The 71,619-nt window shown below is 42.9% G+C and overlaps 3 protein-coding genes across 5 annotated transcripts in view; 2 read left to right on the plus strand and 1 right to left on the minus strand.

Moving 5' to 3' along the window:
- Positions 1-8,513: 8,513 nt before the first annotated feature.
- Positions 8,514-39,367, plus strand: ITIH2 (inter-alpha-trypsin inhibitor heavy chain 2). The gene is made up of 21 exons (XM_043884694.1): positions 8,514-8,743; positions 10,839-10,913; positions 12,773-12,805; positions 14,880-15,049; positions 16,768-16,872; positions 17,738-17,900; positions 19,282-19,389; positions 20,021-20,149; positions 20,450-20,566; positions 23,214-23,382; positions 24,347-24,472; positions 25,153-25,334; positions 26,307-26,492; positions 26,857-26,996; positions 29,390-29,559; positions 30,050-30,187; positions 34,468-34,581; positions 35,222-35,420; positions 36,487-36,659; positions 38,095-38,206; positions 39,165-39,367. The coding sequence occupies exons 1-21, from the start codon at positions 8,657-8,659 to the stop codon at positions 39,310-39,312; spliced, it is 2,844 nt and encodes a 947-aa protein (XP_043740629.1). The 5' UTR covers positions 8,514-8,656; the 3' UTR covers positions 39,313-39,367.
- A 6,325-nt stretch (positions 39,368-45,692) lies between these two features.
- Positions 45,693-66,647, minus strand: KIN (Kin17 DNA and RNA binding protein). Its single transcript, XM_043883338.1, has 13 exons — positions 66,466-66,647; positions 62,177-62,271; positions 60,368-60,411; positions 60,161-60,283; positions 59,089-59,270; positions 57,669-57,717; positions 56,684-56,741; positions 53,221-53,350; positions 51,281-51,331; positions 50,399-50,467; positions 49,527-49,626; positions 47,973-48,073; positions 45,693-46,027 (listed from the first exon to the last, which is right to left on the minus strand). Exons 1-13 carry the CDS (start codon positions 66,577-66,579, stop codon positions 45,965-45,967), a joined length of 1,179 nt encoding a protein of 392 aa, XP_043739273.1. The 5' UTR covers positions 66,580-66,647; the 3' UTR covers positions 45,693-45,964.
- A 113-nt stretch (positions 66,648-66,760) lies between these two features.
- Positions 66,761-71,619, plus strand: part of ATP5F1C (ATP synthase F1 subunit gamma) — a 13,475-nt gene continuing 8,616 nt past the window's right edge. For all 3 annotated transcript variants that reach the window (XM_043883339.1, XM_043883340.1, XM_043883341.1), the window contains exon 1: positions 66,761-66,908. In XM_043883339.1, the coding sequence (XP_043739274.1) occupies positions 66,853-66,908 (56 nt within the window). In that variant the 5' untranslated portion in view covers positions 66,761-66,852. The remainder of the gene's footprint in view (positions 66,909-71,619) is intronic.

Consider the following 71,619-nt stretch of genomic DNA (forward strand, 5'->3'; position numbering starts at 1 on the left):
AGCCTCCCAGCAGGGTTGGTCTTGTTCATTTTCCTGCCACAGAGATTGGCTGCCTGCCTGGCTCCTTCCAGCTTATGGATTCTTTGCCTGGCTTCTGAATTTTCCCTTTGTTCTGCTTTGGTGTCTACATATAACTATAACCCCATAATGAACCTCCTCTTTGGCCAGGGGGCTTCAAACTTGGATGTTGTCATACCCATTCCATCTTCTCGTTTTTGTGCAGCTCTTTTCCTAAACTATGTAACCCAGTTTTCAAATAATGCTCTCATATAACCCAGTTTTCAAATCTCTAACAATCTTGACTACCATCCAGTGGTAGTCAAAAAACCAAACATAAGACAGAAAGAGTATTGTAAGAAATTCAGTAAAAACATTGAAAATGGTCCACATTGAAAAAAACTTTATTAAAATAAATAAATAAAAATAAAATCAACCTCAAGCTCTGAAACCTGTAATGTATAGATAGCATCCATGTCTTCTTTTTTGGAAATTGAGGGAACCAAATGGGAATCATTTACAAGCTGTTTCTCTGAAACTTCTTTTGGTTCCCTTGGCCCTTAGTATGGGCCAAGACATGGTTAATTTGAATTAGTGCAGTGCAGCCTTATTACCAGCACATTCATCCTGGGTTTATTTTCCTTTTAATCCATTGCTTATGTTCCTCTTTCTGGTTGATGGTCCCATTCTAAGGAAAAACCAAGCTGAATAAACTCCTAGTTGACATTACCCTGCTTTCCCTGGGCGCAGGCCTGCTGTTCTTCATTTTTTCCCATGTGCTCCAGACATAGTTTTATTTTTATTTGATTTTATTTTTTAAACAAAGACTAATTTTTTTTGGGGGGGGGCGGTGGCACGTGCAGCATGTGGGATCTTAGTTCACTAACCAGGGATTGAACCCGAGCCTACATCGGAAGCACAGAGTCTTAACCAGTGAACCACTAGGGAAGTCCCCCAGACATAGTTTTAAAGGTGCATTTTGGTGTTGGGATCTCTTGATTTATTCCTACTACATAGCACTCTATGTAGTAGGGAACTCTACTCAGTACTCTGTAATAACTTTATGGGAAAAGAATCTGAAAAAGAATCAGATAACTGAATCATTCTGCGGTGTACCTCCAACTAACACAACATCATTGTGTGAGAGTTGGACCATAAAGAAGTTTGAGCACCGAAGAACTGATGCTTTTGAACTGTGGTGTTGGAGAAGACTCTTGAGAAATCCTTGGCCTACAAGAACAAACCAGTCCACCCTAAAGGAAATCAACTCTGAATATTCATTGGAAGGACTGATGCTGAAGCTGAAGCTCCAATACTTTGGCCACCTGATGCAAAGAACTGGCTCATTGGAAAAGGACCTACTGCTGGGAAAGATTGAAGGTGGGAGGAGAAGGGGACGACAGAGGATGAGATAGTTGGATGGCATCACTGACTCAATGGACATGAGTTTGAGCAAACTCCAGGAGATGGTAAGATGGTTAAGAGTTGCGTGCTGCAGTCCATGGGGTTGCAAAGAGTTGGACATGATTGAGCAACTGAACAACACAACACTGTAAATCAACTATACTCCAATATAAAATTAAAAATGTTTCTAAAAGTATGAAGCATCACACACTCTTTGTATTTTTGGCTCATGCAAGCTCTATCCAATTTCTGACATTTTTCTTCTGAAATTTATGTTCTGTCCCCAAATTACAGTAACCCACACCTATGCTTATTGTTGTTCAGTCACTCAGTTGTGTATGACTCTTTGTGACCCCAGGGACTGCAGCAATCTTGCTTTCAGCTTGTGCTTCATTCAGCCTGGCATTTTGCATGATGTATTCTTCATATAAGTTAAATAAGCAGGGTGACAATATACAGCCTTGACATACTCCTTTCTAATTTAGAACCAGTCTGTTGTTCCAAGTCCAGTTCTAACTGTTGCTTCTTGATCTGAATACAGGTTTCTCAGGAGGCAGGTAAGGAGGTCTGGTATTCCCATCTCTTTAAGAATTTTTCACAGTTGTTGTGAACCACACAGTCAAAGGCTTTAGTATAGTCAATAAAGAAGCAATAGATGTCCTTCTGGAATTCTCTTGCTTTTTCTATGATCTAACAGACGTTGGCAATTTGATCTGTGGTTCCTCTGCCTTTTCTAAATCCAGGCTGAACATCTGAAAGTTCTCAGTTCACGTACTGTTGAAGCCTTGCTTGGAGAATTTTGAGCATTATTTTGTTAGTGTGTGAGATGAGTGCAATTGTGTGGTAGTTTGAACATTCTTTGGCATTGCCTTTCTTAGGAATTGGAATGAAAACTGACCTTTTCCAGTCCTGTGGCCACTGCTGAGTTTTCCAAATTTGCTGGCATATTGAGTGCAGCACTTTCTCAGCATCATCTTTTAGGATTTGAAAAAGCTCAACTGGAATTCCATCACCTCCACTAGCTTTGTTCGTAGTGATGCTTCCTAAGGCCCACTTGACTTCACATTCCAGGATGTCTGGCTCTAGGTGAGTGTTCACACCATAGTGGTTATCTGGGCCATTAAGATCTTTTTTGTATAGTTCTTCTGTGTATTCTTGCTACTTCTTAATATCTTCTGCTTCTGTTAGGTCCATACCATTTCTGTCCTTTATTGTGCCCAATCTTTGCATAAAATGTTCCCTTGGTATCTCTAATTTTCTTGAAGAGATCTCTAGTCTTTCCCATTCTATTGTTTTCCTCTATTTCTTTGCATTATTCACTTAGGAAGGCTTTCTTATCTCTCCTTGCTATTCTTTGGAACTCTGCATTCAGATAGGTGTATCTTTTGAGAAGAAAAAAGACGTTACAGAATGATAGAGTAGCATCTTGAGAAATTAAAAAAAAATAATCCTTGAAGAACCTAAGGCAAAATATCTTAACCTGACTATGATAAGGAAGGCATCTAAGTTCAAATACTTAGAAAGCAGACTTGGTCCATATCACACCCCATCTGAACTAGCAAACAAGCAGGTAAGGGTCAGATACAGCCATTTGTAAGTTATGTCACCTTTTGACTTTAGACTTTTAAAAGTATACTCTTTCACAACAATAGAACTAAAACTGGATTTTGTAATTGTGCGATAGTTATCGCGACACCATTATCTAAGCCACCAAAACTTATATTCAGAGCCACAAACCCCAAGTGTATTGATATTCCTGAGAATTCTCACTGGGCAGTAAATGAATTATTCTTTTATTTAAACATTATGAAATGTACTGGAATTTTTTTCTCTTAGATTTCCTACTGATTCTCACATCTATGGAAGTGAATATTCCTGCAGCATTTGGGGCAGCAATTTCCACGCTATAAATCGAGACTGTCTAAGTACCAATGGATACCTTCCATTCACTAGTGGCAGCCACCCAGGCCCGAGGCTAGAGGAGGGAGCCCAGGTCTATGACCTGCATACACACCTGCCCTGGTAGGGAACTTGGCACTTCTGGATGGCAAGAGAGATCAAACGTGGTGGTTTTTATTCATGACCCTGGAATTTGGAGATGGGTCATCAGCATAAAAAGAGAAGCCTAAGAAGGCTGCTCTTAGCTTGACTTGGCCTAAGGTCGTTCCAAATACCAGATTACAGTCATCAAGAGGAACTGATCAATGGAAGGGGCCAGAATTTTGGAACTCATACTTATGTTTATGTTTGCAAAACATGCAGTAAGGTCTGAATAGTCATTATCTCAGCGGAGGATGCAAAGTGTGATGGTGTTTTTCCGTGGGGGGCGGGTTGAGGTGCCCACTTGGCCGGGAGCTCCCCCAGCCCAGCCTGCGCACAATGGAGGGAAGGGGTGGCTCTCTCACTTCCAGCGCCCAGAAGATACATCTTCCCAGCAAGCATAGCACCGTGCAGTTTCTAAGGCCGAAGGGGAAACCTGGGCAGAAAAATACAGGCAGCTCTCCGTTACATGCTCTGTGATTGCATTTTCCGTTCCAGGTGGGTTTTCTTTTGCTGTTTAGAACAGTAGTGACGCAAGCACAGGCCAGCCGCTCACTCTGTGCCAGCCCCTAATCTCGTTCATTCTTGGTCTGCTCTTCCTCCCTGCTGCGCTGTGACGTGGATGGCATAGCCCCACTTTACGGGCGAGGAAACCGATTTACAGAGAGAGGAAACCTCCTGCTACAGTCACTAATCTAGTTAGAGATAGACTCTAGGTTTTGAAGTTGGTGTCATGTCCCATTGGGGTTTCCCATGTGGCTCAGTGGTAAAGAATCTGCCTGCTAATGCAGGAGACTTGGGTTTGATACCTGAGTCGGGAAGAATCCCCTCCAGGAGGAAATGGCAACCCACTCCAGTATTCCTGCCTGGGAAAGCTCATGGACGGAGGAGCCTGGTGGGCTACAGTCCTTGGTGTCACAAAGAGTTGGACACGACTGAGCACATCATGTTCCATTATTGGGAACTAAATAGCTTGATGCAAAAATATTTTGAAAAGGACAACGTATGAAAGGAAACAGTTGTCACTTTTGGGCCAGATCACCTTCCAAGAGTGGTTCAAGTCAGTGTCGATAAGGGTCAGTTACGTTCAAAGGCACTGTGGTGACTATGGTATACAGTGCCAGGTACATAGATGGCTATCTATAAAAACTGGGTTTTTTTAGTTTAGTTTATTGAAATATAGTTGATTTACAATGTTGTGTTAGTTTCTGCTGCATAGAAAGGTGATTCAGTTGTACATATATATATATGTTCTTTTTCCTATTCTTTTCCATTATGATTTATCACAGGATATTGAATATAGTTCCCTGTGCTTTACAGTAGGACCTTGATGTTTATCCGTTCTATAGGTAATGGTCTGCATCTGCTGATCCCAAGCTCCCAATCCATCCCTCCCCGTCCCCTTTTCCGCTTGGTAACCACAAGTCTGTTTCTGTGTTTCTGAGTCCGTTTCTGTTTTGTAGACAAGGTCATTTGTGTCACAGTTTAGATTCCGCATATAAGTGATATCATATGGTACTTGTCTTTCTCCATAAAGAGCAGTGGATGAAGGTGTGTGTGGTCTCTGCACTTGAGAAGATGTAACAGGGCACGGAGCTGTGTGCTGCAAATAGACCCCCAGTGACACGAGGGACGAATGTCAGCCAGAGGAATTCGCAGCATGTTGGTGACAGAAGTCTCAGTGAAGACGACCTTTGGAAGGGAGATGTGAGCTAATAGACGGACATTGGAGGAAAAGGTGGGAATTGCAGGCAAAGGGAGCTGTGTCGGGGAAGCCCTTGGATGAAAGGTTTGGAGGTGAGCAAATCGTCTGTTTTGTGGCGCGTAGGGCTTCCTTGATAGCTCAGTTGGTAAAGAATCTACCCACTCCATTATTCCTGGGCCTCCCTTATGGTTCAGCTGGTAAAGAATCTGTCTGCAATGCGGGAGACCTGGGTTCAATCCCTGGGTTGGGAAGATCCCCTGGAGAAGGGAAAGGCTACCCACTCCAGTATTCTGGCCTGGATGGAAAACTCCATGGACTGTATATAGTCCATGCATGGGGTCGCAAAGAGTAGGACACAACTGAGTGACTTTCACTTTGTGGTGTGTAGGTCACCTGGAGATCAGGCTGAAGGTAGGGCATTGACTACTGTGAAATCACTCTTGTCTGGATCTTCTCTAGGAAGAGAGTGGAGACTCTGGAGCAGGGAATAACTGCTTCAGAGTGGCACCTGGGCGCTGTGTTCAGCCATGGTGTGAGGGTGATGGATTCAGAAACGGGAGCCAAGACATCCTCTAGAAAATACTGCTAGCATTCCAGGGAATGAATGAACGTGATGACAGTGGGAATGGAGAGGAAGTGGAATCCAGATCAGTTGGTATGTTCCCAGAAATACTTACCACGTTCACTCTTAGCTGAGACCAAGCATTTGGCGGTGTGTGTGTGTGTGTGTAAATTCACTACCGAAGTCATGCGGTACACATTTAACAAAACCAAATCAGCTCTATCCGGGATCCGACCCCATGTCATCTTCACGCATAGCAAATGCTGCTCTGTCTTCAACGGATAGGTTTATCTGGTTAGCTTAGACCTCTACTTTACTTAAACAAAATTAGGCGACATGTAAAACAAGTGATTTTCTTTGTTCTACCAAGGTTACTTATATTCCTTGCTGAAAATATTTTTAACTGATTTGGAATCCATTTTCTTTGCTCTTTGAATTGTTTTTTTAATGTTTAATTGTGAAATATTACAGAGAAAAATTTAAAATATACTTGTTTAATGGAAGCAAGCCAAGCGTTCATGGCAGGATAAATGGATAAAGAAAATGTGATCTATACATACAGTAGATGATTATTTTCAGCCTTTTTTTATGTGGAGCATTTTTTTTTGAAGTCTTTATTGAATTTGTTACAATATTGCTTCTGTTTGATATTTTGGCTTTTTTTGGATCTTAGCTCCCTGACCGGAATTGAATTCGCATTGGAAAGTGAAGTCTTAACCACTGGACTGCCAGGGAAGTCTCTCAACCTTAAATAAAGAAGAAAATCCTGACATAGATGACAATATGAATAAACCTGGAGGACATTATGCTAAGTTAAATAAGCCAGTCACAAAAGGACAAATACTGGATGATTCCACTTACACGAGGTATATAAAGTAATCATACTCATAGAAAAAACAAGTAGAATGGTGGTTACCAGGAGCTGGCGGGAGGCAGAATGGGGAATTATTGTTTACTGGGGACAGGGTTTTAGTTTTGCTAGATGAACAGTTTCTAGAGAGAGGCACTTCACAACAATGTACGATAGTTAATAATCTTAGATTTAATTCTCTTCTTTCTTTTATTATTATTTGCTATGACATCTGTTTTAACCCAATACCATCTTTGTAACCCCCATTTTCAAGTATTTGGAAAAAATAAGATAGATTTTAATGCAGTCTCAACTTTCAGTCTGCTTTTACCCCTTGGAGATAAAGTGTAATTCTTAGAGACAGCATACAGTTAAACCTTTAAAAAAAAAAAAAATCAGTAACCCTTCATAACTTTGCAGATAAATTTAATCCATTTGCATTTATAGTACATCTGAAGCAACGCTTCCAGTTATTTCGGGCATGTGCTTGTATTTAACAAATTTGTAGTTTTTTAAAGATCATCTTGCATTATTTTAATGTCAATTTATCTTCTTCGGCACGGTTTTTTACTTTCTCTTTCCACTTGCCTTGTTTTTGAAATAAACTTTAAGCCATGTCCCTTTAAAGCAAATCAGAAGACAATCTCAGAAAAGTGATCTGTTTGTCCTGGGTTCACTGTGGTCCACACGGTGAGTGTCAGGTCCGTGGAAGCCAGCCAAGTCTGGTCGGTACCGATCTAGTGGAAACAGCCCTACATCACAGGTCATCACAGACTTCCTGTTTTCGTGTGGGTGCAAGTTCCCTTGTGTGAGCAAACTTTTAGAGAGTAGAAGTTATTTCAGCAGCAGCTCCCTGATCAGGTGCTGGATCAAACAATTTTAGACAGAAAGGTGGTGGTTCCATCCTGGTGAAAGAAACTGCCAGAAAAGACTTGGGAGCTGGCCAGACTGGGGTCCACAGCCTAGCTGTGTGCAAGCAGATGTCTGGAGTAGAGGCTCAAGAAAAAGTTTCATCAAATAGACTGGTCACCCAGCTTGGGGGCCACAGGTAAACTTTAGTCTAAATTCACACCCGGAACCCCGATCCCAGGGAGGGAACCCAGGGCGCCTCTCCTGGCACCTACTGAATCTTCAATCTCGACCTTGAATCAAGTCCCCACTTGCTGACTGTGAGATGGGGAATCAATTACCTTCTTTTCCTCCGTTGCGAATGGAGATAAGTGTAGTACACACCTGATATGGCTCTTTCATAGTTGAAAAGTAAAGGGCTAAATTTAATGCAAGTAAAAGAGATTGATTCCACAGGGAAGTTCATGAATCCTAGTTATCATTGTTAGTAGGATTCCAGACCGTGAGCAGGAAGGGATTCCAGGCTGGACTGTCCCTGGTTCTGGGACTAGGGGGAGCTGATTCTCCACTGACTTGAGTGAGGCTGGCCGGAAGCAGTGGGAATAGACTCTGTTCTCTTCATCAAAGATGTTCCCAAAGCTTCCTCCCTGAAGGGCGTGCCTCCCACACCGCTTCTCACCCAGTTCTTTCGTGAAATAGGTTCTCGCTTATCAAAGGGAGAGGGAAAAAAGCACTGCTCATGAATGCTTTGCTCAGAAACTCTGGGGTTTCTTCTCCTTTTCCTAAATTCCTCCCGCTTTCATTTAAACCAAAGGATGTTTCCAGAAACTTCTTAACTTTAGGTTTTTCCCATCTGACTCAATTTCTTGGGAAAGTGCCTCACCTGGTCTTTCAAAGAGGATGACACTGACCTTTAGATCTCTTTGATTTTAAGATGAACACAAATCAGCAGAAGGGGGAAAAAAAAAATACCGCACGTCCATCTGACCCTGACGTACTCTCACAGCCCAGGGACTGCCTCTGGCTTGGCTGTTTGAATAACCTCTGGGCATCCGATCCACCCCCAGAGCTTAAGTTTGAACTCCAGAACAAATATTTGTCCTGTTTGGAGCAAAGTTTGAGAGCTCTCTTCTCTTTTCTTCTTTTTAAAGCTCAACCGTACTGCTCTGCTGTCCCGCTGATCGTGGTTCAGGGGACACTGGGCTCCTCCCCAGAACCCCCGCCTGAGAGCTGGGCAGAGGCACCCGGCATGATGAAGGGGCTCATGTGCTTTTTCCTCTGCTTCTTCCTTTCTGAATCGAGAGGCTTTGAAATCCCCACCAGTGGACTTTCAGAAGTAAGTACTTCCAGAAAACTCTTTGCTGTAGGCCCCCTGTGTGTTTGGTAAATAGAGTGTTGTGTTAGCCGCTTAGTCATGTCAGACTCTCAGCGACCCCATGGACCGTGGCCCACCAGCCTCCTCTGTCCATGGGATTCTCCACGCAAGAATCCTGGAGTGGGTAGCCATTCCCTTCTCCAGGGGATTTTCCCGACCCCGGGATTGAACCCGGGTCTCCTGCATTGCGGGTGAATTCTTTACCATCTGAGCCACCAGGGAAGCCTGTTACCTGTTGCTGTTCAAGGACTGTATCCTGTGAGGGTTGAAAATCTATTATAAAGTTCATCTGAGTAGAAGTGTTCACTGTTAAAATTACTTGGATGTGTATTTACCCTTTAAAGCATTAATGGGCTTTTCATGAGAATTGAGTTCATGGGCTGGCCCCATAGTGTAGCATTTATGGAGCAGAGCCACCCCTGCTTATCTCAGAAACTGGGGATGTTAATTGATCTGATCCAAAAGATGGTTGTAAGGTTTAAGTGACATTCCTAAACTACCCAGCACAGTGTGAACCTGAGCAAGAACTTGATAATTATTAGCTCTCATAACTATTATTATGAAATACCATTATTACTCTTTTACATAGAGTATAAGAAAAGTCATTTTCAAAGCACTCTGGTTGAGGGACTTCCCCGACTCACTGGAAAAGACCCTGATGCTGGGAAAGATTGAAGGCAAAAGGAGAAAGGGGCAGCAGAGGATGAGATGGTTGAATGGCACCACTGACTCAATGGACATAAATTTCAGCAAACTCTGGGAGATAGTGAAAGACAGGGAAGCCTGGCATGCTGCAGTCCATGTGGTCGCAGAGTCGGACATGACTCAGTGACTGAACAACAAACAGCTGATGATCCAGTGGCTAAGATTCCGAGCTCCCAATGCATGCGCCCTGGGTTCAACCCCTGGTCAAGGAACTAGATCTTTCATGCCGCAACTAAGACCCAGAACAGCCAAAAAATTAAAACGGACAGTTGTTTGTCATACCGAAGTGAACAATGATTTCCAAGTTAAGGGCATTTAATGTTCCTGTTAAAGGGGAAGATGGATGAGGCAGTGGGCAGAGTATAGGAGTTATTCCCAAGGAGCTCAAGGTCTTCCCTTCAGACCCTTGATCACCCTCAGTGTGATGAAAGTCTTGGAATGAAAGTCATAGAAGAGCTATTCTGATACTAGAAAAGCCACATGTATTCTGGGAATATCCTGGAAGATGCAGCGGCTTGTGATACTTACATGGTGGATTATGTACACAAATGCCAAAGAACAAGATGGCATATTTGCAAGAAAAAAAAAAAATCACTCTGCCTGCCTAGAAATTATCATATTTTCCAACACTTTGGAAACCACCAGAGTGTGTTGGAAGCCTCACTGATGGAGCCAGGAATTGGAGGCAAGATTTCCAAAGGTGCTTGTGCTTTTTCAGCCACTTACTGGTACTCCTTTCATACTGACATTTCTAACATCTTATTAGACACTTCTGATGCTGCCAAGATCTACGCAACACTTCCCCCAGGTACCTCCCTGTCATTGGTCACTGTCATCTTCAGGCAAAGTGAAAATCGAATTCCCGCATCCACCAAGTTTGGAGATATTAACTCCTAGTTACTCATCTCTGAGATATAACCGGCAAACAAATAGATGAAAGAAATCATTGCAACAGTCAGAGAAAACAACTTTGGCTACCAAAGGGAAAAGAGAAGAGGGATAAATTAGGGGTTTGGGATTAACAGATACACAGCACTATCTATCAAATACACAACAAGGACCTACTGTATAGCATAGGAACTATATTCAATATATTGTAATATTCAACCTATAATGGAAAAGAATCTGAAAAAGAGTAGATATATGTGTGTGTATATAACTGAATCACTTTGGTGCACACCTGAAACATTGTAAATCAGCTATCAATTTTTTTTTAAAAAGACATTATATGAAAAAATGAGATTGCACAGAAATATAGAAAACAAGACAAAATAAAATACTAAATACTTTTTGCCTGTCACCAGCGGCCTTTTTTTCATTGATGGAAATAAACATCCTGATTTGTTTTAAGTTTGCAGACTATGGAGACCATGTGGAGTTGGCTCCAGGCAAATTCCAGTTTGTGCCAGAGAATCGGAGGTATCAGGTACAGTAAACCTCAGTTCCAAAAGGGAAAAGAAGTGAAAGAGATCATGAATGAAAAAATAAGAAAAGGACTGAGATGCTTTTTGCTACATTTTCTCAAGAGCTTGTTTTTCTTAGAAGTAAAGAATCCAGTAGTAGTGTACTCGGGAGAAACACAGTTCAGCTGAAATGGAGGGAAACCTCCACATGATTGTCCATCTCCAAATGCAGTGGTCATGTTGTTTGCTTAAACAATACGTGGCTGCGTGTTGTCTTCAAAGCTTAAGCTTATGGGATGGTTTTACTGTCATATATGGAAGAATTTCCTCCTAGGGGGACATTTTTGGTGGCTTCCTCGTGGGGCCACACATGCTCCCCCACTGGTCAAGGCCACTACTGTCTTGGGGAGCCGCTCAGAGAGCACAGGGAACCTAGCCACGCTGGAGGCCGTCTCCAGTTGTTAAGATTTCACCTTCCAGTGCAGGGCATGTGGGTTCAATCCCTGGTCTGGGAGCTAAGACCCCACATGCCTTGTGGCCAAAAAACCTAAATATAATACAGAGGAATATTATAACAAATTCAATAAAGGCTTTAAAAGTGGTCCATATCAAAAAGATTTAAGAGAAAAAAAAGAAACCCCATAGGTAGACCCTCATGTCAGGGTCTTCATCTAGAAGACAGAACTTAAAGAGCTGTTGAGAATTGCATTCAAAGATCTGAAAAAGACCCACAGACATAGAAAACAAACTCATAGTCACCAAAGAGAAAAGGGGAAGAGGGATAAGTTAGGAGGTTGGGATTAACAGATACACACCACTGTATATAAAATAGATAACCAGGAATTCCCTGACTGTCTACTGGTTAGGATGCTCTTCTTCCACTGCAAGGGGCACGGGTTCAATCCCTTGTTGGGGAACTAAGTAAGATCCTGAAAGCCGTGCAGCATGGCCAAAAAAGAAAATAGATAACCAAGAACTTATATAGCACAGAGAAACATGCTCAGTGTTTTGTAATAACCTATAACGGAAAATAATCTGACAAAAGATAGATAATGTAGAAATAACTGAATCACTTTACTGTACATCTGAAACTAACACAACACTGTAAATCAACCATGCTTCCATTAGAAAAAAAAAAAGTCCAAAAGAAGGCAACCGTTGGCCTTACTATGTCATATAACACCCCCTAAAATTTCAGCTCATTCCAAAGCAGGCAAGCTAAGCTCTACTAACCCACATCTCAGTTATTACTTTAAAATCCATCTGACATTAAATGCTCACCCATTGCTCTAAAGCCAGCCCACTTTCCATGCCACAGGACAGTCATTCATGTGGATAAATCTCTAAGAATGGCAGTTAGAATACAGAATTTTCCATCTGCCAATTACCATGTTTAACTCAGGGGCTACGCCAAGGAGAAGATGCACGCGTTTCAGCTCCCGTGTGGCTGCGTCTAATGGAAGAGACAGACATGCTTTCCCACTGTCTGGGTTTGAAGGAAGGAATTCTGCTGCTATGAAAAGACTCAGACAAACATGTTTTTATTTGAATTAATGAGGTGGTTTTTACAGGATAAAGGTGATCTGTGCTACTCAGCATGAGCTCAATTGAATATTTTCATTTAAAAACATTGGTTTTAACATTGTATCAGAGAATGATGGGCATGCCACCAAAAGACAGCTGAGACACTTACTCACAGAAGCACACCAAGGGGAAACTAGCATTCAAGAATATTTGATAGTTATGTCTTGGTTCCAGTGAATGAATCAGAGCTCAGTATGGAAGGAGAAAATATTTCTTGACTGAGAGAAAACAGTTTTTGCCCTCAAGGTAATAAGCAACACGCTTCTGAAGAATGATTTTATCCAACTTCCTTTCACAGAGAAGTATTTCTGGACAATCTGGAGAAGGGATGGTAAGTGTACTTTGATTTTGTTAAAAATTGATGCCTGAATGACTTTTCTGTTACCTATTATCAAGAAATCAATACGGCTGCCTCCTTTGTCTTCGCACCAAGAGCGTTTACCTGACTTTCGAAATACCTGTTTGCCCAATTCTGTTTGGGAAGTGTGTCTAAAATTCAGCATGAGAGGGTGGAGTGTGTAAGCAACCAGGAGAGATGTCCCCAGGAGCTGAAAATGTTCCTTTTCTTTACTTTGGCAAGTTTTGCCAACAGCACAGGTTTGTTTTTGGTTGTTTGTTTTTTTTTTTGGAATAAAAACTATATATTGATTCCAACATAATGGTCTTGATTTAAAATAGGACACCTAACAGCTTTAGTGAGTGTGGAAAAGGCACTCTTGAACATGAAGTGGCCCAATTCCCTGAGCGGTTTGGTGTATTGTAAGTCCCCTACATACAAACAAGCCCCATTCCAAGAGTGAGTTTGTACGTCCAACAAAGTTAACCTAAGTACACAACCAACGCAATCAGCTACATGTGGCTGTACTGTAATAGGTTTAGAATACTTTTCACACAAATAATACATTAAAAAAACTGACACAAAAAATTAAGAACGTTTTTAATCGGACAGTACAGTACCTTGAGAAGTACAGTAGTATGGTACAACGGCTGGCATGCAGGGACTGGCATGGCGTGAGCAGGACAGAGGGGTTACTGATGGAGGAGGGAGAGGAGGTGGGAGATGGTACGGCTGGAGGGTCGTCAGCAACAGTAGGCAGAGGGAAGCTGCAGCTTCACTCATGTCTGGTATTGATGGCACACGTTCCGGTTCCTTGCTGGAACCAGATGCTCGTTCGCATCTTTGAAAGTTTGTAGCTGCACCTTGAAGGTCCGTATGTATGTAGGGGACTTACTGTAGTTCCTCCTGTGGCAGGAAGACATCAAGAGGAAATTTGTTTCCTTGGCTTTGTGGTCTGAACAGTCAGCAGCTGTGAGAAGCTCTGGGTTAAGGGGGAGGACGGACAAACAGCTGAGCCTGGGTTTTATCTTAGCTTGAGGTGAGCTGGATGTTAACAAGTTGGAAGATTTCATCTTGGGTGACGAAGTTTGGGGAAAATTACACCTAGTATTGAAATAAGTAAAACGCTTCACTGCCACAATCCTGGCAGTTTAGAGGCACCTCCTAAAAGATGCGTGTTTTCAGTGCTTTGTCTTTGAGCATATGGATACTGGAACTGCCTTAAATCGGTAGAGACGGGTTGGGAGCCGGGTCCAGAGTGCTGGACCAGTCACCGCATCAAAATGCCCTCTGCAAGATGTTCTGTTCTTTACTCACATCCATCAGCATTCTCAAGCGTGCGTGCTAAGTCGCTTCAGTCGTGTCCAACTCTTTGCAACCCCATGGACTGTAGCCCGTCAGGCTCCTCTGTCCACAGGATTCTCCAGGCAAGAGTACTGGAGTGGGTAGCCATTCTCTTCTCCAGGAGATCTTCCCGACCCAGATCGAACCTGGGTCTCCTGAATTACAGGCAGGTTCTTTACCATCTGAGCCACCAGGGAAGCCTAGCACTCCTGTTCAAACTATATGTCATGGTTTGTTTTAACTTGGGAAACAACAGGATGACTGGGAAAAGGTGAAATTGCAGTAGATGAGGTTCAAGAAGGTAGGTAGCAGCATGGGGCTTTGGGGACCACCTGTGTGTTCCGCCCCACTGTACCCCTGGAAATGCCTGGGTCCCCCTTCTACACTGCACACCGGCATCCTTTCCTGCCCTCTGGCCCTGTATTCAGAGTTATTTCCTGCCCTTTCATAATCCAGTCTTGCTTCCCCACAACCATTTCCTCCTCATATTCTAACTTGCAGAATCATTGTTAATAGACTCACAGCGCTAGAGAGGCATCTCAAGATTTCTTAAAATAAGAGCAAGATTCTGCCTGCAGGATATCCCAAGAATTTAGGAGAATGCTTAGTAAAAGCTGAGTTATATACTTAATGATGCCTTAGAATTCTTTGTACTGTTATCAAATATGCAAAGAAGTTCTATCATTTTTCTCCAAGTACAGTTGTCTTTTCTTGCCGATTTCAGGAAGATGTTGATCAAGTGACTCTTTATAGTTATAAAGTCCAGTCTACTATTACTTCTCGAGTGGCCAACACTGTTATCCAGACCAAAGTGGTGAACCACTCTCCAGAGCCTCAAAATGTCGTGTTTGATGTGCAGATTCCCAAAGGAGCCTTCATCTCCAACTTCTCCATGTGAGTAACTCCCTCTCAGAACCAGAAACTGGATCTGCTCTGCTCACAGAATCAAACCCCTCCCAGAGTGGACCTTTAGTGCCTCAATGCCTCGTGGCTCCATACCCAGCATCTTTGTTGTGGTTTAATTGCTAAGTTTTATCTGACTCTCTGCTACCCTGTGGACTGTAGCCCACCAGGCTCCTTTGTCCATGGGATTTTTCAGGCAAGAATACTGGAGCAGGTTGCATTTCCTCCTCCAGGGGATCTTTCTGAACTAAGGACTGAACCCAAGTTTCCTGCATTGGCAAGTGAATTGTTTACTACGTAAATCACCAGGGAAGCTGAGAGAGGACCTTGGTGGTCAGCAATTCCAGGGGTTCTCGCTTGCTGTGGACCCACTGGACATTGAGTCATCTTGGGTGGGACCCAATAGTTTGCTTCTGTTCAGAGTAACAGAATTTGCAAAGGATTTGCTTTTCTTTTCTAATGAGTGAAAGCATTCTTGAGCCTGTCTCTATGGCAGTATCTCCCACTTCCTTAGGGAGAGGCCATATGTTCTATTTTGCTTCAAAAACTCTAATCAGACTGCTCTGACTAATCATTGTTGGGACAGATTAGGTGACAGCAAGAGAAGATTAAGGTAGTAGAGACAGAGATGACAAGAGAGGACAGAGGTCCCCCAGGGAGATGTTAGAAAGAGAAACACAAACTTGGCATGGGTCGATCAGCACTTTTCTCCGTCTTTCTTGGCTCTTTTCCACCCTCAAAGGATCCTTAATACGTGGAAGAATGGTCTTACAAACCATGTCAGCCAGAGAGCTAGTGGTTTATCAACCATAGCCCCAGGCGCATTTGTCATTCCAAAGGGCTGCACCGAACAACCCTTAATCCAAACAGTAAACCTGGAAAATGAAGAAACATTTTTAAACATTTTGCCTTGGCGTATAGTTGACCTACAATGTTGTGTTAGTTTCAGGTGTATAGCAAAGTGATCCAGTTACATGGCTACATATGTCCATTCTTTTGCAGATCCTTTCCCCATGTAGGTTATTAAAGAATACTGAGTAGAGTTCCCTGTGCTATACAGTAGGTCATTGTTGCTTATTTTATATATAGTGGTATGTGTGTGTTAATCCCAAACTCCTAATTTATCACTTCCCCTTCACATTTCCCCTTTGGTTAACCACATGTTTGTTTTCGAAGTCCGTTTCTGTTTTGTAAATAAGTTCATTTGTATCAATTTGGGGGGGGGATTCCACATATTATGTGATGTTTGTCTTTCTCTGACTTACTTCACTTAGTTTGATTATTTCTGAGTCCATCCATATTGCTGCAAATGGCATTGTTTCGTTCTTTTTTATGGCTGAGTAGCATTCCAGTGTGTGTATGCACCACATCTTCTTTAGCCATTCCTCTGTGGGTGGACACTTAGGTTGCTTCCGTGTCTTGGCTGTTGTAAATAGTGCTGCTGTGAACACTGGGGAAGAAGCATCTTAAACACAAGTAACAATATGGGAGAGAAGGCTTCTAGTACAGGAGCCTACCTCATCTATCTTAAATCACACTGTCAGATAAAGGAACTCCGTTTATGAAACATGCAAATGTCTCTCTACTTGAAGGTTCTTTCCAGGTGCAAAATGATAAATAATTCATTATGTCCACCAGGTTGGGCTGTTGGCTCGTTTGTTCGTTGTGCTTTTATTCAGACCATCTGTGGCCCCTGTGTCACTTTTTAGGACTGTGGATGGCACGACTTTTACTAGTTCTATTAAGGAGAAAACCGTGGGCCGAGCCCTCTACGCTCAGGCGAGAGCGAAAGGCAAGACGGCAGGACTGGTGAGGTAAGGGCAGGGTCCCCATCCATTGCTGCCTGTGCTCAAGGCCGTTCCCTCCATGGCAGATCAGCCCCAGGAAGGCAGAGACGCTCGTCCTTCTCTGCTACGTCACTTCTTTGTGGTACTTCCCTGATCCCACACGATCCGATTACCCATAATCTCACCTTGCTTGTTTACCATTTAAATGTCTTAAAAATCACTGACTGTTTCTCCTAAGGCTCAAATCACCCTCATTTGACAGCCCTGCTGTTTTCTCTTTAAAACCATAAACACTTCCAAGTTGAGTGATCACATTGGACTTGGTGCGTACGGGAATAAATAAGGCATTAGTGCTGGAAATACATATGCAATTTGAAATAATAGATGTCTTCTTTGTGAAGACTTTTAAAAATGTAAAGAATCCCTAGAATGAGTCTTACCAGCAGCAGGGGAAAGGTGTGCTGTCCTTCGGATCATCTAAACTGAGATTGAGTTCTGACCGTACAGCTGACTCGCATGTGATCTCAAGTGGGTTCCTTACCCTTTATGAACCTCATTTGTCATCACTTGCTAAATGAAGGTCTTGGTGTCAAGTTGACACACAATGATATGTGTCAAGTTCCTGGCATGTAATAGAGGATCAATAACCAGTAGCTCTTTGCAGATGACACTCAGATCTGTAAGAAGCTCTGCAGGAAAAAAGATCAGGTAGGAGAGGGGAGGGGAATTCCAGGCTACTGGAAGGAAATTGACCTAGAAGTTGCTGTTATCTCTACTGGACCTACCGTTCGTTCTCCTAAGCAATGAGCAGGTGGCTAGCCCAGGGCATCCTGGACACCCTCTGCGTAGATTCTACATGTGCTGACCTATGTGGGCGGGCTCGCATCTTTAGGAGCAGAGCTCTCGACATGGAGGACTTCAAGACTGAAGTAAGCATCGCCCCCGGAGCAAAGGTGCAGTTTGAACTTCATTACCAGGAAGTAAAGTGGAGGAAGCTGGGGTCCTACGAGCACAGACTCCACCTGCAGCCAGGACGACTGGCCAAGCATCTGGAGGTGAGCTGGGTCCCCATATGTGCTTTCTGTTCGTCTTCTCTTCGTGGTGTTCCACGCCATGTGACACTGCAGGACAGGGCAGTGTACGGAAATTGACTCTGGGTTTGGAGTAAGGAAGTGCCGCTTCCTTACACGTTTCAAGGCTAGCTCATCTCCTTATTTGCTGAGTCAATTTCCTGTAGCTGCTGTAGCAGATGATTGCACACAGGGGCCTTATGACAACAGAGATGTCTTCTTACACAGTTCTGGGGCGGGGATGGCAGTCAAGGTGTTGGCCAGGCTCTTGGGGAGGGTCTGTCCCTTGCCGCTTCTGTGGTCTGGAAGCTGCTGGCATTCCTTGGCTTGTGGCCTCGTGGCCCTTCATTCTGACCTGTGCCTCCCTGGTCACATCGCCTTCCTCTCTGAGTGTCTCAAATCCCCCTCTGCTCCTATAAGAACATTTGTCATTGGATTTCGGGCCCACCGGGTGGTTCAGGATGATCACATCTCAAGATCCTTTACTGTATCCGCAAAGATCCTTTTCCCAAATCAGGTAGCAGTTTCAGCTTCCAAAGATTTAATGCAGACGTGCCTCTGTCGGGGGGTGGGGGTGGGGGAACATTCAACCCTCTACACTGACCTTCCAACTAATGCCGAGCCTCAATTTTCTCATCTGTGAAGAGAGTCCCATAACATTTCTTAGATTCCTTGGTTCCAAGTGTGATGAGCTTTTGGAAATAGGTGGCCAATAATAGGTCAGCGAAGGTTGAGTTCACTGTCTGTGTCTGCTCCACAGTCCCCCCATTGCACCCCAACTCTCATCACCTGGAGAGCCGTGCCTGTGCAGGGCAGCTTGAACTCACTTCTGCTGTAGTCTTCACCTCTTGCCTTGAGAACTGAGCTGCTCTTTTCTTGGCTCGAAACTTGTTAACATCATGTGAACATTTGTGTAAGAGGCAGAGGAGGACCGGCTGGAAGAAACCCAGGGAAGAACACAATTCACCTGGTCTCTGTTTGACACAGACGAGGGTGAAGCACACACGTTGTAAATTGTCCATAGATGAAGAAGATTCAAGGGGATGAATGGATCATGTAAGATTTTCTTATAAATAAGAGTGGAACGGCATGGGATGGAGTAGAAGAAGGAGAATTAAATTCCAGAGAAATAAAGCAATAGAAAGGGAGCCCTGACTTGCCCAGAGGGTCTTTAAGCCTCCCTGGTGAGATGCATCATATCACACAGGATTTAAAGAACTTGCAGAAGGGATGGTGAAGCCATGACAGGTCATCTTTGGGAGAGCCTGGAGGTGAAAAGAGCAGAGGACTTAGAATTGATAATCGTACTTCTTGCTCAAAGTCTTGAAAGATGTTTTAATGCCTTAAGTAACTTTTCCACTTCTAGGTAGATGTGTGGATTATTGAACCTCAAGGACTAAGATCTCTTCATGTTCTGGACACATTTGATGGGCATTTTGATGGCGTTCCCATTGTATCTAAAGGACACCAGAAGGTACCACAAGCAGTGATGTGACGGAGTCTGAGTGGCCACTGGTTTGCGGGTTTTCCTCTCCTTCTCGGCTCTAGGGGATGGAAAAGTTGTCAGGTGCTGAGCTCAAGGAACTGTGATCCCTGAGCAAAGTCTAGGGCCCCCCACAGGACATACAGAACAAAACCAATTGTTTCATTGCATTGTGACCAGTGTCTGTCCATTCTGAAGCCCATTTTCCCCAAGTCACCCACTGAACCGGTTGCTAAAAGACAGCTTTCACATAATATATAGAGAATTTTCCTTTATCACTGCAAGAGATACTCAGCTTAATTCTTTCTGCCTTAATGGCCAATAGTAACCACCTTTGGAGGAGTCAAAGTCCTTTAAGAACTTTTTGCCAACTCTTTCTAGAGCTGGTGGCCATTTCTTCCATGGGGTGGGGGTGAGGGGGAGGGAGGAATTCTTCGAATCTCTTGTAAAGGACTGAAGCCTGGCCCACAGCACTGAAGGCTGCGAGATGCCCCTCTGATAGGACCACTGATGCTGCTTGGGTGCAGCGTGGCCCTGGACCTTCACCTGTGTGCGTGGGAAGGTGTTCCCCCCAGACAGGGAGCAGGCAGAGACCGGGCTCTGACACCATTGCTCTTTCCAGGCACACGTTGCCTTCAAGCCCACGGTAGCACAACAGAGAAAATGCCTCAACTGCTCCGAGACGATGGTCGATGGTGACCTGGTGGTGATGTATGATGTGAACAGAGAGGAGAAGGTTGGGGAACTTCAGGTGGGTGCAAACAACTCTCAGGGGCCAGCCCTGCCTGAGCCAAAGATCTGTTTCTTGTTGAATAAACCCCCAGGGAAATGCCCTGGGAGGTAAACTGTGGAGAGGCTGGGCCCTTTCAGAAAAGGACAGAGAGGGCACAGGAAGAAAGGAGAGATGGACGTAGCCAAGCTTCTGTTCTTTACGGCCATCCTGCCTCCTGCTCGCCATGGTCTCCGCTCCCCTCTCAGTCCCCAGACCCCCATCCTCCTACATGCCAAACACTGGTAATGGTTCGGCTCACACACATGTCCTGTTTTTCAGGTATTTAATGGATATTTTGTCCACTTCTTTGCTCCTGAGAACATGGACCCAATTCCCAAAAACATCCTGTTTGTCATCGACGTTAGTGGCTCAATGTGGGGGATTAAAATGAAACAAGTGAGTAGCCGTGGGTTGCAGTGGTACCCAGGACACCCTGCCTTCTCTGATCTCCTCAGGATGGTGCAGTTGTTGGAGGCCCCTTCCCCCTAGAGCTAGTCTTAGTTCAGGCTGCTCACAAAGTAACACAGGCTGGGTGACCTCTAAACAGGAGAAATTTATCTCAAAACCCGCCTTTTTGAAAAATTTTGCTGCCGTATAACCTCTTCTCACTCTGCTCAGGCTTCTGCTTCATAGTCCTTTGGTTCTCCTGCATGACATTTTAGACTAATATCTTGCCATTGTGCATGAATAACTTTGAAAACGTTTAATGCACAGTTTTTCTAATTATGTTGTAATTCCTTGAGGGTGATCATTCCGTCTCATGTCTTCCAGTTTGGAGTTCTGCATAGGCTCCTTCAGTGTTAATGGTGTAGGTGCAATTGTGATCAAGGACATCCTTTATTTTCCTCATCAATCCACCCATTCAACCAGTTTGAACCAACCAATGACTCTCCATTCATTCAGCAATCATTTATGACCACCCAAGTGTTCACTGCTGTTCTAGGATCCTAAAGACGGAAAAGACTTGGCTCTGCCTACCTATCACCAGGTTCTCAGCAGTGGCACTTGCGACATTCGGGGCTGATGAATCCTGTGTCGTGGGGACCACACTGAAGATTGTAGGATGTTTAGCAACATCTGTTCACTAGATGCCATGGAACTCACCCTCCTGGTCATGACAATCAAAGATGTCTACAGAGGGCTTCCCTGGTGGTCCAGTGGCTAAGAATGGCTAAGAATTGGCCCTACAGTGCAGGAGACATGGGTTCGATCCCTGATCTGGGAAGATCCCACATGCCGCGAGGCAGCTAACCTGCAAACTGCAGCTAGAGAAAGCCTGCACACAGCAACAAACGCACAGCACAGCCAAAAATAAATAAGTAAAATTCAAAATAAAGAAAAGAATGAGAAAGAAGGTGGTCTTCTCCCCCTCCACACTTACAAAAGTGTCTTCAGACATTGCCACATGTCCCCTGGGGAGAAAATTATCCTCATTTGAGAACCACTGCCCTAATGCAACAGTTTATTTGTTCCTTCCTTCCCTCATTTAACAAGTATTTATTAAGCACCTGTCTTGCGTCAGGCACTTAGCTCATCACTGAAGTTTGAGATGACTGTTACACGCCCTGTGGACATGACACATCAAGCAGGCTATTGGCTCTGCAAGTCTGGTGTTCAGAAGTGAGGAATTGAGTGAGATATGCACTTAGGAGCCACCAGTGTGTAGAAGGTACTCATAACAATGAGACCAGGTGAGAACACCAAGGGGGAAGTGTAGATAAGAGAAGAAAACAAAGAGTGCGCCTTACACTATCCCAGTAACTAGGATAATTTGGGGAGAAGAGGAATCAGCAAAGAAGACTAAGCCAGCAATTCTTGTGGCCCAGGGGCTAAGACTCCGTGGTCCCAGTGCAGGTGACTGGGGTTCGATCCCTGGTCAGGGAACTATATCCTGCCCGCTGCAACTAACGATCCCACGTGCTGCAGTGAAGACCTAAGATTCCACGTGCTGCAGCTGATACTCAGTGCAGCCGAAATAATCTATACATTGAAGAAGAAAAAGCAGCCAATGAGAGGAGGAGAAAACCAAGAGTGTCCGAGGTTCTGGAAGAAGATGAGGAAGTTGTATGAGGACAGCAATGTGACCAGTTGGTCCAAATGCTGCTCAGATTGGGTCTGATGGGATGAGAAGAGTCCATTGGATTTAGCAACAGCCTTGATGAGCACAGTTTCAGTGGAGGGATGATGGTGAAAACCTGAACAGAGTGGGCTTCAGAGAGAACAGGAAAAGAAGATTTGGAGACAGTTTGCTTACAGTTCTTTCAAGGAATTTTATTGCAAAGGGAAACAGAGAAATGGGGGAAATGGGTACATTCAAGGTTTCTAAAGGCATGAGAAATTATGGCGTTATTGTATGTATGGAGATGTACCAATAGAGTGAAATGTATGATGCAGGAGAGGCAGGGGACAGACGCCAGAGCCACGCCTTTCAGTAGATAAGAGAGAGCCCAACCTAGCTCACCAGCGGATGGATTTGCATTAGGCAGAAATGCTTCTCCTAGTTCTGCATTACCAGGCATCAGGGAAAAGTGTATGGGCACAGATCCTGGCAGGGGGTGAGGTTTATGGTGACAGGGGTTGTAGAAATCTTCTGATGACTTCCATTTCTCAGTGAAGTAGGATTCCAGGTCATTAGCTGAGACAGGAAGAGGGAGGTGTTGGTGGTTTGAAGAGGAAGCAGATGAGAAGCAGGAATTAATGCGTGAGAAGGCTGAGTAGAGGGATTTGAGAAATACATTTGATTTTCAGGCACCACAAGGGGGACATCTGAGGCTCAGGATTCTCAGTATAAAGTCAGGCGGGTGAGACTGGTCACACATGACAAAACAAGACAGTAAAACTTTCAGTATCAAAATGCAGACAATACATGTTCGGACAGACTAGGAGACTGTTAGATCTGTGTTGACAGAGGCGGATTTATGAGGTTTGTGGGAGAACCATAGCTTGAGCCAGTGCTTAAAATGATGAATGATTGGGCTTCCTCATTTCTTCTTAGGTTTAGAGAGTATGTAGTAAGACCCTTCTCCATTCTCTCTCGAAATAGACGGTGGAAGCAATGAAGACCATTTTGGATGACCTTCGAACTGAAGACCATTTCTCTGTGGTTGATTTCAACCACAATGTTCGAACCTGGAGAAATGATTTAGTCTCAGCTACTAAAACACAGGTTGCAGATGCCAAGAATTACATTGAGAAAATCCAGCCCAGTGGAGGTGAGTGGGTTTAGCCTAAAGCCCAGTGAGAGACTCCCACAGGATTCAGTGGAGTCCTGAGAAATATGAGAATCAGTTGAGAAATATGATTCCTTACCCCAGTGGCCTTTGCCTTAATAATACATTTATTATTAAACAATGCATACTAAGTGCGTGGTGAAAGCATAATGCATACCCCATCCCCCACACATTTTTAACCATTCTGTCCTCAGAAAACGGTGTCAGTAAGTGACACTAGCTTTCTTATGACTCACAGAGTAAGAAAGACAAATACCATGTGATATCACTAAAATATGACATAAATGAACTTATCTAAGAAACGGACTCAGACATACAGAAGAGACTTGTGGTTGCCAAGGGGAAGCGGGGTGGGGCAGGGATGGATTGAGAGTTTGGCATTAACAGATGCTAACTGTTTTCTATAGAATGGATAAACAACAAGGCCTACTACTGTATAGCACAGGGAACTATCTTCAATATCCTGTGATAAGCCATAATGGAAAAGAACACAAAAAAGAATGTATATTATATATATATATGTAACTGAATTTCTTTGCTTTACAGCAGAAATTAACACAACATTGTATGTCAGCTAAACTTCAATTTAAAAAGGGGGGAAAAACACATAGAATAACACATAATTGTCTGCAGAACAGCATCCAAATAGGTCAAGGGCTGAATAAGTAACTTCACGTTGGTGGTTAATAAAATGACTGGTGCTTTGAAAGGGTTACTTCATCTCTAAAGGAACTGTTCACTATTAATACAAAGTGAATATTTTACTCCACTGGGGGATCTGGACCAGTCTGGGCAAAATTTGGAAAGCAGTTGAATGATTTGGATACTGAATGAACTACATGTAAGTCATCACCAGACAGATGAACCTGGGCTCAAGGCAAGAGGTGGTTGTTTCTGTGGAAACTCAGAGTATATAACAGACCAGCACATTCTCTGGCTTTCCCAGGCACAAATATCAACGAAGCCCTGTTGCGGGCCATCTTTATTTTGAATGAAGCCAATAACTTGGGAATGTTGGACCCCAACTCTGTCTCGCTGATCATCTTGGTGTCTGATGGGGATCCAACAGTAGGTAAGAACCCCTTCCATTTTAGTGATACATATTTTTCCTGTTGTTTCTTGGGAACGTGATTGGCTTAAAATGGGAACTCGAGTGGCATTTGCCTGAGTGTCTAAACCAGCTTGGGCTTCCCAAATGGCATAGTGGTATAGAATCCGCCTGTCAATTCAGGAGATGCAAGAGACACAAGTTCAATGTCTGGATCAGGAAGATCCCCTGGACCAGGAAATGGCAAACCCACTCTAGTATTCTTGCCTGGGAAATCCCATGGACAGAGGAGGCTGGCGGGCTACAGTCTGGGGGTTTGCAAAGAGTCGGACGCAACTTAGCAACTGAGCATACAGACAGCACTAAACCAGTTTAAACCCGTGCTTCCTAAAAGAAGAGTTCGTTTGACCCTGAAACACTCACCTCACTTAAAACAACCTCTAGATGTTTGGGAGGGGGATGCTGAATGCCTCAGCTTCACCTCCACAATCTGGGAACACTTGCATTTGAATTTGAGTCTATGCTAGGAGGATTGCTGATAGATACATACTAGTGCAGTGTCTTATCTCCTCAATGTAGCTACGTCGAAGCGTAAGTGCATTTTTAATTTGGACGAATTTTGCCAAACTGCCTTCCATGGATGTTCCCAAAATTTTGTGCCATTGCCTCCTCATTCCTTTCCTTCCTGTCCACATCAACTTTAGGTGAACTGAAACTGTCAAAAATCCAGAAGAATGTGAAGCAGAACATACAAGACAACATCTCCTTGTTCAGTTTGGGGATAGGATTTGATGTGGACTATGACTTTTTGAAGAGACTCTCCAATGACAACCGTGGGATCGCACAAAGGATTTACGGAAACCAGGACACTTCTGTCCAACTCAAGGTGACTTTGTTTTCTGTTCCTTTTTTGGTCATTGTTCACTCGAAATCATTCAGCTAGCAATATCTGATGCCTAAAAGAAGATGGCTGAATTCAAGTAAAAATTGTCATTATTTCAGCTGTGTTAGTTCCTTTCTCATGCACCCCACCCCCACTTGTATATCTGCTGTGACAGTGAGATGAGAGGCAGTTGACGGGTACCAAGGTCCCTACTCCCTGAACACGTCTTGGGAAGCACCATCAAAGTTTCTTGAATCTTCTCCAGTCCCACTACTTGTCAAGAGAACTGTTCTTCCTTGAAAGTACATTGGCATTGGGACTTCCCTGGTAGTCCAGGGGTTAAGACTGTACTTTCAATGAAAGGGGTGCAAGTTCAATCCCTAGTTGGGCAACTAACCTACATGCCAAGAAAATTTTTCTTAAAAAAAGGAAAAGTATATTGGCATCTTGGAAATCAACGTTTTATAATGCAACACAAAGCCAACTATAGCCTGTTTGTTTCCTTAAATATAAAGGATATGTATGCATCACTTGTTTATTTTGACTAAATGGACCAAAAAAAGATTAAGGAAAGGAAGAATATATTTTACCCTACCCTCTGTTGGTACCAAGTACCATGTATCAATAGGAGGTACTGTATATAAACCTGGGGACAGGTAAGAGACAGGTTCTAATTTAGGGATATCCACCCAGATGACTTATCTTATTATGAGTGTCCATGAGCTTTTCATGCTCGTCATAACAGAAAGAAAAAGTGCTGGGCTCTTGAACCAAGAGTAATCTTCTTCACAAGCCCTGGTCGTCTCTATTTCAGATCATGTAATAACTATGAGAATTTTCCATAGCTTTCCACAGAGATCTTGGAAGAATACTAAGCACCTGAAGAATCTCAGAGAAAAATGCTTCAGATTTGTAACGTGGTGTGAAAATAATGATTTCTCTGTTTCTTTCTTTTTTTTTTTTAATGAATTGTAGAAATTCTACAACCAGGTCTCAACTCCCTTGCTCCGGAATGTTCAGTTTAACTATCCCCAAACGTCAGTCACAGACGTCACTCAGAACAGTTTCCATAACTATTTTGGAGGCTCAGAGATCGTGGTGGCTGGAAAAGTGGACCCTAAGAAATTGGGACAGTTACAGAGCATTATCACGGCAACTTCGGTACTTTTGCTTATCTGCTAATTCTAAAAATATTCATTATCTCCTGGGTACATCTTGTATATTAATAGGCTGATAGCAGAATTCCAAGAATCACTTAGGTAGAATAAAAGCAAAAAGTGAAAAGGAAGTTCCTGAGAACACCTGTGCCATCTTCCCAACTATGGTGTAAATCCTTACCTCTTTCTTCTGAAACCCAAGCCCAGAGCCCAGAGGTTGGCACTTACTTCCTCTTGTGTGTTCTTTTGGATCATTTTGCCTCCCCCTGCAAGTTGCCTGCTACCCTGACTCACTCACAGTAGGTCCTTTAGAAAATGTGAACTGCTTAACTACAGTTCCACTCCCCTGGTGTCCTTCCATCGTCTAGGCCAACGCAGAGTTAGTCTTGGAAACCCTGGCTGAGATGGATGGCTTGGAGGATTTTCTATCCAAGGACAAGCATGCAGATCCTGATTTCACCAGGAAATTGTGGGCCTATCTGACCATCAACCAACTTCTAGCTGAACGGTAAGAAGACCATATGCCACAGGGATTTGCGAAAGGTTAGCCGAGGTTACTTGACGTCACAGTCAAAAAAGAGTTTGGAACCAAGAAAGGCAGCAAATTATTTCAGGGTTTGGAGTATTCATTTCCACTGGTTTCAAGCACTTTGGGGGCTTCCCAGATGGCACTCGTTGTAAAGAACTCACGTGCAAATGCAGGAGACATAAGAGACGTGGGTTTGATCTCTGGGTTGGCAACCCACTCCAGTATTTTTGCCTGGAGAATCCCATGGACAGAGGAGCCTGGCAGGCTACAGTCCATAGAGTTACAAAGAATCGGACACGACTGAAGTAACTTGGCATGCATGCATGCAAGCACTTTTAACTAAAGCGGGGTTCACTCTCTTTTTTCTTGATGGATAACAAGCATACAGTAAAGCGTGTGATGTGTATTCATTTAAATGTACAGTTTAATGAATTTTAACTACGTCACCCATGTCATCAGTACTGGGTCCAGTTTCAGAGCACTTCTTTCATCTCTGAGTCTCCTTCATTCTTCTTCACACTCAACACCTACCTCTTGCCCTGAGTAGAAGTCACTCTTCTGACCCCTGTCGCTATTAGTTGTCTATGACAAAATTTCTTACAGTGATACAAACTGTATTCTTTTGTTTCTGGCTTCTTGCACTCCATATGATGTCTGTGAGGTTCATCCATCTCATTGCAGTGGGTATCATGAATTCATTTGCATGAATTCATTGCATAGTTAATGTCCAAAGAGAAATTTAAGGTTATTGCAATTCTGATATCACCTAAGGACTTCCTATAGATATTGTTTCATCTCTGGCTTCTCAGCTGACTGGTGTTTAAATGCTCCAATACAAAAACTATGTTTCTAGAGAAATGTATGTTTCTTTGACCACCATCAGGATTATGGGGTGGGGTTGGGGTCGGTCTTTGGTGAGGAAAGTGACTGCTCCTCAGCCCCTCCACCTATTTGATCAGATTCTTGGGAAGGGGGAGCAGATTGGTCTGAATGAATTTGGGCAAAATGAAATATAGAGGTATAACTATACTCAAAAAATCCATGATGTCAATAAGATTATAAAACAGACACACGATTGTAAACTGTGGCTTTAGAGTGAGTGAGCAATGTCTCCTCCCCTTTAGAAAGGCAACTGGGTAATTTAAAGGGATATAGCAAATTGGTGCTGAAGTTAAACATTGATTTTTAAAACAAAACGATCCCTTAAATCAGTGGTTGCCAGCACGTGGGGAGCAGGAAGGATGCATGGGGGGTGGGGGTTAGGACCGTGAAACTACTCTGCTTGACACTGTAATGATGGATACCTGTTGTGATACATTGGTCCAAGCCCACTGAATGTACAGCACAAGCATGACCCTTGATGTCGGCTGTGGACTTTGGGTGATGATGACGTGTAGATGTAGATGTATTGATTCGACACATGTACCACTTCTCATGGGAGACGCTGAGAAGGGGGAGGCTATCGCGTGGGGGAGGGGCAGGGAGTAGATATAAAATCGCTATGTTCTGCTCAGTTTCACTGTGAGTATGAAACTGCTCTGAAAAATAGTCTGGATGTGTGGTCACCAAGGGGGATTGAGTGGGGTGGGGAACGCAGGAGGAGTTTGGGAGGTGGGGGCTAGCAAATGTAACCTGTTCCATGTAGAATGGATAAACAACAAGGGCCTACTGTCTGGCACAGAGAACTATATTCAGTATCCTATAATAAACCATCATGGAAAAGAATACTTTAAAAAAGAATGTAAATGTATATATATGTGTGTATATATGTATGTGTAACTGAATCACTTTCCTGTACAGCAGAAATTAACACAACATTGTAAAGCAATTATACTCCAGTTAAAAAGTACATTAAAAAAGAGTAAAAATGACTAATTTCCAGAAAACTCAAAAAAAAAAAAAAAAGACTCTCCTAAGGACAACAAAAAAACATATATTTTTGTTGTTATTGCTAATTTAATGAGGAACATTCATAAAAATAAATTTCAGATCCATCAAAAAAAAAGAAAATAACAATGTAAATCAACTGTACTTCATTAAAAAGAAAATAATAATCATAATCCGTTTAAAAAGTTCCAAGAGAGAGGCTCAAAAGGGAGGGGATATATATATATTAATATCATTATGACTGATTCTCATTGTTATACGCAGTAACAAACACAGCATAGTAAAGCAATTTTTCACCAATTAAAAAATAAAAGAAGAAATAAAAAAAATTCCTTCCTTCAGGGTACATAACTAGGTAAAGCACTAAGCTTCACGGAGCCGGCTCGTTCTGTTTTCCCTCGTGGCCCCCAGAGTCCTGGTTGACCCCAGAAGTATCGGAATTTGGTCTTGTGATGCTATCCAATGTCTCTGTTTCCCGAACATAGGAGCCTGGCTCCTACAGCTGCTGTGAAAAGGGAAATTACAAAGATGATCCTGCAGATGTCTCTGGATCACCACATAGTGACCCCCCTCACGGCGATGGTGATTGAGAATGAGGCCGGGGATGAACGTATGCTAGCAGACTCCCCTCCGCAGGACCATTCCTGCTGTTCAGGTGAGTCTCCCTACCTGGAGAAGAAGTATTCCGGTCGGTTTTCTTATCCTGCAGCAAGGTCCTCCATCCCCTCCTCTCTCCATCGCTAGCCCGTCTCCTCGTCCCAATCCTGTGTCCTTCACTTGGGTGTCCTCCACCCAATCCAGGTGACCCTCCTGCCAGTTGACTTCGGTGACAGTTCATCGCTGCCATCTTCGAACATGTTTGCTCACTTGTCTTCCAAAGAAATTCTGAAAATCTGTGTACTCCCCTCACACATTATTTAAATCAACATTAAAAAATTCTCACCTTCTTTAAATAGTTACAACAAATTTCATTCATGATGACACATGGAGCTGAAAGAGAGAGAACCCAGAAATAAAAATAATTCTAGAAAAATCTAGCTGAGAACCGCTGGCGTTGGTCTGCATAAATCCAATTCTTAAAATTTTAAGCAGCTTCTATGGAAAAGTAAACCCAGAAATGAATGGATACAGTTTTCTCCACGCAGGTGCCCTGTATCACGGCAGCAAAGTGACCCCAAATTCAGTCCCATCGTGGGTCAACCCTTCGCCAGCGCCAAAGGTCCCAATGCCTGCTGTCAGTGCTCAGGTGCTTGAGTCAACCCCTCCACCACATGTGATGAGAGGTAAGAGGATGAACGCTCTGGGATGGAAGAGATGCACCTCTCGTGTGGGGAGGGCCAGTGGGTATCCGTGAAAAGGACATTCTCTTTGGAGATTGTTCACGACACTCACGTGAACTTGCATTACTTAACAGTCAACACTTCATGTCCTTTATCGTGAAAACAGGCATCATGATTCTATACATGACTGGGTTGTTGATGAAATGTGAAACCATCTTTAAAGAGCTAGCATGTAATAGTCACTCAATAAACAGGTGAAGCTATCCATCTTAGGATCAAAAATATTTGAATGTTATTTCCTGTAGAATTGCACTGTTGTTATTGTTTAGTGGCTAAATCATGTCCCACTGTTTGCAACCCCATGGAGTATAACCCACCAGGCTCCTCTGTCTATGGGATTTCCCAGGCAAGAATAGTGGAGTGGGTTGCTATTTCCCTCTCCAGGGGATCTTCTTGACTGTGGGATGGAACCTGCATCTCCTGCCTCTCCTCCATTGGCAGGCACATTCTTTACCACTGAGTCACCTGTTCAGTTCAGTCGCTCAGTCATGTCCAACTCTTTGTGACCACATGGACCACAGCATGCCAGGCCTCCCTGTCCATCACCAACTCCCGGAGTCCACCCAAACTCATGTCCATTGAGTCGGTGATGCCATCCAACCATCTCATCCTCTGTCGCCCCCTTCTCCTCCTGCCCTCAATCTTTCCCAGCATCAGGGTCCTTTCAAATGAGTCAACTCTTCACATGAGGTGGCCAAAGTACTGGAGTTTCAGCTTCAGCATCAATTCTTTCAATGAACACTCAGGACTGATCTCCTTTAGGATGGACTGGTTGGATCTCCTTGCAGTCCAAGGGACTCTCAAGAGTCTTCTCCAACACCACAGTTCAAAAGCATCAATTCTTTGGCGCTCAGCTTTCTTTATAGTCCAACTCTCACATTCATACATGACCACTGGAAGCCACCTGAGGAGCCTGTAAAACTGCATTATCATCACATTATTTGCAGGACTATTTGTTAATTTGCTTGCTTGGTTTTAACAGTGTATTTGAAAATCCTAGTTTTGCTCAGTGTTTAAAAATCTAGAGCTAGAGACCTTGGTTCTGTGTTTTAATGAGGCCCTCTTGTGCCCAGCTCCTACACAAAATCAATTAACGAAGTATTTACTGATGACAGAGCATGGGCTTGATGGTGTGAGGAGTGCAGAGCAGGCCAAGACTCTGTTTGTGCTCTGCTTGAGTTGACCCTGCATGTCTTGCTCCCACACACACTTGAAGGAGCACATCAGGATGGTTGGGAGAATCAGTTTGTAGTCAGACAGTGCGACTTTAAGTCATGGCTGTGCCACTTACTAACTCTGTGATGTGACCTTGGGCAAGTCACTGGTCCTCTGCAGGACTGCAGTGAGACTTAGTTAATGTTTGCAGAGAGCTTAGTGACAGTGTCTGGAAAACAGCAACCTTTCACTGGACGGTACCCTGCTCTTTTGACTTTATTCTGGAGAACACAACCACTGCAGCTCCTAATTCAGGCCTTTCTCTTCAGTCCCTCCAGTTCTGAGGCTCAAAGCCTGACAGTGTGAAATTACTCCTCTCCACCCGGTCACCAGATACTGTGGCTTCCACCAGATGTCTCTTGAATTTCTCTCCCCACCCCTCCCCAAACCAAGTCACCGTGCTAGTTCCTGCATTTAACATTTCTTGCTCTAATGACTGCTGTCTTAGCTACTAAATGGTCTTCCTGTGTGTACTTTCTGATACTTAATTCATACTGAGACCAGTAATTGTAACATTGGGTCGGCCAAAAAGTTCGTTTGGGTTTTCCTGTAATGTCGTACAAAAAAACTAAATGAACTTTTGGGCCAACCCACTAAAATGGGGTCAAATCATATTACATTTATTCTCTAAAACCTTTAAAAGTTCCCCGACAGAATAAAGGTCTGTTCTGTAGCAGGGTGGTCCATGGTCTCTAAGACCTACATTCTTGGTCTTATCAAAAACCCATTCTCCAGGTACCTTGAGTTACTATCCAGACAAATCTTCAACTTCTCTCCCTCCCTCCATACCTTTACCCATTCTGTCCACTCAAGGATAGAATCTCTCTCTCTCTCTCGTGTCTTTTACCTACCAGTCTTCTCCTACCTTCAAGGCTTCATTCAAAAGCCAACTCTTTCAATTGTTTTCTCTTTTTGGCCACACCATGGTATGCAGGATCTTAGTATCCCCTGCCCCCTGCCACCAACCAGGGATCAAACCCATGCCCGCTGCAGTGGAAGTGCAGACTCTCAACCACTCGCCCACCAGGGAAGTCTCCGCCCACCCTTTCATAAGGTCCTTCTCCACTTGCCTGAGTGGAATTGATCCTCCTTTCATCTTCATTCCCAGAGCGTTGTGCTTTGGTCATTTTTCTATCGTTTACTTTATTCCATCTCATATGAGTGCTTGGGTCTGCCTTCATGAAAAAAAAATGATATTCTGTTAAAGGAAAAAGATTAGTCATGACATCTGTGAAGGCACAGTAAGGAAGATTTTATTCAAGGGGATGTAGGTACGACTACATTGGGGTATTGCAGTGGGGTACAGAGATTGGACTCATTCTGAACACACCATGGGAAACTGGGCGTTTATAGACAAAAACAGGGTCAGTGGATGGAAGATTACTAAGAGGAAGCATCCGTGGGTAAAGGGGGTCCGGTTAAACTGACCTAACAGGGCTTCCCTGATAGCTCAGTTGGTAAAGAATCCACCTGCAATGCAGGAGACCCCGGTTCAATTTCCTGGGTCAGGAAGATCTGCTAGAGAAGGGATAGGCTACCCACTCCAGTATTCTTGGGCTTCCCTTGTGGCTCAGCTGGTAAAGAATCTGCCTGCAATGCGGGAGACCTTGGTTCGATCCCTGGGTTGAGAAGATAACCTGGAGAAGGGAAAGGCTACCCACTCTAGTATTCTGGCCTAGAGAATTCTATGGACTGTATAGTCCACGGGGGTTGCAAAGAGTTGGACACGACTGAGCAACTTTCACTTCACTTCAACAGGATTCTTGCTGAAGGTAGGCCGAGGGATCAGACCTCACCTAGTGGGGGGCCGGGGCGGGGGAGGAACCTGATTAAGATACAAAGGTGATCAGATATGGAGGGTGGAGGATTCTAGCTAAACCTCCTTAGTAGGATTTTTGCTAAAATTGGACAATGCAGAGATGAACACAGAGGTCCTGAATTTTAGGTTGAACTTGAAGAGTTCAGGGAAAGCTGAGTTTATTCAAAGACAGAATCTTTGTCATGCCATTAAATTGTTCCTATCTTGAAGGTAGGGACCATGACTTTTATAGCTACACCAAACACTGCCTAATTCAAAGCTTTGCACATAATTTGTTTTTTTCTCACTAAATATTTGTTGAATGGTTAAACAAACAAACAAAAAAGATCAGCCAAAATAATGGTGTCTAGTAACAAAAGAGTACTTTCTTGAGAACAGTTTGATCCTTGATTGCTCTTGGAATTGATTGATACTAATTTGTAAGCCAACAGGTAATATGTCTTTTTTATTTTTATGCAGCGTGTTAGATACAGGTACTTTGTCTATATAAACATTCACTGTATACACATATATGTTGTTGTTCAGTTGCTAAATCATGTCCAACTCTTTGTGACCCTATGGACTATAGCCTGCCAGGCTCCTCTGTCCTTCAGTCTCTCCTGGAGTTTGCTCAAATTCATGTCTGTTGAGTCGGTGATGCTATCTAACCATCTCGTCCTCTGCCACCTCCTTCTGCTATGCATATGTATATGTAGTGCATATGTAGTATGTGTATAGTGTGTGTGTGTGTGCGCTTGTGTTTCTTCTTCCTTATGTCTTTCTTTTTTAAATGTTTTATTTATTATTTATTTATTTGACTGTACAGGGTCTTAGCTGCAGCATGTGGAATCTAGTTTCCTGACCAAGGATAAAACCCAGGCCCCCTGCATTGGGAGGGCAGAGTCTTAGTCACTGGATCACCAGGAAAGTCCCCCTTATTCATTTTTCTCTCTAGCCAAGAACATATGGCGTGGCTACAGAATGAGTATCCACTCTGTACAATAACCTAGAACTTGATGGCAGCTCCATGAAGAGGGGACAGTACTTGGACCCTGGGTCCCTGGTGCCTAGAAGAGTACCTGGCATATAATAGGAGCCCAATAAACATTTGTTCTTGTGAAATTGAAGATGTTCGGCAATAAAATACTGTTCAAAATAATCTTCTTTTCTATGATTTTGCTTAGTTTCATTTTCTTTGTATATTTTCCAGTTGAAAATGACCCACACTTCATCATCTACCTACCAAAAAGCCAAAAGAATATTTGTTTCAATATTGACTCAGAACCTGGAAAAATCCTCAACCTTGTTTCTGATCCAGAATTAGGTAAGATAAAAATATACTATATTTGAATTCGACTACTAGGTCACAATCATTCTTTGCTATTGTTTTTATCTGGATTTCTTTCTTTCCCACCTTAATAAAAGTGTTTTATATATTATATATAGGACTTCCTAGGGGGTGCAGTGGTAAAGAACCCGCCTGCCAATGCAGGAGACTCGGGTTTGATCCCTGGGTCAGGGAGATCCCCTGGAGGAGGAAATGGCAACCCACTCCAGTATTCTTGCCTGGAGAATTCCACGGACAGAGGATCCTGGAGTGCTATAGTCCATAGGGTTGCAGAGAGTTGGACATGACTGAGTACAGCACAGCATATTTTTCAAGCTATATTCTTCAAGCTCTAATAGTAAGAAATTAATTATAAATATATTCTTGTTTGAACTATTATAGGTACAGTACTCTGAGTATAAACTAGCAGAACTTGTGATATAATTCATTTAAACCATAAAAAATTATAAAATGTAAATTACAAAGGAAAAAATGATGTGTAAATCCTGAAGCAAAATAAAACAATAATTTCCCATATTGTCATGTTTTATAAATTTGAGTTATCGTGCTCACATGTGCCAAAAAAAAAAAAAAAATAGCACATGGGACAGAAAAAAACTTGTTTCTTTCCCTGCAGGGATTTTGGTCAACGGACAGCTCGTTGGTGCCAAGAAGCCCAAGAATAAAAAACTCAGCACCTATTTTGGGAAACTGGGATTTTATTTCCAGCGTGAAGATGTGAAGGTAGAAATCAGCACGGAGACCATCTCCCTGACCGGGGGGTCCCGGACATCCGTCTTGTCCTGGTCTGACACGGCCCACGTGCTCAATCAGAGGCAAGTACTGTTACATCCGGACTCAGGTGCTACCTCGACCCATGAGCCCATCAACCAACCCAGACGTCGGTGACACAGAGAACTCAAAATCCTCATTTTAAATGTGAGGAAGTCCAGGTTCAGAAAAGATTGTGTTCCTTCCTTGCCCTGCTCTTGGCGGTAGAGTCTGTGTGTTTTGGTCATGGTGCGTCTCAGCATATCCTAGCACCCGGCGTACAGTAGGGACTCAGTAAGGACGCGTTGGACAAGTGAATGAAGCCATCAGCTGAAAGCCAGGCAGCTGTGTCAGGGCGTGCTCAGAAACCCTGGGTCGTTGTCTTATGAGTAATATCTTCCCATGAGTATCTGTTCATTGTTGATACAGAAACGTATACACTGACAGAATTCCAGTGCTAGGAGATACACCAACATTCTGTGATGAAAACATTTTAAAGCTCTTAGAAAACTGGGGTGGCGTGGGGGGGTTTGTACTGGGCAGGGTGAAGTCATGTTCGGGGTGGGAGAGGAATGATTTGCTAAGTGAGTCAGTTCTAGGGACTTCACACTTCCAGTGCAGGGGCCGTGAGTTCGATCCCTGGTCGGGGAGCTAGAGGCTACATGCTGCAACTAAGAGATTCCATATACTGCAACGGAGATCTCAGATCCTGCAAGCTGTAACTAAGACCCAGTGCAGCCAAATATATATTAAATTAGTGTTTAAAAAAAAACAATAAAAAATAAAGCAAGTCAGTTCTAGAAACATGCATTCCTCTTTTATAATTTTTGAGTGAGGTGAAAGTAGCTCAGTTGTGTCTGACTCTTTACCTCTAGCTGGCAATCTAGCTCACGCAGGAGCTTCAGTAGACCTAACTATTTTTTCTCTACACCTGGCCGGTGTCTCATGCAGGCGACTGCATGGACTATAGCCCACAAGGGTCCTCTGTCCATGGAATTCTCCAGGCAAGAATACTGGAGTGGGTGGCCATTTCCTTTTCCAGGGATCTTCCCGACCCAGGATGGAACCAGGAATTGGAGGATAATTGTTTTACAATGTTGTGTCATTAATTCCTTTCTGCCTTCCCACTAGGGTGCTTGTTTCTGTGAAGAAGGAGAAAACTGTGACTATCACCCTGCATAAAGAGATATTCTTCTCTGTTTTACTTCATCGCGTTTGGAAGAAGCACCCAATCAATGTCGACTTTTTGGGAATCTACATCCCGCCTACAAACAAGTTTTCTCCTAATGTGCATGGGCTGATAGGTAAAGTGTCCCTGGACCATCTGGCTGGTGTGGGACTGGCCACCCTAGGTCTTGAGCAACTTTGCCTCAAGGTTAGAATGTTTGGTTAGAATGTGGAAAAGTGACAGGATGGAGTGGAGGCTTCAGGAGGACTCACACTCTGCACCTGGGTCTTAATTTATGAAGGTGCCTGAGTGACACAGAAAGAGTTCAGTGTCATTGAGAGAGTGTAATATTTGTCACTGTTCACAGTTTCCATAGAAACACGAAGTGCATCTTGCCATGCAGGGCCATGGGGAGAAAGCCAGATTTGGGTCAGGAACCAGAAGCAGAAACAAGGTCTAGGCTAGAACCTTTACTCTGTGGCAGAGACAAGACAGAGCAGGTGGTGTGGGGTTGGTTGGCTTGGTAATTGCAGCAGGCGTTAGGTTACAGGATGTCTTTCCTTGCACGGTACCCGGCTCAGGAATGATGCCTCTGGGTCTCACAGGCCAGAGAGAAGAGGCCTGGCTCTGGCTTGGTTCATTTGAAGATTCCAGCTGGGCTCCTGGCTGAGTCCTTTGCTGTCTTTCATATTTGGCTTTCCCAGGGAGGGGTAGATGGAGTGTTTAAGATATCAAACATCATAAGATACAGAGAATAAAACACATGATTCCTCTAACAAAGCAGTGCAGGGCGACTCAGTCATGCTAGAGCCAGGACTGTTTGCTGCTCCAGACAAGGTTTACCCAGGGCTGGGCTTTCATCACCAACTGGGCAGATAAAGAGAACGGATGAACACACTTTAAATTTTATGCTGCAGATTTTTTTTTTCACTGAAGAGAAGTGAACTGGCTTAGGAAGTCTGTGATAATGAACAGGGTGTCCACGTAAACCTTCCCTACTTTGTAAAGATCTATGGCAATTTAAGTGTATACTAGCATCAATACTTTGGCCACCTGATGTGAGCTGACTTATTGGAAAAGACCCTGATGCTGGGAAGGACTGAGGGCAAGAGGAGAAGGGGGCGACAGAGGAGATGGTTGGATGACATCAGCAGCTCCATGGACATGAGCAAACTCCAGGAGATGATGAGGGACAGGGAGGCCTGGCGTGCTGCAGTCCATGGGGTCACAAAGAGTCAGACATGACTGAGCAACTGAACAACAAATAGCATCATGAACCAACTTTGGTTTTTTGGTTTGAGCAGTGCTGTCAGGTGCTGACCTTCAGGGCATTCGCGTTTACTTAGGGTCCAGCTGATCAGCCTCATTGTCTAATGACCGCAAGGTTTGCAGCATGGCTCTGCCCTCAGGAAGGACCCACCCCTTTCCATCTGAATCTTTTCCCTCTTAACACATCTTTCTATCCCAGAAAGTCTGAGAGGGACCCAAATGCAGCTCGGATCACGTGACCAGCTTGCCCTTTTGTCACCCCTTGAGTTGCATTAAATAAACATCTCGACCTTGTCTCATAGGCCAGTTCATGAATGAGCCAAAGATCCATGTCTTCAACGAGCGACCGGGAAAGGACCCTGAGAAGCCAGAGGCAAGCATGGAGGTGAAGGGACAAAAGCTGGTTGTCACCAGGTAGGTCTCAGATGGGTAAGACGGGAACAGAAGGGGCGCCTGTGAGGATTGGACTCACAGGGCAAAATAGAAGAAGTAAGCCCATTAGTTGTGTTTACCTGAAGTTCAAATTTAACTGGCATCCTGTTTTTATTTATCCCCCTTTTTTCTTCTTTTGGCCATGCCCCACAGCACGTGGGGTCTTAATTCCCTCACCAGGGATGGAAACTGTGCCCCCTATGTTAGGGTGCGAGGGAAGTCCCAACATCCTCTGTTCTTATTTGCTGAATCTGGCAGCTTCTTCCTTGCTGTGAGCTAATCTGGAGACTATACCAGCCCTAGCTGACCTTGAGAACACAGCCGCCAGCCAGTTCTCGCTGCTTCCTTGCCCTTTGCGTGCCCCATGACCAGAAAGAGGACTGGCCCTGAATCCTTGGGCCTCCCCTCTGCCAAGGTAGAAGATGAAAAACAAGAAAAAAAGAAAGTGAATTTGCACTCCTTACCTTCCTGGGACTATATTGGTCAATCTCTATACAGGTTATTTGAATTTCTAAGGACACCCTGCTTACTCTCTGTCTTTCTAAACCAAGTCCCAGACTGTTATTTTGTAAGACTCAGGGAAATGGGGAAGGGAGGGGTGTTAGCAGATACAGTGTTGCATGTGCACTCAGGTGTGTGTGACTCTTTGCGACATCATGGATGTAGCCAGCCAGGCTCCTCTGTCCATGGAATTTTCCAGGCAGGGATATTGGAGTGGGTTACCATTTCCTTGGGATCTTGCCGACTGAGGGATGGAACCTGAGTCTCCGGTATCTCCTGCATTGGCAGGTGGATTCTTTACACCAAGCCAACTGGAAAGCCTAGAGATGGTGCTAGAAGTGGGCAGAATAGAGAGAGGGAGAGCGTGTGTGTCTTTTCCGGACACGCAGGCTGGCCCCGCCCTGGTCTGTTTCCTAACCTTGCTCACGCTCTCTTGCAGGGGTCTGCAGAAGGATTACCGGACAGACAGAGTGTTTGGAACGGATGTTCCCTGCTGGTTTGTGCACAACAGCGGGAAAGGCTTCATCGACGGGCACTACAAGGATTACTTTGTGCCTCAGCTCTATAGCTTCCTCAGACGGCCTTAAAAGTTTATAGCTGGGGAAATTCTCAGTAAAAAATATAGTTTTTTTTCCCCTGCCACCTTTGTAGTCATTCTTGAGTTTCAATAATCAAAACCTAACCAGACATCAAGGTGGTTGATAAAACCTATTAACACAGCTGAAGAAAATACTTTGCCAAGAAGTTTTAGGATGTTGTTATTTGCAGATGCGAAGTTGTGTTCATTGAGGTGCAGAGGAAAGCCGCTTTGGCGAGTCAAGCCATCATCTGGACAGAGTCCTGGGTTTGGCATTTACTGGGAGGACTTCACTATGGTTGAGTGTCAGGTCCTCGGCTTTACAACTGAATATATTTTTAGGTTGTCAGTTACACAGGAAGTTAAATTATGAGGTTATCTGGTGAACTTTGAATAAGAATAGGGGAAGTCACTTACCTTGTTTTGTAGTTTTATAAATCTGTCACCCAACCTTGCTAAGACACCTATGATGGTCCATCATGCTTAATCAAAATTCCCTCCTTGGAACTGGCCTCAAAGACCCTTTTTAGTCCAGGAAGACTGTATTAGTTAGGGTTCTCCTAAGAGAACTAGTGGGATGGCTGTATCATATATACATATATACACACACTACACACACACATACATATACAGTTGGCCCTTGAACAATGTGGGGCTTGGGGCTGCCAAAATCCCACAAAACCCTACAAACTTTTATCTCTGTCTCAAAAACAAAGGAATTGACATCCTATGACTCACGCAAGGGCAGGAGATGGACACAGTTTGGAATGAACCAGGACTCAAACACTAGTTCTTTTGATTCCATGTAGTGTGATCTCTAATCTGACACAAACTTCTCCCCACACTTAGTTCATTTAAAGATCTGTAAATTGAAAATATAAGTACTATATTTGGTTTTTAAAAAATCCATGCAGTTCATACCCGAGATGCTCAAGGCTCAGCTTGAAGAGCTGTTATAAGGAATTGGCTCATGTGATTATGGAGGCTGGTCCAAGTCTGATTTATTGTCATTCTGTACTTTCCTTTGCTTATAATCTTCCTTTAAATCTATTCTGAAAATGGGTATGTGTTCAAAGGCCAAAGCGATAAAATTGCACTTTAGAAAAAAATTTAAATCTACATTTTTATGAAGCTTTCTCTGCATAATTTGGCAAAAACCAGTTTTCATTTTAGAAAGTAGACAAAGCTACCTTTTTGGAGATACTCAACCAGTATTTGAGAAAGCAGGTGATTATCTTTGGACATAATTGCAAAATATGAAATGTATGTGATTATTTCTGTAACCTAAAGATAACCTCAGTGCTGAAGAGGTAAACAGTATTGCCTTTTAGTTTCATTTATCTATAAAAACTGGTCACCTATGCCACCTATGATTTTTTTTTAAAAAATCTACTACATATTTTCCATTCCATTTCAAAAATATGAATCTTAAAATGCTAATATTCAACACAGACTTCAAAAGTGGGTTCTTATCATGGCTACTTTGTAAAAAATTTTTGCTCTAAAACCACTACTTTAGCTATATAAGGTTACTTCTAGCCCTAGTATTTTAGATGTGCTCAGTAGTTTTAAAAATAATTATGAAAATATTGGGGTGTAAATTTACATGCAGTGTATTTAGCAACAGAGTCCTAGCAAGAGAAAATAGATTTAAAATTGAACCCGTCATAAAAACTTTTAAAAGTTATCAAAACTTCTATTAATAGCTGGTATTTTAAAATTAATTGCCTATAAAAATAATATTATTAATACTATTCATGTGACCCTCTTGAGACTAGAAAAATGCCTTCTCTATATAATTAATTTTGAATAATCAATTTTTTATTTCAAATGAAGAAACCAAATAAATGAGAATCTTTGGAAAGAAAGGAATTATGCCACTACCTCTTGACTAGTGTCTGAAAGTATATTGTGTATATTTATGAAGAAAAGCAACTTGGTAATTATCTATGTTTGTTTATTCGCTGAAGCACCTTGGAACCCATTGGTAACTGGTCAATATTTAATTTTGTATGAGGCTTGGTGGTAAAGAATCTTCCTGCCAATGCAGGTGATCCAGGAGATGCAGGTTTGATCCCTGGGTCAGGAAGATCCCCTGGAGAAGGAAATGGCAACCCGTTTCAGAACTCTTGCCTGGGAAATCCCATGGACAGAGGAGCCTGACGGGCTACAGCCTATGGGTTCACAAAAGTTGGACACAACTTAGCAACTAAACAACCACAACAGAGTTGGGGGATGACAGGGCGGTGTGTGTGCACGCTAATTTGCTTCAGTCATTCCACCTCTTTGTGACCTCATGAACTGCAGCCCACCAGGCTCCTCTGTCCATGAGATTCTCCAGGCAAGAATACTGGAGTGGGTTGCCATGCTCTCCTCCAGGGGATCTTCCCAACCCAGGGATTGAACCTGTGTCTCTTGCATCTCTTGCATCGGCAGGCAGGTTCGTTACCACTAGTGCCGCCTGAAAAGCCCAATACAGGGCTAGTATTTGTCAGATGTATTCATCTTTCAGACAAGGTAGCCTGTCTTCAATGCTTTTCCTAAGTATCAACCTAGTTACCATTAAACCAATTAGATACCTATGTCTTATTGTCAGAACTGGAACCCTCTGAGAAAAAGCAGACACTGGGTTCAGATTATACCTGTCAAAAGTTTGTGTTGTTTAATTATTGAAAATTAAACAAGGTTTCTTAGGGTTGGAATATCAGTAATCCAAAGAAACAACTTTTTTAAAGGGGGGAGGGGAATGAAAGTGTCTCAGTGTGTAGTAAAAATGAACAATGAATCAGTAAGTTATTTTAGTACCTAAGGGTATGAGGTCTTATGCAAATCCTTCTATTTCCTTTAAAGGATCACTTAATACCATAAGGGGCATCTTCTCTCCAGCCTTATCCCAACTGAAAGACATATAAATGACCCCAAAGGCCCCGTAAGAGTGAAGTAGAAGTTTACCTGGCTGCCTAGATACATAAAAATGCCTATATGCTGTAATAGTATTTTTTACTCTTTCCTTAACACTTTTTCAGGGAATTCCCTGGCGGTCCAGTAGTTTAGACTTGGCTCCTGGGGCCTGGGTTTGATTCCTGGTCAGATAAACAAAAAAACACCAAAAAAATCCACATTTTTTCACACTGACAAAATCTACATGTGTGACTTTTCCTGAAATAACCACTGTAAGAGGAAGGAAAATCAAGGATGCTTCCTTTTAATGGCATAATGATTCAATTACTCAGTTAACATTTCAGGGGCACTTCAGTCTACCTAATGGAGACCTTACAGTGAAAGCTGCCCCACATTTGAATCCTGGGACCCCATTTTACCAGAGTAGGAACCGAGGTGTATGCTGCGGCAGTTATAGGTTTCTCACTGAGGGACAGCAAAGTCAGGGTGGGTTTTTAAGGAGCTATTCCAGATTAGCTCATTTCTATCAGCCAATCATTTCATTTGAGTATCAATTCATTGAACATGGTCAGTTCCTATGCTACACCCACTTTGGGCCTAATACCTGCTTCTCACCCTTTTATCTCCAGCACTTACTGCAATGGTTTACTTCTAGAGGCACTTAGTAAATGTTTGTTGAATAAATGTACTCAAAGATGTCAGCAAAAACTGACAGGCAGTTAGAAGCGCATAAGGGGAGGAAACTCCTTCAGCGGCCCGGTGGTTAGGACTCAGCTCTTCCAATGCAGCAGGTTCCATCTCTGGTTGGGGAACTGAGATCCCACAAGCCACGGGGCACAGCCAAAAAAGCAAAATAAAGAACTAATAAAATAAAAGAAGTACATAAGGGGAAATGAGCAAATAGAGCAGTGGGACCCAATGGCATTCCTAATGAAGAAACTTCAAGGAATTAAGTTTCCTAAGATACCAATAATTTGATATGACCTCAAGTTAGATTGTGAAAAAGAATAACTTTCCAAAAACTGAGAAGCCACAAACTGAGAGAAAAATACTTTCAAAAGACCTATTTGGGATAAGACTATCATCCAAAATATATAAAAAAACTCTTGAAACTCAACAGTAAGGAAGTGAATGATCCAACTTAAAAATGGCAGAAGACTTAACTAGAAACTCACCAAAGGAGACATACAGATGGCAAATAAACATATAGAAAAATGCTCAACATCGTACGTCATTAGGGATTGCAAATTAAAACAATGAACTACTACTACACACCTATTAGAATGGCCAAAATCATGACAATACCAAATGCGCGTGAGGCTGTGGAGCAACAGGACCTCTCATTCATTGCCTGCAGGAATGCAGAACGGAACAGCGGCTGTGGAAGTCACTCTTACCATTCAACCCAGTAACCACGCTCCTTAGTATTTATCCAAATGAGCTGAAAAGTTAACACAAAAATCTACACATGGAGGTTTACAGCATCTTTATTCAGAGTTGAGAAAAATGGAAGCAACCTAGATGTCCTTCAGTAGGTGAACAGCTAAGTAAACTGTGGTGTATCCGGATATTGTGATATTATTCAGCACTAAACAGAAATGAGCCATCATGTCGTGAGAAGATGCACAGAGGACACTTAAACGCATGTTACTAAGTAAAAGCAGCCAGTCTGCAAAGGCTTACATACTGTATGAGTCCCAACTATGACCTTTTGGAGAGATCAAAACTATGTAGACAGTAACAACATCAGTGGCTAATGGAGGTGGGGAGGGAGGGAAATGAGGTGGATTTTTAGACAACGAAACTATTTTGAACGATACCATAATGGTGGATACACGCCATCATACGTTTGTCTAAGCCCACAGAATGTACACCAAGAGGGAACAACAATGTAAACCATGGACTTTGAGTGATGATGACAGGTCAGTGGAGGTTCATCAATTCTGCTTAATTTTGTGCAAACCTGAAACTGCTCTAAAGAATAAAGTCTGTTTCTTAAAAAGAATAATAACTTAGAATGTTTTAAAAAGAAAAGTCAGGGAATTCCCTGGTGGTCCAGTGGTCAGGACTCTACTTCTACTGCAGGGGGGCTGGGGTTCAATTTCTGGTCGGGGAACTAAGATTTTGCAAGCTGTCTGGTGCAGCCAAAAAAAAAAAAAAAAAAAGAAAGAAAAAAGGTCAATATAAGACTTGATTTTAGGTGTCTGCAGTTACTCTGCTTAATATAACCATATTGGCCTCTAAAACCTTATAGGGAAAACAATTCTACAGTATAGAATCGTATTTTTATGCTTGATTTTTTAAGAATTAAACTTAACCTCAGTAACTACTTTGTGATAATTTCAGGAAGATGTTGGAGAAAAGAATGTGAGATGTAGGGATAAAACTTTCTTCTGTGAAGAAAACTACAGAGTTGATTCCAAACTTACAGATTTGGGGGAGGCCTGTGAAAAGCATCATGTTTTATTTCTGCACCATAATCAGGGCAAGCCATTCCTTATGGAAATGGCTCTTCAAATGTTAGACATGGCATAACATGAGTGAGTTACAGTGTGACAGTGACTCCAATCCCAGGATCTGAAAATGTATGACCACAGAAAGTCTTGTACATGCATGTTCACAGCGGCGTTATTCCTAACAGCCTCAAAGCGGAAGCAATCCAATTCCAACTGATGAATAGTTTTTAAAAAATGTGGTATATATCCATACAAAAGACTACCATTGAATGAAAATGAGGTAGTGACCCATGCTACAACATGGATAACCCTTGAAAACACTACACTTTGTGTAAGAAGCTGGTTATAAAAGACCACATACCGTATGATTCCACTTCTATGAAATGTCCAAGACAGGCAAATTCACAGAGATGGAAAGCAGATTAGTAGTAGGCTGCCAGTAGTCTGGAGTGACTATAGATCCAGGGTTACTTTTGGGGAGATGAAAATTCCCAAATTAGACAATGGTGATTTTCAAACAACTTTGTAAATATTCTAAAAACCACTGAAATGTCCACTTTTCAGTTCAGTTCAGCTCAGTTGCTCAGTCGTGTCCGACTCTTTGCGATCCCATGAATCGCAGCACACCAGGCCTCCCTGTCCATCACCAGCTCCCGGAGTTTACTCAAACTCATGTCCATCGAGTCGGTGATGCCATCCAGCCATCTCATCCTCTGTCGTCCCCTTCTCCTCCTGCCCCCAATCCCTCCCAGCATCAGGGTCTTTTCCAATGAGTCAACTCTTCACATGAGGTGGCCAAAGTATTGGAGTTTCAGCTTCAGCATCAGTCCTGCCAATGAACACCCAGGACTGAAATGGGTGAAATTGTACAGTGGGTGAATTACATCTCAATAAAGCTGTTCTATTTATAGTTTGACTCTTAAAAATGTAATTATATTACATCCAACTTTACTACTTTACTGATGAAAATATAAATTTAGAGTATATGAAAGATTTGCTCTACAATAGTTCTACATTATCCTATTTACAACACTTTACAATAATATTCTTTTAATGTAGATTAAAAAATCAAGGAAATACTACAAAGGCAACAAAAACAACAAGGACAAAATTACATAATTTTGATACTTCACGAGACATAATTAGATTTTTCTATAAGTTAGGCTAAACAACTACAGTAATATTTAAATAAATCCATTTGTTTTATAAAAAGAAACACCCTAACACAGTAGAGTCTTGTAATGTCTTGGTGAACACCAATTTGATGCTTTAAGATTTTAATGTGATGCTAATAAATTTTCAAACTCAGGCAAGTTTAGAAATGTCTTCGTATTGAATTCCTTCAACTCTGCGTCCTTTTAAAGGGCCCTACAAATTAAAATAATTGAAGAAGTGGTTAAAAACACACATGCACTTACAAGACAAGAAAAGGACATATGCTTCTGGATGCCAATGTGCCCTTTTCACACCCCTAAGACACCATTAAGGTAGCTAACAGATCTTCATGACTCTGAATTTTTAAAAAATACCCTATGGTGTCCTTGTCAGGAACTGGTCGTGTTTTCTTCATGCTGGGTGGGATGCATTACCACTAGATACTGTGGCGGAGACCTGCTGGCTAGTCAGTACGTCCTGTCCCCCTTCCTGGCTCCCCCTGGTCAGGCGTGGTGTGAGACGGCGCTCCGGCCCACGGAACGGACCAGGAGTGACACGGGGCTCGCCCAGGCCACGCACCCCCCACACGCAGCCCGTCACGCTCCCCGTGATGGAGGTGACACAGTGCAGCAGTGCAGGGCTCTAAACCCCCGTCTCAGATCCTTCCTTTGAAGACAGGTGAGGTCTCACTCTTGTGAGCAGAGCTGTCAGTGGGGCAATTCTAAATGAACCAGCAATTCTACTTAAATGTCAGATTCCTGTGAGTGAATTACTTTATTGATCTCGCCTACCTTAAATCCTTTATGAAAGAAGGAAGAACACTGAAAAATTATTGATCTCTGTGGCTTTCCTCCATTAATCATGATTATACATTCTTCACTAATTACACTCTGGCAGATAAAGTTTATATTAGATATGAGGGGGAAAAAGCTGGGATACAAAACTATATATATTATACACAATTTTATAAAATACAAAGACGGGGGAAAAAACAGGCTAAAATATTAATGGAGGTTATCATTTGCCTGGAGGCGTATGGGCAATTTTTTTTAAGTATTTATATTAAATTGTAATTTTCAGCTTTTATACAAGAGTATTACTGCAGACTGAAGTTTGTGTCCCGCCCAAAACTGATTCAATACATTAAAATGTGATGCTGTTAGGCGGTGGTGAGGTCACAAGGGCAGAGCCCGTGAGGATGGGATTAGTGGCCCTGAAAAGGGACCCAGAGGCCCCCCCCCTCAGCAGTGAGAGAACACGAACCAGGACACGGACCCTCAGCAGACACCCAGCACTGCCTGCGCCTTGGTGTGACACTTTCAGCCTCCAGAATGTGAGCAGTAAATTTCTGTTGTTTCTAAAGTCATCCTGGTCTATGGTAGTTTGTTATAGGAGTGTGAACAGATTAAGACAAGTAAGTATGGTATTTCTTTTGTAATCAGAAGACAAACTGCTTCAGCAATGTCAGTTATTAAAGAAACCAGGCTTATACAGGGACTTCCCTGGTGGCCGAGTGGTTTAGAAACCCTCTTCCAAGGCAGGGGTGGTGGGTTCAATCCCTGGCTGGGGAGCTAAGACCCCACATGAAGTGAAATTCAGTCACGTCTGACTCTTTGAGACCCCATGGACTAGTCCATGGAATTTTCCAGGCCAGAATACTGCAATGGCTAGCCTTTCCCTTCTCCAGGGGATCTTCTCAACTCAGGGATCAAACTCAGGTCTCCGACACTGCAGGCGGATTCTTTACCAGCTGAGCCACAAGGGAAGTGCAAGAATAATGGAGTGGGTAGCCTATCCCTTCTCTAGGGGATCTTTCCAACCCAGGAATTGAACTGGGGTCTCCCGCATTGCAGGTGGATTCTTTACCAACTGAGATATCAGGGAAGCCCAGATCCCACATGACTTGTAGCCAAAAAAACCAAAATATAAACATAACCAAAAAAAACAAAAGTAAAGACTTTTAAAAATGTTCCATGTCAAAAAAACTCTTAAAAATAAGGGGTGGGGTGGCGGGGTCGGGGCGGGGGAACCTTACAGATTTCCAAACAGGAGAGAATACAAACAGAACACCCAAACTCACAAATCACCAATTCAATGACAAAAACCATGGCACATTTTAAAAGCACTTTGAAATTTGTCTTTCTGTAAATATACTTACAGTTTCAATGACTATAGTAGCAGAAAAAGTCTTCTCATTGATGGATTCTAGGGTGCCTTCATTTCCTCTGTAGCCTCCATTTAAAACAAGGATTCTTTTTCCTGCAACAGAAAAAGAGTTAACACTTAATACAAAGAAAATGCCACTTTCTTCTACTTTCTTACAGCCAAATATAATTGCACTGCATCAACACAATGCAAGTTCTTAATCATTTATTATCTGTATGATTCTAAAGCACAGTTTGTAGATACTTCGATCACCATCACATTATAAGACTCCTCATTTTTTCCACTTATTTGTTAAGGGATGTTTTAATTTAAGACCAAAGAGCATAAGGTTCTTGGAGGGGTGCCCAGAGCCCATAAATAACCAGAAAAAATTCAGCTTACTTTGCCTCTTTTTAAAATCACAGGATGCTTGTTAGTTTCATAAAAATGTAAATATATGCCTACTGAACCATTCTATCTCTAGAATTGTCTCAGAAAAGATATCTTTTATCTGTATAAAGATCTGTACATGAATGTTCATATAGCAGTTTTATTTGTAATGGCCAAGAACTTTAAACAACCCCAATGTCCATCAGTAGGTGACTGGATAGAGATTGCCATGTCCACATAATGAAATACTCAGCAGTAAAAAGGGATCGGGTACAGAGGCACACAACATTATTCTAGATTCATCCAGAATAATGGGTGAATGTGCTTAGTGAGAGAAGCCAGACAAACACAGGACACGTGGTATGATTTTATTTCTATAAAATTCTAGAAAAGTAGGAGCTAATGATGGAATGCAGACTAGTGGCTGCCTGAGGGAGAGGGGAGGCAGAGCGGGGAGCAAAGGGCTATAAAGGAAATGGGGAACTTTGCGGGGGGTGATGGTACATTCACTAACGTGATGGTAGCGATGGTTTTCATGGGAGCAGGTATGTGCTATAACTTATCAAATTATATACCTTATACACAGATGCAGTTTATGTCAGTTACACTTCACTAAAGTTCTTGAAAAAAAAGTCCACAATTCCTAATCCATAAAATGAATTTTGTTTTAGGGAGAAAGAATAACGGGATCTGATCTGATAAACCAAGTCTGAGAGACTAACATCACTGTGCCAGCAATGATAATACCATGAAGGGTTTGGGTCAGAGGCAGACAACCTAACCACAGTGGCATTTACACTAGAAATGTGTAGGATGATTAAGGAATAGAAAAAGCAAAATAATATTAACTTTTACTTTACTATCTCAAATGGCTAAACAAATGCATTAAGAATCATCCTAACATGATTGATTTTATCCAGACATGTCTATGATTTGCTTCTGGGGTAAAAAAAAAACAAACAGATTCTAGGGAGGGAAAATTTATTCATGCCACAGCATAGCTTCCTCAGAGGACAGGTAAACAACCGCATCACCAAGTCAAACAGGCTGGTTACAATAGGCGATTACATGTTTCTAAAGAGGAAGCTCACATCTGGAACTATTGAATAATATCCAGTAGGAATGGACTCACTTCTTCCCATGGTATATGTACTAAAGGGTCTGCAGAGTGATTTACCTGGTGCTGGAATGACTGTCTCTAAATGAGTCTGGTCAAGTTTCAGCTTGTCTCCAGAGTCAATCATCTTTACGACAGCTGTGTATTTGTCAATTACTTCCTGTCATGTAAAACCAACACTTTTATAACAGAAGAGAGATGCCAATATGAAGTCCAAGGATAGAAATAAATAAATGAAAACAAATGAAATTCTAATCAAAGGGTAAGACCAACTTGTGTTAAGAGTAACTCCTTCTATTAATATCAATGGAGTTTATTTTCTAAAAGCCATATATGATCAGGCTATGGTCCTTAAAGAGTTCAATTCAAAGTTTAGTTGAGGTTTTCACTTGGAAGGAAAAGGCTGGAGATCTTAGAATAAGTCTTTAAGACATATAGGGAGAGGAACAATTCTGCCTTGTTTAAATACATTAGGAGGGCAATTTATGCAGGCACAAGGGCTGGCTGCTAGCATGAAACTATACTTAGGAAAAGCAGAAGAAAGAAAAAGACTAGAGAGCTGATTTTTAAATTTTAAAATCCTAGGGCAATCAAGATAAGCCTCTCAGGTTAAACACAAGGAAGTCCTCCTTAGAACTCTGGGGCATCATTACACTGCCTGTCAACAACGATGGGAATGCATAAGGTGTACTCACTGAATTTTTTTAAGACATGGCCATGGGCTACTATTTGCTCCAGTAAGAAAGCAAACCACAGTTTATACTATGGCTGGAAACAGAATATTTCTCCAACCACTGTGCAGTCAGCCATCAAAAACCTTAGACACACTGCTTCTGCTACTAGGACTTGGTTTTTGAGGAGTATCACAATGGCTTTACCCGGCCCCCCACCAGCTCCTTTCCCAAATTCCATCCATAACTTCACAGTCTTACCTTTACGATACCCTTCTTCTTATGATACTTCTCTCCAAGTTTTTTGGTTATAATTTTCACTATGATTTCCTAGGGGGAAAAAAAAAGATGGAAGGAACAATTTAAATTACCTTTTCTCTTTTGATCCTACATTTTAAACCACTTCACCAAAAAATCATGGTAAAATGTTAACTGTTGTTTAAATAAGACCCTTTGGAGTTGGAAGCCTTCCTGGCACAATGGCAAGACATTTTCTTAGTAATCTTTCATTTCTTCTTTCTCTTTTTAACTCAACACAGTTGATTACCAAGAGGAAAAAATGCATATTTCATGGCTGATTTCCACAGTGAAGGTTCCCTGAAATCTAGCCCTTCTACCTACCAATCTCAACTAGTCTAGGTCTTTCACAGATAGCAAAACCAGAAAATAATTCTAGGCTTAAATTCAAGGGGTCCTTACAAAAATTTGGCATTAAACTCAAGGAACATTACTGGTTCAAGAACAGGAAGCCACCCTCCAACAAAGGTACAACCAGGACTTTACAGAGCAGATGCACAGACGAGTCATTAAATGTATCTCCAGAAGTGACAGATATTTAAGAAATTTAGCCATTTATATCAAAGGCCATTTAAATCATCCACTTAAGGGCACTAGGCCCTGCGGTAAAGAATCCACCCGCAATTCAGGAGACACAGGAGACGTGGGTTTGACCCCTGGGTCAGGAAGATCCCCTGGAGGAGGGCATGGCAACCCACTCCAGTATTCTTGCCTGGAGAATCCCATGGGCAGAGAAGCCTGGCAGGCTGCCATCCATGGGGTCGCAAAGAGTTGGACACAACTGTATCAACTTAGCACACACATAAAAGCACACTTAGATATGAGAAGGCCCAGTGGGATACGTACAGGCTGCAGCCAGTAATCTGTCCGTGCAGTTCTTTTCTTCTCCTCTTCAATCTGAAGGACACATGAGACATTCAAACAATTACCTCTTTAAAATATTCAGTTTATTTCTAATAACATTCTATTTAGCAAAAGAACTCCATAAAACACACTTCACAGAAGATTGATATAATGTGCAAGCTCTGATAAACATTTTATGCAATTTATTTTTGAATGAAAAAAAGCAACTCTAAGAAAATAAGTAACAGGCAAATCAACTGACCAAGAAGATAAAACACAAACAGCCTCTATCAAGCCAATTGCGAGGCTGCCTGTCAGCATCACACAGTCCCACCCCTCCTTCCTTCCCCAGACTGTCATCAGACGGCAAACAGGTGATGTTTTCAGGGGTAAAAATGTAACTCTTATGGACCAACCTAGCACAGTGCGCTTGGGTATAGTTTGATGGCAAAAAGGAGCTTCCCTGTTTGACAAGGATGATAAAGATGTCGAATGAAGGAGAAGGAAACACAACCAGGAGACAGGTACACAGAAGGGTGACCGAAAGGAAACATGCTGACCACAGCAGAACTGCACCTCACAGCCTTCCCTTTCTCAGCTGCTCAGTTAGACCCAAGTACCAACTTCCAAAGCGAATGAACAATGCCATTCTTTGGCTGATCTGAAATTTCATTTTAATTCCACCAACTTCCCAATATGAACAAAGGATACTCTATAAACTTGGCATGTTATATTCTAAGCAGGTAGATCTAGCTTTCTGCTTCACTTAATTAAATTCAAAATGGGCTCTAAGACTTCTGCAGGGCTGCCCCTGCTTTCTCTAACGTTAGATGCCGCCACTCCAGTGCTCACTGGGCTCCAGCCACGTGGATCTTCCCTTCGGAGGTTGAAGTAGCAATCTACCCCGCCTCATCCAAGGAACAATCTCCCCACTCCCTGCCTTCAGACCTCCTTAGGGCTTCGCATTTTGTAATTACTCATCTACTGGTTCACTTGGTCTGGGATGTCTCCTTCGCTAGAGTAAAAGCTCCATGACACGCAGGGTCCATGTTTTTCCCCCTACTCCACACACGCAGGCCCTTGCATGATGCCCGGCACATAATAGCAACTCCATGTGGGCTGAACGCTAGAATGAACACATGTCACAGTGTACATGCAATATGTTATACTTTAAGCTGCTCTGACTGCCCTGCATTTTCTGTTTTTCTAATAATAGGGAAGACCAAACAGTTTCCTCCTATCCTTTTGTAAATGAAGGAAAGGGTGAGGAGCCCAGAGGAAATGACGTTAAGAGGGAAAAAAGTCAGTCTCTTGTACCCATTTATTCTTTCTCTTCATAAATTATGTGAAAATTCATAAATTTATTGATAGGAAAGGTGGTGGGGTGAAACGGAGAAACGTGCTATTTAGGGATATATTAAGAATCTTCTGCAGAATGACTCCAGAATTTCAAGTAAATTTAAAGCAGAAGTATAGCTTTAAGTCAGATAATCACAGGTTTTCAATGATTCGTCACATAAACTGACTATCTGGTTTAATCAAATTAAAAATATTTCTGAACATTCTCTTCCCAGCTAGGAGGTGTTAAGTGGAAGTTAAGAGGCCACAGAGGAGATCCCTGGAGGATGCCAATTTTCTGAGCCACCAAAAAGGTGTGCAGAGCTTTCACTTCTGGCGTCAGTCACCACGATGGTCCTTCTAAACGAAATCTACTGACCACAATTTCAGGAAGAGTTCTGCAGACAGCAGTTGAGGCACCTGTCTAGGGAGGTTCCGGCTCCACTCAGATGGAACTGCATCTGGGCTCTTCGCCCCCAGTCTGGCCTCAGCACATTTTCCTCTTTGTATTAATCTCATAATTGGTTAAATTGTTTAACTCTCCTCGGCTGGAATCACATGGTTCACCGAATAGCTACAGTGGACATGCAGTTCATAAAGCTCACCTCCATGATTTCATCGAGGGCAGACTTCTTCTTCTTCTTCTCTTTTGACGGAGCCGAGCTCTGGGAGGACTCCTTCCGCTTCACTGATGCCGTGGTCCCAATCGCGTTCAGGGCACTTGGTCCCAAAGAACTGAGGAGAAGAGGAGTGTGCTGTTAACAAAAACCGTGTAAAGGTGCAGGCTTTATAACGGGTGAAAGGAACAACGCAGAAGCAGCCTGTTAAACACGGTTAACTACAGATCAGTCAAAACAATGACGGGCATGTCCCTCACTTACAGGACTGGGAGCACCCTGAGAACACGGGGCCCTTCCTGTCCCCGCCCCCAAGCCAGCGCCACCCTACCCGTGTGCCCAAGCCACCGACAACAGCATCAGCCTCAGGGCCGGGGCCACAAGGGTTTCTTTCTACTTCTGCTAGGACCCTGAGCGATTTTCCCTACGTCCCAGTTCCCCAGCTATAAACAGGGATTATAATGTGGCCCAACTCTAGTTGGACCGCAAGGATCAACCAGGTGAGAGGTTTGTAAAACGGCCAGCAGAAGTCCAGCACATTGCTGTTGGTTCCACTTCTTTTTTTTTTTTTTTTTTTTTTGGTTCCACTTCTTTAAAACAAAGATTTCAACATTCAGCATGAAAGTTTTTATTACTCCTGATTGCCTGACGTCTTCACAGCACACATTCTCAACTTTTGAGGGCTACTATACAACCGTCACCACTGGCCCCAGGATACTACCCCCGATTTACTCTGTACACTTGTCATTCTGAACAGTCTGCTACTGACTGGATGCCTGTGCTTCAAGCCTCTGTAATTCTGCACACGCCTCTTTGTGCCCAAAACAGTCTTTCCATTTTCTCCACTCGTCGAAATTCTTTAAGATCCATTCTTTATGAGATTTCTTGGATTGTATCCTTTTTTGAACTGCCAGAGCACTCTAGGGCAGGCACCCCACTCCACCTCACATAAAGCCCTTTGTATATATGACTCCTCTCTCACAGGAGGGCAGAAACTACATATATCCATATATATTTTTTCTTTTCCCCCTGTAAAGTAGCAGTAACCATCTTGTGACCCAAATATATGCTCTATTAATATTTGCTGACTCATTGGACCTTACCAGTCTAATTAATTGTCAAATTTACAAAATACAAAACTGAGTTGTACTAAAGATGTTACTTTTTCTTAAAATTAAGCTGAATAATAAATAAACCTGGTTAAAAAATGGGCAATAAGTGATTCTCCAAAGATTATAAATGGCCAAAAAGCACTTGAAAAGATCCTTACCATCACTAATCATTAGGGAAATGCAAATCAAAACCAAAATGAAACACACTCATTAGGCTGCTACTATTAAAAAAAACACACAAAAATAACAAATGTTTGCAAGGATGTGGAGAAACTGGAGCCTTCTGTGCAAATGCTGGAATGTAAAATGGTACAGCTGTTGTGGAAAACCTTTTAAAAATTAAATACAGAATGACCATATAATCCAGCAAATCCACTTCTGGATAAACACCCAAAGGAACTGAAAGCAGGAATGTGAACAGATACTTGTAAACCGATGTTCAGAAGAGCATTAATCACATGAGCCAAAATGTGAAAACAACTCAAACGCTCACAATAGATGACTGGATAAACAAAACGTGGTCTACATGTACAAGGGGACATTACCATCGAGACTAAAGAAAGAAATGCTGATCCATGCCTAGACACAGATACACCTTGAAGACGCTGTGCTAAGTGAAAGAAGCCAGACACAAACAGACAAAATACTATGTGATTCTGCTCAGATTCATAAAGACAGACGAGCAGAACAGAGGCAACCAGGGGCTGAGGGGAGGGGCAGTGGGGAGTTATCTTTGAGAGTGCAGAGTTTGTTTGGGGGGATGAAAAGTCATGCAGATGATGGTTGTACCAGTGTGAATCTACTTAATGCCACTGAATTATATACCACTGTGATGAACTAAACAACAACAACAACAAACCCTCCCCCAAAACAAAAAATTGAGTTAGGTTAAATAAGCATTGGGCTTCCCTGGCGCTTCAGCTGGGAAAGAATCTGCCTGCAATGTGGGAAACCTGGGTTCGACCCCTGGGTTGGGAAGATCCCCTGGAGAAGGAAATGGCAACCCACTGCAGTATTCTTGTCTGGAGAATCCCCATGGACAGAGGAGCCTGGGGACAATAGTCGATGGGGTCACAAAGAGTCAGACACGACTGACTGACTAAGCACAGCACAGAAATAAGCATCATGTAGAATATGAAGGAAAATAGCAAATATGACCCAGCTCAACAGATAAATTCCACCAGATACTGGTGTCCCCCTGACTACCCTCTCCGTCTTTAAACCTCCATGACTAAAGCCGAGTGCGCCGCACATGACAAGCGGCACGTGCACTGGTGGAAGAACACATGAGGCCCTCGAGAAAAGAGAACACCGAGGGTGGGTACAAACACCTGACCGTGGGCCATCCCGGGGCTTGACACACTACAGCCTGAGCGCCAGACCCAGTCTACCGCCTGCCTTCGTAAATGAGAGCGAACCGGAACACAGCCGGGCTCATTCGCTTACGTATTGTCTGTGGCTGCTTCCTCAGTCCGACAGCACAGTTAAGCGAAGTGGTGACAGACACATGGCCCACAAAGTCTAAAATACTCGCTATGTGGCCCTTTATAGAAAAGGCTGGTCAGCTCCTGCTCAGTACCACACCCTTTAGAAGGGAAAGCGATTGCTACTGAGTGTCTACTGATACACTTACACTTTACCAGATGCTAAGGAGATAGCTGGAGAAGGCAATGGCACCCCACTCCAGTACTCTTGCCTGGAAAGTCCCACGGACGGAGGAGCCTGGTAGGCTACAGTCCATGGGGTCGCAAAGAATCAGACACGACTGAGTGACTTCACCTCACTCACTTCATACTTTATCACTGGAGAAGGAAATGGCAACCCACTCCAGTGTTTTTGCCTGGAGAATCCCATGGACAGAGGAGCCTGGCAGGCCATGGTCCACAGGGTCGCGGAGAGACGGACACGACTGAAGTGACTAAGCACGCATGCAGCAAGGAGGTAGCTGAATAAGTCTCATCTCTATTCTCAGAAAATCATAATAGAGCAGGTAAGACAAAAAGTATATACCCCAGCGAACACAGTGGGCTATGATAGAAAAACAAACACTACTGCCATAGCACATAAAGAACCACTGAGTGGAGAAGGAGTCAGGGAGAAGTTAATGTTTACCATGTGAAGCATTTCAGTAAAAAATGAGCCTTTCCTCAAAAGACAGAATCAGCTCATCACAGGCAAATAAGAAAAAAACAGTTTCTAAGAAAAAAATCAACCATTAAACAAAACAGAGATGAAAATGACAACTAGAAAAAATAACTCACAATCCTGCACCTTTTAAGATTGTCATCAACATTCCACCCAAACTCTCAAGTTCTAAGATACCTGTCCACGTGGCTCACCTTGATTTGGAAGATGCTGCTCCTGAACTACAGGCTCCTTTATTCAGATTAAACGTAACTGGAAGAAAAGAACTGGTATTCGATATATATTTGGGGAAAATTCTAGTAAAACATCAGGTAAATACCACGAAGAAGTCACACAGAAATTCATGGACATTTTGAATAATGAGAGCTGGAATGCTCCTACCCAGAGATCATAAACTCCTGTAAAATATAATGAAGTGGTGCTTACAGAGCAGGGGGAGACCTTCACTGGATACAGCATGTGGCCTTGGCCCCTTCCCCACTCCGCCTCCCCTCTCCCCTTGGTAACAGGAATCCCATTTTGTTTCCGTGTCTGTAGGCCTCACACATAGCTTGGGAGATGCTATGGTCTGAAGGGGTGTGTCCCCTCCCAAATCCAAAGGTTAAAAACCTAACACCCAAGGGGACGGGACTAAGAGGTGGGACCTGTGGGAGGGGATAAATACAGTTCTTTGGTCTAAACCAATCAAAATCATTCCATTTCCTTTCCCAGTGACTGATTTTGAGGTGGACACGAGATACAGTCTGGCCAATGACATTCAAAAGGAAGTCTGCTGCTAGGAAGAAGGTCTTCTAGGAAAAGCTTACTTGCTCATAGGGGACTCCAGAAGAGAAACAGGTGCTCTGTTCTCCTCTGGACACGCTGGGTCTGCATATGATGGCTGAAGTGCTGGCAGCCACCTTGTGTCCAGCTGCTGACAGTGTGACATCCGGAACCACCCTATCTCTGGGAGTCGGAGTCTTGGTATGGCAAAGGATTTCCTTACCGTTTAGGCTAATTTTACTCAGTCTGGTTATTTGCTGCTGAAGGCATTCCATCTAATTCCCTGTTACCACCTTTTCATTTTACTAATGAGAATAAAGCAGTCCAGGTAGACAATATGTCCTGTTCCCAAACATGTTGCTAGTTTTTGGCAGGGCCAGGATAAAAGCATCCATTTTCAAACAGGAAGAAAAGTACCTTTTTCTTCGTCATTTTCTCTGCTTAATTCTGTAAAAACAGGGACTTCCTTAAAAAAAAAAAAAAGAATTTGAAGGTTTGGTTCATAGTGCATTTACTAACACTATTCAATAGCCGTAAATTATAACTTGCTACCTAAAACAGTTAAGGTACTAAATAAGAGATTACATGTATTGTAAACATCTTCCAATAAAGACACTGTATGGGGGATGGGCGAGGAGCTGGAAACAAGCCACATGCTTCTCAACAGGAGAATGGATAAACAGACTTATATTCATAAAATGAAATGTTCTACATCAGTCAAGAAGAGAAGGCAGCACTAACAGGAAAGGACACGGTGGACGACACACACAGAACGTTATGCTGAGCTAGGAAAGCCAGACACAAAGAGAACATGCCATCAATAAAAATAAATGAATGCATGAATACATAGATAAGAAGACAACACACTCATGATTCCATCCTTCCAGAGTTCAAAGACAGGTTAAACCAACCAACAATTAATAACAGTGTGTTGGAACAGTGCTTCCTTCTCTGGGGACAAGGGGTGCTGGTTAGGAATGGGCATGAGGGACCCTTCTAGGATACTGGAAATGCTTAATATTTCATCTGGGTGGCAGCCACATGGACTATCTACTTATCTATAGGTCGATCAACCCATCCATTCATCTAAAGACACATACATAAGTAAAAGTTGATGGAAGTGTAACCTTAAGATTCACGCATGCCATACACTTTATGTATGCTACATCACAATAAGAAGCTTTTAACAATACTCAATGGCTAGTAGTTTCACATACACACTAGGCTATATTTTCCTGCTCTCACACATGTCTAGTATACAAGCTCCTTGAAGGCAGGGATTTTCATCTTCTCTCCACTACTGTATCCCCAGTGCCTGTAAGAATGCCTGGCACACAGAGGTGACCAATAACTATCTGCTAAAATAAACTCCTTGATCTAGTTATTCTAACACCTGAAACAATTTTATCATGCCTTCCCTCCCCTGTTCACCTGGGTTTGACCCAGTGACTCCTCAAGACTCCTCAGCCTGGGGGCTGTATCTACCTTTAAATATTCTTGCGTCGCCCCAGGCTGGAGCAAGTGCCGGCCCTCTGTGTCCCCACACACTGTGGTCTTCCCCAGCACTGCAATGGCTATAATTGGTTGAACTGACCTGTTCATGTCTTCACCTTTAGGTGCTGACTCTATTTTAGGGGTGAGGAAACAGGTTTAGAAGATTACACTATTACATAAGCATGTGAAGTCAGGAAGTGACCCAGGTTTGTCTCCACTCCACAACCTGGGCTTTTATACCAGGCCACGTGCTTTATCCTACAAAATGCGGTTCAAGGCCTAAACAAATAAGTGACTGTGCTTCTTCAGACCTTTGTCTATTGCATCTCTGGATGATGCCCACCTGCTCTTTCCCTTCCAGACCTCTTCTCACTTGTTCTTGAATAAATTTGGCAGTTTTTTCTTCATCATCGAGGTCCTGCTTCTTCTTTTTCTCTAGTTCCAGCTGCCGGCGGATTGTTTCAGGGTCCCTATCTATATACTGAATATACCAGCCTTTTGGTGTCTCATCCACTTTGCACAAACCTTAAAAAAAGTAATGGATACTCTTAATTTTGTACACAATCAAAGCTGAAAGAAAATATAAATGTGATCTGTCTGCAGTAATTACTCATTCATTCAAGCACACTCATTCAAACATGTTCAAATACACAAATTCATACAGTATGTGAATTTTCCATATTTACAGTTACGACATTTAGATTTTAATTGGAATACTTTCTAATATTTTTAAATAGAAAAAAATATTATTTTGGTTTCTGATTAGGTTGCGCCAACACATTTAAACAAGGGAAACATTAAAAAACGATTATCCTGCTTAGTATTTATTCAACTGTGTCTAAGCATTTAACATCCACTGAGTACATGATATTCCTCCTGACTTCACTAGCAGAAAACTTCCCCAGAAAATGGAATAAAGAAACACATTGAATAAGTAATACAATGATAAAAAAAATTTCTTCCTCTTTTCTTTTCCCAAATGTTCTATCCTATTAGAAATGGGAAAAGAGGCAGCAAATTTAAAATTTGCCTCAACAAGAGTTTGTGAAAGTGAAATGAATGTGGGGGGAAAAAACTAGAAGAGGACAGGTACTGATATTCAACCTAGCGAGTGGATGCTTCAGTGATAAATCTTGGCATGATCAAGAGAACAGCTCCAGACGCCCTTACACACCCGCAGCGCACAAAAGCAGCCCTGGAGGAGGCACTCCTCTCCACCAGTTTCTAACTGCCCTACTCAACCTCTTTTCCGTAAATTTACACAGAAAGTGGACAGAGAGGTCTGGCGGGCTACCATCCACGGCGTCACAAAGAGTCAGACACAACTGAGTGCCCGGCACATAGAATACAGGACCATCTTCTCCCTGCCCACATGCAGCCATGTAACAACCGCTCGCATCACCTCTTGTTCTCACCCTCTCTGCCCAGCCACTTGGTAAAATCCGTCAGTGTCTCCCACTGCGTGGCATTCATGTGGATGTGCTCCCGGTGGCTGATGTACTCGTTGTAAACAATGTTGTTGTGAACCCTCTTGGTGCCTGAGAACAAAATACAACAGGGCAGACCCTGAGCAGATTATAAGACTACAAAGTCACTGTGTGCACAAGACTTAAGGTGCTTACCAAAGCGTCTCCTGAGAAGTTCTAGGAAGTCATTTCGGAATTCCCTAATAAAGCAAGAAGGGAAAGCATTAAGGTAATTTCTACAAATATACAGCATCATCTTCCTGAAATTTAAGCCACCATACAGTTTGCATGAGCAAATGATATATGGAATATCTACGTGAACATCTGTTGTGAACCTTTAAACACTGAACAAGGGAAGAATCCTGCAAGATTATAGCTTTCAAGAATTCAAGTTAAAAGCTGGTCTGGAGCTGAAACTTTGTCTTGGTGACGCAGGTACAAAGGGACCATGGGTCTCTGGAGAGGGTTCTTCATGAAGTTTCACTGCTTCATGAAGTCTCAGTGAATGTGTGTAGTAACCCCATTCTATCAATAACAAAACTGCCCTTTCCACGTGAAGTTGCCACTTAACGTGCCCCTCTGAGCTAAGCACAATGTTAAGTGCCGGACAAACAAGGTGAGTAAGATACAAATCCTCACTGAGGTCACAACCTAGCAGAACCATCATAACCACAACAGAAGTGAAACTGTTGCTTGGCTAAGCTAACCTGAAAAAGAGATGTAATAAGGTATCACAGGAAGCCATGAGGGAGATGCCGGGAGGCAGAGGCAATCTTTAATCTGGGTGGTGAAGGACAAATAGAATTTTTACAGATGAAAAGGAAAAGAAGGCTGTTCCCAACCCCTACCAGCACAAAAACATGAAAGCATCACTTGGTATTAGAGAAATGACAGACAGGTAGACATGACAGTTATTTCAAATGAAGTATTCAGTATATATTCTTCTCAAAAATAAACAAAATGAGCCTGTTACATCAAGGAAAACAAATGACAATATTTGTTGCCAATATAAAATCTGAGCTTCCCAGCAAAAAGGGAAACTTGGTAAGTTAGTATCCACCACCATGAATTTGACACATTTCCTAATACTTAAAGGTGTTTCTGACAGCACTGACTGGCATTAATGAGTATGATGTTATGACACTGCATAGTAGAACGTATCACTGTTCGGAATATCAGAATACCTGTGTACTGAAATAATAACTAACATCTAATATTAATCAAGTAATGGGCACTCTTTTAAACGCTTTAAAAATATTAATTCATTTAATCTTCACATATGTGAGAATTGGACCATAAAGAAAGCTGAGCACTGAAGAATTAATTCTTTTGAAAAAGACTCTGATGCTGGGAAAGACTGAAGGCAGGAGAAGGTGACGCCAGAGGATGAGATGGTTGGATGCCATCACCGACTCGATGGACATGAGTTTGAGCAAGCTTAGGGAGTTGGTGAAGGACAGGGAAGCTTGGCATGCTGCAGTCCATGGAGTCGCAAAGAGTTGGACATGACTAAGCAACTGAACTGAACTGAATCTTCACATAAACCCTATGAAGGAAAGACAATACTTGAGAAGATACAATATCTATAGACAAACTCCAGAAGTTCAGCCAAAGTCACTCAGCTCCTGAGTGGAGAGGCCAGGTCTGAAGGACTGAAAAGTCAGGCAATCTGATTCCAGAGCTATGCTCTCAGCCACAGCTCTTTTAGAATGAAAGACAGTTTTTCATTATGTTTGATGTGGAAGGAAGGAAAGACTGAATCATGAGAAATACTTTTTTTTTTTTTAACAATTCCACACAATGATAAGTTGTCAAAAGAAGACAAAAATGGAGCATAAAGTTAATGCAGCTATCACATTAATTTGTAAGGAATAATCAGAGCCTCCAATATATACAATATTAAGCATCTCTTTAATGTCCAACTGAATAAAGCTTATGAGATAAGGATGGTGTTGAGTTACTTACTCTGAAAAATAATCCATAAATTGCTGAGGATTTTCTGAAGCCAGCAACAGCTGTCTCTGATGAGATTCAGACATACAATGACACTTAAAGCCATTCTATAAAAATGCAAAGGCAGTAGTTAAATTCTGATTTAGGTCATTAAAAGTATTTAATTAAATTAATAATAAAAAACAATAATTTAATAAATAGAAAATAACAATTTAATAAGTAACATCAATAACTTATTAATAAATTAATAAGCAATTAAACCATAAATAACTGCTCTTTGATGATAAATTATAAAAAATAATTAAGTCACTGGCTGTAGCACCCTGTTGTTTAAAAAAAAAAAAAACTTTATAAAGCTGAGTTTTGCAATCTTGCTAATCAAAGAAGAATCCCAGAAGATTAAAGAGACAGAAAAATGGCGCTTTAGAAAACAGACATTAGTAAGAAATATTACTGTGAAGTAATTAGCCTCCAACTAATAAAAAAATTAAAAAAAATAAAAAAAATAAAAAAAAAAAGAAATATTACAGGGCACAGAAAGGAAGAGTGATTTCACGTTTTGACTCTAACAAATTGCTACTGGGCACCTACTTCATACAAAGTGTTAAGCAAGCATTTCGAGGCATATAATGAAGTAAAATGGGTCAGTAGTGAATTTCCATTAGGAAAAGTATTATATTGTCACTCACTTTCCTATACTTTACTCCTATACTTTAGCTCATTACCCAAAAGACACTATTTCCTAATATACATAATCTTTATCACACTAAATCTGTATATTCTTCAGATGATTAAAAAAAATACAAGTTTTGACTTTGCATCTATGCTGCTTAACATCTGAACCTAATTCTTCACTAGTAAGAGACATGAGAAAGTGCCTCTCCTCTGTCTCCCCACCTCGGGAACAGCGCCGTCCTGACCTGCACCCAGTCCAGGACGCAGGACGGCCGCACCCCAGAGGCCTCCACCTCCACAGCGCTGTGTCTGCTCAGCCCTCCTAATGACTCACCGGGTCCCTCTGCTCAACCCCCTTCCCACTGTCCTGAGTCCAACCTCAACCTTGCTTAGAGCAGCTTCCTAATCTTTTGTCATCCACACAAGCCTACACAATTTTTGCCAGGACCCAGTTTACAGAAACTACAAGGGTTAGAGAAAGAAGACAAAAGACAACCACAAGAAAACGTAATGGTTAAAACGGAATCCTCCAGGATCACTACTGGCCTAGTGTCTTCAAGTCAATGTCAAGAAAAACAAACAGGGGGAAGGAAAGGTGCTATGTCTCAAATTTAAAACTGAGAGAGAATTAAAACTCCTAATATACCACACCACTGAGACTTTTAGGGCAGTGAAACTATTCTGTATGACAGTATAATGGTGGATATTAGTCACTACACGTTTGTCCAAACCCACAGAATGCTCAACACCAAGAGTGAACTCTAATACAAAATATGCACTTTGGTGCTAATGATGCACAAATCGCCTCACTGACTGTCACAGAAGTACTATTCTGTTGCACCATGCTGACGATCTGGAAGGCTATACATATTGAGGGCAGGGTGGGTAAGAGAGATCTTTGTACCTTTCAAAAAATGTACTTCATTTTCGCTGTGAACCTGAAAAATTAGTCTACTTTTTAAAAAAGTTCTAGTAACTAAATCCAATGTATTGCTTTTGACTGGATCTTGGTTTGAAAAATAACTGGGTTTTTTTTTTTTTTTTGCTTGTACTTTTATTTTATTTTGGTATAGTTGATTTACAATGTGTTAATTTCCACTGTGTAGCAAAGTAATCCAGTTATACACACACTTACATTCTTTTCCATTATGGTTTATCACAGGACACTGAATGCAGTTCCTTATGCCAAAAAAAAAAAGTTTTACATAGCATTCATGGGAATAATTGAGAAAGTGTGACTATGCAGTATATACCAGGTGATAAGAAGAAATTATTTATTTGACTGCATTGGGTCTTAGAGTTGCAGCATAAGGGATCTATTTTTCCATGTGGCTCATGGAGTCTCTAATCACAGACACGTGGACTCCAGGGCTTGGGGGCTCAGTGATTGTGCTTCATGGGTTTAGCTGCTCCGTGGCACGTGGGATCTTAGTCACCCAACCAGGGATTGAACCTGCGTCCCCTGCACTGAAAGGAGGATTCCCTACCACTGGGCTACCAAAGAAGTCTCGAAGAAATTTTTATTAATTTGGTTATGTGTCATGACATATACTGTGACTATGTAGAAAAATATCCTAATATTTTAGAGGAGTATATTTAAACATTTCTGGAGTTTAAATGGATGAAGCACAAACTGGAATCAAGACTGTTGGGAGAAATATCAATAACCTCAGATATGCAGATGACACCACCCTTATGCAGACGACATCACCCTTCGCAGAAAGCGAAGAACTAAAGAGCCCCTTGATGAAAGTGAAAGAGGAGAGTGAAAAAGCTGACTTAAAAACTCAACATTCAAAATACAAAGATCATGGCATCTGGTCCCATCACTTCATGGCAAATAGATGGGCAAACAGTGGAAACAGTGGCTGACTTTATTTTTCTGGGCTCTAAAATCACTGCAGATGGTGACGGCAGCCATGAAATTAAAAGATGCTTACTCCTTGGAAGAAAAGTTATGACCAACCTAGACAGCATATTAAAAAGCAGAGACATTACTTTGCCAACAAAGGTCTGTCTAGTCAAAGCTATTCTTTTTCCAGTAGTCGTGTATGGATGTGAGAGTTGGACTATAAAGAAAGCTGAGCACCGAAGAATTGATGCTTTTGAACTGTGGTGTTGGAGAAGACTCCTGAGAGCCCCTTGGACTGCAAGGAGATCCAACCAGTCCATCCTAAAGGAAATCAGTCCTGAATATTCATTGGAAGGACTGATGCTGAAGCTTGAACTCCAATACTTTGGCCACCTGATGCGAAGATCTGACTCACTGGAAAAGACCCTGATGCTGGGAAAGATTGAAGGCAGGAGAAGGGGACAATAGAGGATGAGATGGTTGGATGGCATCACCGGCTCAATGGACATGAGTTCAAGTAAACTCTGGGAGTTGGCAATGGACAGGGTGGCCTGGCGTGCTGCAGTCCATGGGGCCGCAAAGAGTTGGATATGACTAAGCGGCTGAACTGAACTGAACTGATTTAAACATTTAGAAGTGAAATATCCTGATGTTTGTAATTTACTTTAAAATATTTCAGAGAAAAGGACACAGCAAAATACTTAAAATGTTAAATCTGGGTAAAGGGAATATGGATTTCCCTGTACTAGTTTTCTGTGTGAGAATTTTACCGTGAGTAGTAGTAAAGAGAACTAAAGAGAAGTGAAAGAGAAACACTGTTATCAGTGTCATTCAACGTGAGTCCCACCTAAAGGTTCTCATCCCTCACTTGCAGAAACACTGGATTACATTATTCCAAGTGCCCAGTGTTCTTCCTTTCTTACCCAATTCAACATCCAGAGAAACACAGGATCACGTCACTAGCCTGCTGTCAATTTTTCCAGGTGCTTTTATCATTCACCTAAATAATTGGAAAAAAGTGCTCCACAGCACAGTCTACAAAGCTTCTCAATATCTGCCCCTCAGCCACTTTGCAGATAATTCACTCATTTAAAACTCAAACAGTCTCACAAGAACGGACAATTACTAGTCCGTTTTCAAATATGTTTTCAAATATGTAAACAGGTGGAGAGAAAGCAAGTAACTTGTAAGGGTACATAGCTCCGCCTCCTGGTTCTGACTCCAGAGTCCACATCTCACCCGCAGAAAACATCCCAGACCTGGCACGTCGCAGGCGCTCGACAAAGGCTTGTTAGGTGACTAGCTTGCAAGGGCTTAGTTCTGGTCTGTACCCTGATTATGTCTAAGAGCCAAGCCAAGTCTGAGACGGGTGTTGTTATTCCAGGGCGTCCAGCGCCGCAAGGCTCATCCCGTGTTTCAGGACAGCCTGACTGACGTCCGTTCTCAGGGGGGGCTAGAAAACCTTTTCATTCTTTACTCCTTTTGGGGTTATAACCTCTTTATTCTTTATTCCTTTTGGGATTATAACCTTTCCATTCTTTACTCCTTTTGGGGTGATTGGACTGGGGAGGAAGGAGGTGTCCAAAGCCGGATTCCCCGCCAGGACGGGGGATTGAAGGGAGTGGAGTCCCCGGCTCGCCCTGCGCAGCCCTCACGCCTGGGGTCGGGAGACCCAGGCCGTCGCCGCGGCGTCGGGCACCTCAGCCTGCATCCCCAGTGGGGTCCCGCCGGAGAAGCGCGGGGGTGCGCGCGGGGCCAACCCGCGCCCGCTTACCTCGTCCCGGCACTGCTTCTGGCACATCTGGCAATACCAGCGCAACTTCTGAAGCCCCTTGGACTTGATCCTGTTGGCGATAGCCTTCGGGGTGAGAAAATCTGACTTCCCCATCGCGACCACCACGACAACAACCTTCCGGGGCCAGCGCCCAGACGACCGGAAGCGGAACAGGGCGGGCGGGAGTGGGCGGGACAAATACCACCCGCCAGTCGGAAGGAGGTGGGGCCTCGGGAAGCCGGCCCTGGACGCTCGCGAGGCTTTCCTCAGTCCGGCGGGAAGAAGCGAGACTCAGGGAGACCGCGGGGTGGGCGGGGCGCGTAACGCAGCTTCCGCGCACGCGCGGCGAGGCCTGTCTGACCGACCTTCAGCAGGGCCGGCGCCACCATGTTCTCTCGGGCGGGCGTCGCTGGCCTCTCGGCCTGGACTGTGCAGCCACAATGGTAATGGCAGGTCGCAGCGGGAACGAGAGGGTTGCGAGGGATGGGAGAGCGCTGGTAGGGCAAGCGAGCGGGGAGGCGAGTGGGATGGAACCAGGGTCTCAGGCCTGGACAGGCCCCGGTCCCGCGGAGACCCGGGCAGCCCGGCTGCAAGAATCGCTCGGAACCGAGAAGGGCGCGCGAGGGGCAGCGGAGACTGCGAGGTGGCGCCTCGTCTCCTGTGACGGGCCGGGGTGGGGTGAGGGCCGAGAGGACTGGTCGTCAGGCACCTCGGGAGTGGACCTTGGGCCGAGTCAATTGCAGAGCGGCCTTGGATCCCCTCAGCGACTAATTAGCTTATTAGGAAGACTCTGCTGCTCGCCAGGCGACGGGCCTCGGGCTGGGGAGGGCCCCAGGGAAGGTCCCGCGGAAGGTTAAGGTGTGCTTTTGTCCTTGACGCCGTTTGAAATCCTGCGGTGCAGAGGGCAGTGACTCCCAATCCGTGTTGAGCACCGATTCTGCAGCAGGCGCCTTGCTGGGCACTGGTGAATGAAATAAGTGCCCTCCTCGCCTTAAAAATATTAAGGCGAGGAAGGGAAAGATACCTTTACGATCTCGAAACCGTTGTGCCGAAACAGTAGCCCTGCAAGGTCATGACATCATCGTAAGGTCCCCAGTAGGAGGATAGACGGATTTGTAAGCGTCATCTGTTCATTGCTATGCAAGTTTTGGGGATTTTAATAAACGTTGATTTCTCCTCCACCCCCAGAAAAAGGCATGTTAGAAGGCCTGGCAATAGGCAGATAAACGTTGGTTGGTGGTGGTACTCTGGAGTAGGATGAAATGTTTTGAAGCTAGGCAGTCTGGAAGGATTGCATATAGGGTGCTAAGGGGATTGTTAGCTGTCGGCTGTGTGTTTTAGCAATTACTTGGTTTTACAGTATAGAATTATAAGAAGCCACAGCACTAGATGTTTGTATCCTAATTTATGAGAAGGGACGCTAATGCATTAATTAAAATAGGTATGTTTTCATTAAGCGAATAATTGATAAAAGATTTTCAGGGTAATGAAGTAATTAAATTTGATATGAAAAACCTACACACAGATGTTAGTGCGTTTGCCGTGGAAGTCAAATTTTCTTTCCCCTAGTGTTGAAGAGTATTCATGGGGATTAAGGAGTCACCTTAGTTGGAGTCTCGCTCATAGGTTGTCCCATTTCTTCATCACTCAGCACACATTTGTTGGGTGCTTGCCCAGCACCAAGTTGACACTGGGCAAAGTGCTAAGATGTGGTGAAGAGCAAACAGACATGGTCCTGATGAAACTTGTAGGACCGTGTGTCTGACATGCAGCAGTGGTCCGCAAATGTCAACTCTACTTCCTTCCTTCCTTCCCATCTTGCTGTGCAGGAATGTAACCTGTAAATATTTTTAGAACTTTAAGTCAGCCAAGTTGATCTTTTAAAAATGGAAAGTTTCTGAAATGAGTACAAATTATTTTACCTTTAACTGTACAAAATCAGAAGAGAAAGCAATGGCAACCCACTCCAGTACTCTTGCCTGGAGAATCCCAGGGACAGTGGAGCCTGGTGGGCTGCCGTCTATGGGGTCACACAGAGTCAGACGCGACTGAAGCAACTTAGCAGCAGCAGCAGTACAAAATCACTTTTTAAAAACCTGTAAGGTCATTTGAGGATCCTTTAGTAAAGGATCATTTGAGTGTGCTCTCTGAGATGGAGAAGGAAATGGCAACCCACTCCAGTACTCTTACCTGGAACACCCCATGGACCTAGGGGTCGAAGAGTCAGATAGGACTGAGTGACTTCACTTTCACTTTCTGTCTAAGATAACTACTGTGGGGGGCAGGGAGCTTAATCTGGAACCTCAATCAGCAAATACATGTGCAAGTCCTGACCTTCATCAAGTTGGTAGGTTGTGAATATTCATCAGATATCAGTGTTCCACCTTGGAGAGCAGACTCTGTCCTCTTCCTTTTTTTGGTTGGACATATTCCATCACTCTGGGTGCCTGGTGTCTGTTTTGCTCCTGCCATTTCTTAGTCACTGTAACCACCTTTTGAATTCAGCAATTAAAGCCATTTTAATGTTTCATACTCCACAGAATTAATCTGAAAAGGAAGTACACCTTTGCCTTTATAGAATCAGGAAGAGGCATGTCCTTGGTTCTGTTTTGGTTAATGTGCAGTTTGTCATTGTTCCAGAGATGTTAGCATGAATATCACAAAGGAAATGGCAACCCACTCCAATGTTCTTGCTGGGAGAATCCCAGGGATGGGGGAGCCTGGTGGGCTGCCGTCTATGGGGTCGCACAGAGTTGGACACGACTGAAGCGACTTAGCAGCAGCAGCAAGTTAAAATTATTTTTAATTGCTTAGGGTGTCAGTAAAATACCAACTAAATTTTTGAAAATTAAACCTTTTTTCAGAAGCTCATTTAAGAAAATGAAAATAAGAAATTTGGTGGGGAGGGAGTTTCTGATTTTTCTGTGTCAGAGGGAAAATACGTTTCTATTTCTCAGTGTTCCACATTCTCTAAGACGGAACTATTTTATAATAAGAAACCAGTGGCCATAAGTGGAAATGTAGATGTTGAAAAGGAAGGGAGAAGGCGTTTCAGGGGAGAGAAGGCAGGCCTTCATCTGAAACTGAGATAGCAGATATTTACTTTTAAATGTAAAAAGCATGAGGCAGCAGTGTGTAGTATACCAGATGGAGTGGTGCCAAACTGCCCGGGTTTGAATCTTGACTACCCTCAGGTTTGAATCCTGACTACCTCGCTGTGTGGCCTTGTGCAGGTTACTCAATGTCTCTACCATTTCCTCATCTGTTAAATGGGGGTAATGTAGTGCCCCATTAATTGGATTGGTGTGAGGATTAAACGAGTCAGTATTTGTAAAGAAGTGAGGGGAGAGGGAGAAATGCTTCTGGGGATCCAGATGTATCCACTGAAAAATGAAAATGAATTTGTCCATACATTTTCTATCTATATAAACTAATGTGAGAAGGTAGAAGCCTAACGAGGATGGATCGTGGATGGTGGTAAAGTTCTGGAAGTCATTTGGTGGAGAGCCAGGGGTTGGACTTTAACCCCGGCATTCAGTATTCAAATTGCAGATACTTCATAATTTGTTAGTCAGCATTATACGCTCCTTAAAATTCTTCCAAGCTGTCTGCAGTGAATCTCGCAGACCCCATCCTGTACTGACTGGCTCCTTCAGTTTTTCTCACACTGCTGTGTGATCATAGGAGATCATGGCAGTCCCCTGTCTGCCTGTGCAATTTGCCCTCCATTGTACTGGATAAGTTTCTGGTCTCTTGGATAATCTCCCGACGATTTCTCAGGACATGAGACAATTTTCTGGGACACACAGCTGATTCAGAACTTCCTTTATCTTTTCATTTGCAAAAACTATATTCAGCGGAGCAAGCTCTCCCTAAAGAGAGCTCAGATCAGCTCTTTTTATTTTGTTTCTCTATTTTAATTTTTTTGGGGGGGGCATCAACCATCATGTCTGTGGATAGTTCCAAATCTGTCTCTAATCTCAAAATATCTCATATTTTCCCCAGATCTGGAGCACATTTCCAGCTGGTCCTGTAGTATTTTGTGCAATATCGCATTCAAAACTCATTATCACAAATGAGAATCCCCTCTACCTAGCTTTTCTGTTTTGGTTAAAAGACAACACTGTCCACTCAGGTCATTAAATTAGAAACCTTTGGGTCAGCTTGCTCTCAGATCTAGTCTCCCATTGCTTTGCCAACCTCTCGGTCCAGGTTCTTGCCTTCTTGTGTCTGGAAACTGCAAGCAGCTGCCTCTGGGGCCTCTGTGTCATCAAGATTCAATATCATTTTGTGCTTTTCATTGCTATCTGAGGTACTTTACTGAACAACTAAAGTTTCATCATTTCCCCACTATCTATAAAATAGTATCTAAACGTACTAACCCAAGCCGTGTCTCCAGTTTCAAAACTGGAGTTCCTTGGAATGCCCTAAGGCCTTCCTTTATGCACAATGTATAGATTCCTCAGTTCTCCCTTGGTGCTTTCCAGGCCAACAGGTGCTTGATGGATTTAAGAGCTGAAAGATGATGTATGTTTGATAACATGTTGTCTTCACCAGTAAGGGGAAGATCCTCTCATATTTAACTGTTACTATTTTTGACTTTTATGTGTTAGTGCTTTAAAGACTAGAAAAATATTTAATGTAAAATTTATATCAGTCTTAAAGTTTGCGTGAATCTTGTTTATGAGATAATAGTATGCTTCTTGTGATCAGAGACCAAGTCGGGGAGCAGAGTATCTGCTCCATAAAAGCTCACTGGATTGAGTTGGAACAGTTAAGAATTGGTTTAAATTCTACTTTGACATATGTGGTCATGTTAGAATGTACGATTGACCCTAAAGTGTTTTGTTATTTATTGGTGAAATGAGGAAGTCAGGAACTTGCTTGGGAACTGAGCAGTGCTTTTTAGAAGTGGTTCACCTTGAGTTTAAGAATAACTGGATAGCCTGACAAGGGGAAGGCCTTGTCTGTCATGGAAACAATATAGGCTAAGACATAGAGTCGGAAATAGAGCCTGTGTGAATGCCATGTGACCTCACTGGAAGCTTTATGTTAGGGCAACTAGAATGAGACCTTTGAAACAGGGCTTGGTATCCTTATTAGGGGGTTTATATATATCCATATATATTCAGAATCTTATATTTGATAGATTGT

This window comes from Cervus elaphus, chromosome 23, assembly GCF_910594005.1.
Source record: "Cervus elaphus chromosome 23, mCerEla1.1, whole genome shotgun sequence".
Lineage (NCBI taxonomy): Eukaryota > Metazoa > Chordata > Mammalia > Artiodactyla > Cervidae > Cervus > Cervus elaphus.

Excerpts from the sequence above, each read along its gene's own strand:
- ITIH2 (XM_043884694.1), top strand. The coding sequence starts at position 8,657 with ATGATGAAGGGGCTCATGTGCTTTTTCCTCTGCTTCTTCCTTTCTGAA. Across the intron at positions 10,914-12,772 it reads CAGAGAATCGGAGGTATCAG|AGAAGTATTTCTGGACAATC; the intron begins GTACAGTAAACC and ends TTCCTTTCACAG. Across the intron at positions 36,660-38,094 it reads TAATGTGCATGGGCTGATAG|GCCAGTTCATGAATGAGCCA; the intron begins GTAAAGTGTCCC and ends CTTGTCTCATAG.
- KIN (XM_043883338.1), bottom strand. The coding sequence starts at position 66,579 with ATGGGGAAGTCAGATTTTCTCACCCCGAAGGCTATCGCCAACAGGATC. Across the intron at positions 59,271-60,160 it reads CAAGTGGCTGGGCAGAGAGG|GTTTGTGCAAAGTGGATGAG; the intron begins GTGAGAACAAGA and ends ACTTTTTTTAAG. Across the intron at positions 50,468-51,280 it reads CAGATTACTGGCTGCAGCCT|GAAATCATAGTGAAAATTAT; the intron begins GTACGTATCCCA and ends TTTTCCCCCTAG.